The 72,089-nt window shown below is 42.5% G+C and overlaps 2 protein-coding genes and 1 long non-coding RNA gene across 3 annotated transcripts; 2 read left to right on the top strand and 1 right to left on the bottom strand.

The window, feature by feature from the left end:
* Nucleotides 1-8,234: 8,234 nt before the first annotated feature.
* LOC138974197 (B-cell receptor CD22-like) lies at nt 8,235-19,997 on the top strand. The gene is made up of 8 exons (XM_070346911.1): nt 8,235-8,320; nt 10,503-10,769; nt 12,079-12,342; nt 15,224-15,520; nt 16,018-16,323; nt 17,999-18,325; nt 18,834-18,968; nt 19,633-19,997. The coding sequence occupies exons 1-8, from the start codon at nt 8,269-8,271 to the stop codon at nt 19,761-19,763; spliced, it is 1,779 nt and encodes a 592-aa protein (XP_070203012.1). The 5' UTR covers nt 8,235-8,268; the 3' UTR covers nt 19,764-19,997.
* Nucleotides 19,998-31,819: 11,822 nt separating this feature from the next.
* Nucleotides 31,820-33,325, top strand: LOC138974196 (uncharacterized). Its single transcript, XR_011458341.1, has 2 exons — nt 31,820-32,584; nt 32,949-33,325. It is a non-coding gene; the product is annotated as an uncharacterized lncRNA (long non-coding RNA).
* LOC138974195 (uncharacterized) lies at nt 32,417-58,414 on the bottom strand. The gene is made up of 3 exons (XM_070346910.1): nt 57,640-58,414; nt 49,364-49,507; nt 32,417-39,511 (listed from the first exon to the last, which is right to left on the bottom strand). Exons 1-3 carry the CDS (start codon nt 57,908-57,910, stop codon nt 39,309-39,311), a joined length of 618 nt encoding a protein of 205 aa, XP_070203011.1. The 5' UTR covers nt 57,911-58,414; the 3' UTR covers nt 32,417-39,308.
* Nucleotides 58,415-72,089: the final 13,675 nt, after the last annotated feature.

Here is a 72,089-nt window from a genome sequence, read left to right as displayed (position 1 = left end):
AGGGCGTGACAGTGCCGCCTCAACTTTTACGAAAAGCCGGATATGACGTCATCAAAGACATTTATCAAAAAAATGAAAAAAACGTTCGGGGATTTCATACCCAGGAACTCTCATGTCAAATTTCATAAAGATCGGTCCAGTAGTTTAGTCTGAATCGCTCTACACACACACACAGACAGACACACACACACACACACGCACATACACCACGACCCTCGTCTCGATTCCCCCCTCTACGTTAAAACATTTAGTCAAAACTTGACTAAATGTAAAAAGGCAACATTGAATAGATATAAGTGCTTAGATATGACATTCAAATTAGAAAGTAAACCATGACCTACTAAATGGCAGCATAATTGATACAAACACGAAAATGGCAGAAAAAAACAAAACGATAACAATAGTGTTGTACTTTACCTGAAACATTGATGTCCAAAGTCAAGTTGTACTCCCCCAGACCATTCGAGATCGACACAATGTGGTAACCAATGTATTCCTCCGGAACTGTAATGGGCTTGATGTTACACGTCACGAGATGGTGTTTGAAAGAGTTCCTGGCACACGCTGTCTGGATCTCCACCTTAGAACCCACTTCATCTCTTTCCACAATCCCGTTGCCAGTGAAGATATAGCGAAAAGTGTGAGGGACAGGGTTAGCCACAAGATTGACATCCAGTCCTTTGTCAGTTAATTCTGGTGGATTCACTTCGCCCCCTGTTATGCTGGAGTTTCTTGGGCTACCTTAAACAGGCATTTAAGTTGTAAAGCAAATATGACAAAAAGAACATAAGTTTAGGCAGGTTAGTTGTGCTCCAACAGTGACATGTATCAGACTGAACTGACTTGCATAATTTGGTCAAAGAAAGTATGCATGCTTTAATTGGAACCGCAAACCAATCAATTTCTTAATATGACTTAGTTGCAATATTTTTCGTAATTTTTTTCTGATTCATTATATGGTTTCTTATTGCTCTTTTGAATGGGTCAAGAGTTCTAATATAATAAGAAACACAGATCGTATAACTATTAAAGTTTATAGCTAGACAGAGATATAAGATTCATCTCTCATGTGAGGAGAAGGAGTGTATTGCCAAGCAACCCACCTCGTGTTCGTCATAGAAGCTGCGACGGATCGTTGGTAGAAACATACTTTCAGTCTACCTCCAAACTCCAAACGGAGTAACAATTATGTATGTTGGTGTGTACGTTCAGTGTGCAAATAGTAACGCCAGAAAAAGAAAGTAGCTTACATGTAACGTTGAGATAAACAGTCTTCGAATTCGGATGTGAAAAACCATTGTCAACCCAACACACAAAGGTCCCTGTATCTTCACATCTGACGTCCGATAGCTGAGATGTGATCCCGGTATGGTTCGACTCAGCTCCGTCCACAACATCAGTGACATTTTCCATGACTTCTGGCCCGTTTCTCTCTTTGTGCAGAGACAGGTGGGCTGGGGACCTGGTGATTGTGTCACAGAGAAAGACAACTGAAGGACGGTCTTTCTCCCGAACGGTCAGTTCGGTTGTGTCGTTCACTGTAAAGTTACGGACTGTTCCCTTGTCTGCATCAGAAAGAATGGATGTGCTGTTAAATGCATATAGTTCTTCCTACTATGCACACATTTCTGGGAGAACAAGCAAATGTATCAAAAGCAAAGACTTTGGTCAAGAAACACAGAACAGGCAGCAGATGCAACACATATTTGTGCACTTATGTTATCTTGTTGTTGTTGTTGTTGTTGTTGTTGTTGTTGTTGTTGTTGTTGTTGTTGTTGTTGTTGTTGTTGTTGTTGTTGTTGTTGTTGTTGTTGTTAGAAATTTAAAGTAATGTAAAAAAAAGAAAAAAAACGTTTACGACCCCTAAGTCATTACTGCACTGATTACTTACGTACTGTACACCAACTTACAGTCTAAAAGGAATGTTCTGTTGCTGCTGTCTAAATAAAGTCCTTGCTCAGGATCCCAGATGGCAGAACAGTTGCAGTGCATGGGGAACTCATCCGCTGTCGATGTGTTGATGATGATGGAACTGGACGTCCCATTAATGACGTCATGTCTGTCAGCAAGGAAAGGGTTGGTGCAGGTGAACATGACAGACTTGACCAAGGGTTTCCCACCCGTCACTGTACAGGTCACCTTGTCGCCAGACAACACAACGGTGTTGTTGGTGTCTGTGGTGATCACTGAAGCTTGTGGTGGCGGATCTGTGGCGATCGAAACAGAAACAATATCCGTCGTCAAAGAATTGTATGTTGGTTCTCTGATTTCCTTTGGGGGTGTGCCTTGAGACGGGGATGGTTTGTGTGTGTGTGTGTGTGTGTGGGGGGGGTGATCATGTCTCTCGTGTACATATTGACGATACTCTAGTTTTAGAATTCTCAAATAAGGATAATAAAATTAATTTCCAAATGAGGCTTCATTTTCACATTTCAATCAATCAATCAATCAATGAGGCTTATATCGCGCATATTCCGTGGGTACAGTTCTAGGCGCTCAGCAGTGATGCCGTGTGAGATGAAATTTTATACGGCCAGTAATTGCAGCCATTTCGGCGCATATTTACCTTTCACGGCCTATTATTCCAAGTCACACGGGTATAGGTAGACAATTATTAACTGTGCCAAAGCAATTTTGCCAGGAAAGACCCTTTTGTCAATCGTGGGATATTTAACGTGCACACCCAATGTAGTGTACACGGGGGGGAGTTCGGACACCGAAGAGAGTCTGCACACAAAGTTGACTCTGAAATAAATTTCCGCCGAACCTGGGATCGAACTCACGCTGACAGCGGCCAACTGAATACAAATCCAGCGCGCCACCAACTGAGCTATATCCCCGCCCCATTTAACAGCCATTTGAGCGGCTTACATTTGTGTTGAGTGTAAGCATGTTTTGGTTAAACACATAGTCTGTAAAAGTTTTAGTAAACTTTGGGAGATATGTAACTTAAAAATCCTGACTAAAGCAAATGTACAAAAGTCATATTCACAGTTCAACATGTAACATACTTTTTTTCAAACATTCGTGTTGCCTTTATGATAAGAAACAATATCAGTGCAATGTATTTTGAATTGTAACCATCACTATAAACCAAACACATACAAATAAACAAACACACACACACACACACACACACACACACACACACACACACACACACACATACACACACACAGATACACACACATACACACACCACACACACATAAACACACACACACAAACACACACACACACACACAAACACACACACACACACATACACACACATACACATACACACACACACACATACACCACACACACACACACATACATAAACACGCACGCGCACACACACACACACACACACACACACACACAAACACAAATACACATACACACACACACGCACACAAACACACACACACACACACACACATGTCTGTTCATACTTACACCTCATGTTTAGAACGTATCTTGCTAGAATAGACTCGGAGTTGTTAGAGTTAATTCCGAAACAGTTCACCGCTTCACCGTCCTGGTCAAGATTAGGAGTAAACGTACAGGTGTCAGTGTTGGATGCACACAGTCCGCCCCAGGAATACGCTGGTGTTGGATGGATGTCTGTTGCAACACAGGTTAGGGTTAAGTTCCTTGTGCCGTCAGTGATGAAAATTGATGGACCTGTGATGCTCACAGCGCTGACATTGTTAGGGCAACCTGCAACATCCAAAAGGTTGTGTTTATTGTCTTTTCTGACAGTGTATTTCCCCTAATTGTGATGAGCTGGATCTTATTGCTGTTTCGCCTTGCAAGCCAGTCGGTATAGATTAGTGGCATGAAAATGTATACTTTCATATTTCTTTGCCTTTGTTTCTACCCTAGTTCTGTTACAGATGTAGTGTTTGTCCCATTCAACCAAACTAATTCAGTCGGAATGGTTATACATGTTGCTTAATTGTCCTGCACACTTAAAGAAAATGAACTCTTTATTGTACAGAGGGTGGTCGACGTGTCTGTTTGAGTAAGGCAACAATCCCATGAACACGCCATCTTTACCATTGCACTAACAACAAACGTTCTGAAGGTTAAATTTAAATTAAAAGCCAACATCGGCGCCCGGCAGATGTAGCTCTAGTTTCTCATGCTGGCAACGCTAGATTCAGCCCTGTAGCCTACTATAACAAGGCTCGGTCTCCTAGAGACGGATGTTCGGCTTTTATTATGTTCATGCTTAAAATGTATCCTAAAGCGTATGACACCATAATTATGTTCGCCATCAAAGCGTCTTCCACATGTACCTTACGTTGCTCAGTCGTACCAATTGTATAGACCTGTATACGCATTCACTCGCATTCCTTGTGATCGTCTTCTTGCAAGCATACTGTCCAAGCAAAGACCCATCTTTTTTTCAAATGACAGTCTCACTGCGTGGCACGATATCTTGTATTTCTGTCATGTGAGCATTTTAACAAACTTTACGAGACCTCCAACTGCCACCCGGTGCGTAAGCAGGGTTACATGGATCTTATCGGTTCCAGTATTTATGTGACAAAAATCTTACTACATAAATAAGATCATAATTAATAGGTGTGGACAGTTGGTTTTATAAAATAAAATCTATGTTAATTATTCTGCTTGCACTTAATTTCAATTCGCACAGGCTAGGGTGGTGGTTGTGTGGTTGTGTGTGTGTGTGTGTGTGTGTGTGTATGTGTGTGTGTGTGTATGTGTGTGTGTGTGTATGTGTGTGTGTGTGTGTGTGTGTGTGTGTGCGTGTGTGTGTGTGTGAAACACAATGATTAAGGACTAATGATTATGTATTTTAAAGATCGCCCGGCTACTTACTTACCCAAAACGTAAGTCAACACAGCAGATATGATCAAAGTAGTCGGTGTAATGACTTGATACACTTGTTTCCACAACGCCATTTTACCGTGTAAAAAACAATACAAGGGTGTAGTATGCTTTCCTACAAGGAAAATGAAATTATCACTGAATGCAGCTATAATCTGAGTCAGCAATGATATGTGTTTCTTTGTAACTCAGAGATGAGACTAAGGTGAGTGAGAAACCAGGAAAACACTGTTGTTATTATTAACCAATCACGCCGTCTATGAAACGGCGGGTGGGAACATCTCATGTTGAAGGCAAACACTCACGTCCGCTCACGCGTGCTTGAGAACAGAGTGAGAGGGAGACAGACAGACAGACAGACAACGAGCGAGACACAGGGAAGGGGGGGGGGTCGACGCGCAAGTCTTTCTTTCTTTATTTGGTGTTTAACGTCGTTTTCAACCACGAAGGTTATATCGCGACGAGGGAAAGGGAGGAGATGGGATAGGGGAAAGGGGGGAGATGGGATAGAGCCACTTGTTAAGTGTTTCTTGTTCACAAAAGCACTAATCAAAAAATTGCTCCAGGGATCCGCAACGTAGTACAATATATGACCTTACTGGGAGAATGCAAGTTTCCAGTACAAAGGACAAAAACATTTCTTACATACTGATACTGCTTGACTAAAATCTTTACAAACGTTTTTTGCTTTGTTTTTAAATGACCTAAAGCCGTATTTAGGGGAAACTAGTGATGGATTGACTTCTCTCTCTAGATAAGCTGTTTCTCTTGGTATGGATGATGCTGATGTGAATGTAATGTTTCAACTGTTTGTATTATTGTACGCTGATTACACTGTGATTTGTGCTGAGTCTAAAACGAAATTGCAAGAATGCTTAGATAAAATGCATGCCTACTGCTTGAAATGGAAACTGAATATTAATGTTAAACAAACGAAAGTCATTGTTTTTTCAAGGGGTAAAATAAGAATTATACCTAAATTTACGTATGATGATAAGCCAATTGAGGTAGTCCTTGATGTGATGTACTTAGGGTTACAAATTAATTATAATAATAAATTTTCGGTAGCACAAAAAAATTTGTATGACCGTGCGTCAAGGGCTATGTTTGCTCTTCTTCGCACATGTAGACAACTCTCATTGCCCGTGGATATACAGATTGATCTATTTGACAAAATGATTGTTCCGATTTTACTATATGGCTGTGAAATTTGGGGTTCAGGTTCTTGCGATTTAGCTACGAAGCTTCAGTTGCGTTTTTATAAGATAGTTTTCAAACTAAGAAAATCCACCCCTAATGCAATGGTTTTTGGCGAACTTGGAAAATATTCCTTAGATGTCAATATGAAATGTAAAATGCTCTGTTATTGGTATAAACTAATTGACCCAGTTAACAAAAATAAATTTTCAAGTGTTGCTTACAGATTTACCTATAGACTATATTCGCAAAAGATGTTTACTTCTGATTATCTGTCATGCATAGAAAAAACGTTAAGTGATATAGGTCTTTCTGGGCTTTGGCTTTAGAATTTTTTTCTCAATATACATCTACTTGGTTTAAAGAAAAAGTAAAGCGGTGTTTATATGACCAGTATATTCACAATTGGTTCTCAGAAATGGATACAAAAGACATTTTTTGTAATTATAGAATGTTTAAAGATAGTTTTGTGTGTGAAGACTACATTAAATCCTTGTCGTTCCAAAAAGTCGTTACACTCATGAAATTTAGAACTACAAATAACAACCTGCCAGTACAGAAAGAAAGATACCTTAATATACCTAGAGCGAATCGCATTTGCAGAAAATGTACATCAGAAGATATAGGAGATGAGTATCATTATTTGTTTGTTTGTGACTTTTTCAATGAAAAAAGAGCAGAACTTATTCCACCATTCTACTGGAAAAAAACAAATTCACTTAAATACAAAAAACTGTTTGTATCAAGAAATAAGAAATTGTTGACGAAACTCTTGGAATTTATAAAATTAATTAGTAGCAATTTTTCATAGTGCTGGGATTTGTTAACCGTATTTTCGTTTCGTGTCTCCCATTGCCAGGAATCAATGTGTGTGTGTGTTTGCATTTTCTGTACTATAATATTTTGTGTTCACTGTTTGTGTACTTTTGTTTTCCAAATATTTATTTCATTTTTTCTTTTCTTATCTTCTATTTTTCTTTTTGTTTTCGTTTTTTTCTTTCTTTTTTTGATCACTTGGTACTTTGTGCATTTTTGAATTTGCGAATATTGTTTATAATGCCCCTGGGTAATGAACAATAAAAAACTTGACTTGACTTGACTATATTCTATACAAGAACCACTTAACAAGGGTTAAAGGAGAAACAGAATCCGTTAGTCGCCTCATACGACATGCGGGGTGAAGAGAAATAAGGATGTGGAAAAGAAGACTTTTGGTAAGTGAAATAAAGGTGATGGATCCAGTCAGGTAGAAATAAGACAACAAGAAAAGAATTGGAAAACTGCAGGGAATAGTAGGGAGAGTTTTCTTGGAAGGAAATATAGGTGAAAGGACTGGTAAGGCAGAAATAAGACAAAAGAAGAGAAGAAACAGAACCGTTAGTCGCCTCTTACGACATGCTGGGTAGCATCGGGTAAATTCTTTCTAGTCCCAACCAATATGGGACTCCCCCTAATCCGCGGGGGGTGACGCGCAAGTCAAACCACACGGTTGTTAAAAGGTCAATTTCTCAAATGTATATTTTGTTTGATCTTATCATGTTTACTTCACCTCATACTACGTGTGACAAACTCAAGAAACGCTCATTTTGTTTCTGAAATAAAGTATTCCAGGTAGTACACACATATAGACTTATTTCAAACGGCTGCGACTATGAGTATCTCTCCTGACGTATTCATCATCAATGGTGGGGGATGGGCGTTTGAAGGTACTATACCCTATACACAGTTTTTGACCCAGAGTAGGGGGTTGGCGTTTGCTCGATACTGGCCGCTTACAAGATATTTTACGATACTTACATCTAGAGAACGTCTTCCCAACTACTTGCAAATCCATGCAAAGGAATGGCATTGCGTTACATAATTAGCACAATCTTAAGCATTAAAAAGAAGACAATGATTGCAGTTGACGTGAACAATTGTCTGCGAAGAAGTGATTATGACTGTGAATATTGTTTCGTTCCTGATTTTTAAATGTATCGACTCTACTTACATACTTTGTTGTTCATCAAGTAGTTCCTGTGAAGACCTTGACTTATTCCTGACCCTTCTAATAATCATCCTACCAACCCCTCCCCCTACACCCCACCCCTTCACACACACACACACACACACACGAGAACACGGACGATCTACGTCGTTCTACAAATCTTGGCCCAACGCCAAATACAGACTATTGAATTACAGCTGCAAGCCGACAGCGCGCATTTCAGCGGCAGCCATGGTGCAGAAATGACACACCTAGTACGTGTGTCAATTTTCTGCATTCTCCGATTATTTTCGGGTAAGTTGACATTTTGTTTATGTCATATATCGTCTTAATGCTTCATATCGTTTAGTAAGTAAATTGAAAAAGTAATTCTTTACTAACAACTAGCCCGCCGTCGGTCACAAACAGCTAGGTTGGGACAGGATAGGAATATTGATTTTTTTTCTCCCATTGCACTGCATTAGAATTCAGTTTTTTATGCTGTCTTTGTAACAACGTTCAGGTATGAGATTTCCTTATTATTTAAAAAAAAAACACGTTAAAAACGTACAATTCTGATATTCGGAACTATGTTTGGGTTGGTCAAAGCGTTCGACGGGGACACAGACGACGAATGGGAGTTGTGGGGCTGAATGTAATGTACCACACTCTTTGTCATGTCATGTTGTAAACAGTCTTTTTTTTTTAGCACACTCGAATCATTGCAGCTGTGTTGAAAGCACTTTTGTCCATTACTGGCTATGCGCTTGTTCGGCCGAAACCCAACCTTGCCTTTATTGTCACCCTAGTTCCCGAGAAATAGAACAGTGTGTTAACTGAGAGGATCGAATTATATTCAAGATGCACCAATAACGAACTTGTTCAGAACCTTTTGTAGCACTCGCTTCAATTTGGTGCGCGCGTTCGCAATATGTCAAACATGACAGCATGGCTGCTTTTATCACAGAGTGGTATGTTTTAATACAAATGTGAAGGTGCACGAAACTGGGCCAAACATGGCGGCAGAAGGGCTTTGCTCTTTCAAGGGTGGTTTTGACAAAAAATATACAAATGTACACCTCGAAATGTATGTTGAAATATCGGCCAGATAATGAACATTTTTTTCACAGTAGTTTGAATATTCAATTCTTATGATCTAAACTTATTTTGTTGTGAACAAAAATTGGTTGTTATGGTCACCAAATTGAGGACATGCAGTGCAAACCTTCTTCAAAGAACTAAAAGGCAGGTTTTAAAAAGTCTACAAGGCCGAGAATCCCTGACTTAATTGCAGAAGATGCCGTTCTACATGTGCGAGTACTTATTATGCCTTTCTAAAGTGCCTCTAATTGTTTACGGGGACCGATCGAAAGTCCACGTAGCGTAAGTTACGTTTCATGTCCAAAATCATCACAATCGTTCTTTACTACGTGCATAAACACATAAACATCATTTTCGAGCCGTCCTTTTACATTAATAAGAGGGTATACTTGTATGATGAACACTCACACTTAGTGTGTATGAGACATCTCCACAGAGTCACTTGCAACAAGAAGCCAGAGTAATAGTCTTTCCTCTGATTAGTATGTGATCAGATTGTGTCTTACAAAACGTCTTTGAAGTTTGACATTATCCACAAAAGTGAAAATGACATGACGTAACACAATTTTTCTGAAATGCAAGGCGTCATGACACTCTTACGTGCTGCAGTCAAACAAGCTATTTACTTGCTGTTTAACAACTTCCAATAACTTCATAATTCCCTCAGAAATACTCTGCTGCGTGCGATTAAGCTGTTTTTGCCATTTGTTGCACAAAAAGTGCCTTTTTCTGTAGTGCACTTTTCAAAATATTTGGGCTACCTTGCCTTAAGTACTGGAATGCTCTTACTCTTTTCCGCGCAGGAGTATCCGAAATCAACGCTCACACATTTTGGCACGCACCAAATGGAACGACTAGAAACTGTCCTTTCTGTACTACTGATAAAGGAAATGAACACCATGTTGTATGTGTGTGTTCTATTCATTGAGATCTTCGTGCGAAATACAAGAAAATCTCGAAATCTAAGCCGCTGCAACAACAACTTGTGTATTCATGTGGTAGTAATGAGAATAGTGTGATGAACAACTTCAGCAGATGTGTGTTCTTTATGTCACAGAAGAGACAGACCCTTGTTAATCGTGTTCAGTGATATGTCATCAGTGACACGGGTTTAATGTATTTGTTGAATTTTATGCGTGACTAAAATGTATGAATGTGCACACTATTGCTGTTTTTTTAACCACTATTATAAGGGGCTGTGGCCTTAGAAAGTTAAAGATTTGATCTTGTTCTCTCTCTCTCTCTCTCTCTCTCTCTCTCTCTCTCTCTCTCTCTCTCTCTCTCTCTCTCTCTCTCTCTCTCTCTCTCTCTCTCTTTGACCTTGTTGTACAGGGACGGCAACTTAGACTATTCTTCTTTGAGCTTACAAAAGTTTGCAATTGGCCTTTTGTTTCAGGCGTCTACGCCCTGGAACCGGAGATAAGCTGCAATAATCCAATAGTAGGTGAAGGGGATTCTCTAACCTGTCAATGCAAGGCGAAAACATCTCCCGGCACTCCGTTACCCAACCCTGGCCCACTGCTGTCGTGGCCTGGTTACTCCAACACGTCCGTTTTGACAGTGGACAGTGTCCGGCGTGAAGAAAACGGCAAGATATTTACTTGTGTGATGGTGCAGCAAGGAGTGGAGAATAAAACAGCTACACACACACTGCTAGTTGCATGTAAGTGGATTTGGTTTTAAATTGAATGCGATTTAGCTTCAATTTATTTGACAAATAATGAGGACGTGAACAATATTTATCCCCCCCTGTGCTTCTTTCTCTCTGTAAACTTGTAGGGCTAGTTATTTTTCGGTAACTTACCCAACAACCAAAATCACTTACCCAACAACGGGCCTGAATCCTCGATAGCTCATGGGTAGAGACTGTACACATTGTGGATCTACTTTTTGCGACTCAAAAGTTCAGAACACTCTAATGTACAAAAGATACATTTCTGGAGCAAACAATACAACCATACCGTATTTAAACCAGCAACTACAGACTTGAACACATGAATCTCCATATAAAATCCATGAGTTTGGTTGTTTTCTGAATTCAGATCTGCCGTGCACAATCGTTTATCGCTAGCAAGATTCCAAGGAAAAGTAACTCTCATACTTTGTCTAGCGACACGAGTAGTTCCCCTTCCAGATTTCGGCTGCACCGACAAGACTGCAATCCGACGGTCAGTTTTCAACAATATTTCATTTTATAAACAGATCACACGCAATCAATTGCAAACATTTAATCAACGTAAAGAACATGCAGCGGTTTCATACACTATTTTGCCCCAGAAAACTAAACTTCATACAGTTTTTAACGTTGGAACACGGGTGTAAAACTTCGTCTGCTAGTCACATTCGAAGAAAGAACATTTCCTGAGCGATACCAAAACATGAACAGAACACACACTATCTGCCTTTACCGCCACAGCAGAATGACAACATAACTGTGTACTTGATTTTAGTTCAAAACATGGAAACTGACAAGAAATGTTAACAAAATTGAATGATTTGCACGGAACTATACAACCGCGCATTAATCGATCGCCTGCGCAGGTAGACTGGTTGGGTGAATATGATTCGATCAAACTTTCGCACAAAAACTCCTCTTTTCTTTGAATAACTGAAGAAAGGAGGGATAAAGAGGTTACATACCTCGTCTCAGTGATTATCAAAAATAATGGTCTCAGTTCGCGGTCATGAAAAAGCTCGCTGAAGCTCGCATTTTTCATGATCCGCTAACTTCGACCATTATTTTTGATAATCACTGAGACTCGGCATGTAACCTCTACGTCAATGTATTTTGAACGAAAATAATGGTCTCTATAATGGAAGTCTTTGATGCCTCGAAATATCTGTTTTGTCCCTTGCAGGAGATGAAAGTCATCAAATACTCGTATAAAGAGCGAATGCCTAGAATGTAATACAATTGCACGTCAGTTAAGAGCACGTGACTTTTCAGCACTTAGTATTTTATTTTCTTGCAGATGGACCCTCGTCAGACGACCCACAAATCAAGTGCGATCATTCTTCGTTGATAACTGACGGAACAAAGAAGCTTACACTAACATGCGAGGCAAATCACACATACCCAACTCCACACTACAGCTGGGGCGGATTATGTGCATCCAACACAGATTCCTGCACGTGTCAACCGCGGCTAAACCAAGATGGAAGCAAAGTGTTCTGTACGGCAATAAATAGTGTAACTGAGCTACATTCAACTACCAGCTACACAATAACTTTGAGGTGTAAGTATGTTGCGGTGTGGCGGTATGAGCAGGTTGCTCTGTAAGAATACCTTGTCCTTTCTGTGTAACTTATTTGGTTTTGATCTAATACAGTTATCCAAGTAACGCAGGCCATGAAATACCCCAACTTAGAGGTCAGAACGAAATCAGTATCCAGGAACTTTTTTCATGCGTTAATAATTTCATGTCTCCTCACCATTGTTTTCGCGATTGTTTTTGCCTATGAGGCACTCCTGTTTCAAAATGTTGGCAAACTCGTACAGCAATGTTCTCTTTTGTTGATGAAACTTCTGATTTGTGTATGCACACCTGCACTTTAACATAGTGTTCTTTCTTTCTTTCTTTATTTGGTGTTTAACGTCGTTTTCAACCATTCAAGGTTATATCGCGACGGTTAACATAGTGTGAGTCGACCTGGAGCTATTAGGTGACAAGAACAAATGCTTGACCTTTGCTATGTTATGTCAGAGTCTACCATTATTTTGGAGATCACAATTTCACTGCATAATATTTTTTTATGGTTTCCCATAAAACCATTTATGTTCTGAATTTGTTTGTGCTAACAACCCAAGGGAGACAACCACTTCACACAATCATACTATGAAACAAGCCAACACTGTGATTGCGGATGTTGTCGCTGGATCTACCCAGCGACTGCATTTTTGAGAAAACCAACGTATTTATACATATCATCAATCAAAAATGCATACTGTTTAGCACAAAATTGTTCGGATACATAATCATCATGTAGGCAACATGTTATTATAAAGTACCCGAAATTGTGAGAGTATCCGGTCGACTAGATGGACAATTGCCTCCCTTATTATATCACACCGGTGTAGCAGCCTATTTTGAAGCAGCCCAGTTTGACCGGGAGGTCATTCTGGGCTAGCCCAGAATGACCTCCCGGTCATTCTAGGCTAGCCTATTTTGACCGGGAGGTCATTCTGGGCTAGTCAGTTTTGACCCCCCTCTAGTCAATTTTGACCCCCCCTGCAAACTTAAGGAATGAGTACATTAAGACGATTAGAAACAATATTTATGCATATATGTATATAACTACATATATCTAAGGTTTGAGGGGGGGTCATTCTGGGCTAGCCCAGAATGACCTCCCGGTCAAAATCAGCTAGCCCAGAATGACCCCCCGGTCAAAACTGACTAGGCCAGTCAGTTTTGACCCCCCCTTCAAACTTCAAGAATAAGTACTTTAAAACTTTTTAAACCGAAATGAATGTAAATGTGGACAATATTTGTTAGAAAAATGATATTATAACAAACAAAACAAAAACCCTTAACTTTTTTTCAACCAGAACAAAACAAGTTTCGACGCTTCCCTTCAAACTTCAAGAATAAGTACACTAGGACCTCTTAAAACAAAACATACGCATGTATGTATGCATCTATGCATCTCCCCAGGTTGGGGGGGGGTCAAAATCAGCTAGCCCAGAATGACCCCCCCCCCCCCCCCCCCCGGTCAAAACTGACTAGGCCAGTCAGTCTTGACCTCCCTCTCAAACTTCAAGAATAAGTACTTTAGGACCTTTTAAAACGAAATATATGTAAATGTGCACGGTATATGTTGGAAAAATGATTTTTAACAAAATCGAAAAAAATCCAAAGAAATTACTTTAAAAAAATAAAAATAAATTATACAAAGTTTCGACACTTCCCTTCAAACTTCAAGAATAAATACACTAGGACCTTTTAGAACGAAATGTACACATATATGTATGCATCTATGCATCCCCACAAGTTTTTTTTTTTGTTTTGGGGGGGGGGGGGTCAAAATCAGCTAGCCCAGAATGACCCCCCGGTCAAAACTGACTAGGCCAGTCAATGACTGCCCCCCCCCCCCCCAAAAAAAAAACACTTGTGGGGATGCATAGATGCATACATATATGTGTACATTTCGTTTTAAAAGGTCCTAGTGTATTTATTCTTGGAGTTTGAAGGGAAGTGTCGAAACTTTTTATAATTTATTTTTATTTTTTTAAAGTAATTTTTTGGGATTTTTTTTTCTCGATTTTATACATATATTTCGTTTTAAAAGGTCCTCAAGTACTTATTCTTGAAGTTTGAAGTGGAGGTCAAAACTGACTGGCCTAGTCAGTTTTGACCCGGGGGGTCATTCTGGGCTAGCTGATTTTGACCGGGAGGTCATTCTGGGCTAGCCCAGAATGACCCCCCCCCCCCCCAAAACTTGTGGAGATGCATAGATGCATTCATTTATGCGTACATTTCGTTTTAAAAGGTCCTAGTGTACTTTTTTTTGAAGTTTCATAGGAAGCGTCAAAACTTTTTTTTTTTTTTTAATTTTTATTTATTTTTATTTTTTTTTTAGATCATTTTTCCAACAGATTTTGTGCACACATACATATATTTCGTTTCAAATGGTCCTAACGTACTTATTCTTAACGTTTGAAGGGGGGGTCAAAACTGACTGGGGGGGGTCAAAATTGGCTAGCCCAGAATGACCTCCCGGTCAAAATCAGCTAGCCCAGAATGACCTCCCGGTCAAAACTGACTATGTGTGAAAATGGCCTGTTACACCGGCCTTCTCACACTCAATACTAGCTGCCTTACAGTCACCTGGCAGCAGGTTAAATGCAACATTATTTACATCACAATACACACTGGGGACCAAGTTTCCCCTCTTTTTACATCACTGGCGGTAAAACGCCACCAACCAGCGAGCAGAATTGCTTGCTGGTACCGCCATAACCAGTATAGACCGACTTAAATTACAAATTACAAATCTATTTTAAGTCACCCAAAATGCCCTGTGTTTTTGTTCTTGGTGTTGTCCATATTGCTGGTTGTTTGTTTGTTGTTGTTTCTTTGTCTTGTTCGCAGCCTATTGTTTCTTAAATGCGTACAGATCCGCCGACGGAAGCCCCGCGGATTGTCGCAGACACCAACAAGACAGTGCTGTCATCTGGCGACAAATTAACCTGCACTATTCGCGGAGGGAAACCTGCGGTCACTTCTGTCAACTTTTACTGCACCAACCCCATCCTGCTAGCTGACATTGTTGGAGAGAACTCAGCGTCCAGCTCTATCATTGTGGATACCACCGGTGCAGCGGAAACTCCCACAGTCTGTCATTGTTCGGCTGTTTGGGAGCCGGATCGGAGCCTTTACCAAAACAGTACCAGCCAGGAGTTTCTTCTGGAATGTAAATACTTATGGTTTCTATATTATTTATGAAGGGCATCAATAAAAACAAAGAACAGGTAGCTATTTCTAAGGCAGTGACTTCCCTCTTCACTTGCCACATTAAAGACAACTATACTATTACCTGTGCCAAATACTTTCGAAATAAGTTTCTGCAAAAAAAGGCACTCCTCGTCGTGATAATGACTAAGTTAGGAGAGATACTCATAGTCGTAGCCGTTTAAAATAAGTCTATGTGTGTACTACCTGGAATACTTTATTTCAGAGAAATAATGGGCGTTTCTTGAGTTTGTCACATGTAGATGGACAGATAGAAGGGGAGAGAGAGAGAGAGAAAGAGAGAGAGAGAGAGAGAGAGAAAAATAGAGAGAGAGAGAGAGTGATACGAACAATGACACGTTATGGGATCACTTAATATCAGTTATGCATTTTGCACTTGTGTGTGTGCGTGTGTGTTTGTACACTATGCACATTTTTGTTAATGTTCACCACATGCAGTCAAGGCGACAGTGACCAACTTCACGGTGAACGAGACAACGAAGCTCACAGTGACAGAGGACGAGGAGGCTAGTGTTGTCTTCTACTGTGAGGCCGCCGCCAGACCAACCGCTGGGGTGTCACTGCTTCACCAGAACAAGACGCGTTTGGCTTTTTCCAGAGCAACCAATGTCACCGGGTTGAATCATTCGAGAACCATGTACAAGCTTTCGTCTGTGCGATGTGAAGATACCGGTGTTTTCCTGTGTGAGGCTGACAACGGACTGTCCACGCCCAGCGAGAAAAGTGTTCACCTCGATGTGCTCGGTAATGTTTTTGATGACATGGGTCGTTTTGGAGATATAAGAGGGGAGAGGGGGGTGGGGAGTAGATAACACACTCCGACGAGACTTTGCTCTCGCTGTCAGATCCCAGTTTTTTTTTTGTTTTTTTTTTTTATTTCCTTACACCTGTTCCTTGTCCCGGTGTGCTCTCACGCCGCCCCGTCCCTGCACTCACTGTTCCATCCACATCTGAATTTCGTTCCGCTGCCAGACTTGTCGATTTTACAGACGCTCCAGGGGGGGGGGGATGTCGGGTGGTTGCGGTAGGCTACCCTCGGAAGATGACACTGCACTTCTGCTGAGTCACTTCGACGGTGTTCAGTAGTGGGTCTGTCCCGAGCTAACGGACGCAGCCCACTACCTACTATGCCCCCTACTAACGACATTGACTGCTAAGTCGCGGAGCCAGACTGAGTGAGGGTCCCCTCCAGAGAGCAGACCGCCACCACGTCCCTCCGTCGACCCCCCAGAACGTCACACGTTGAAGACTGACAGCAGAAGTACTATTCAGGGAAGGATGGAACAGGAACACTGAGACCAAGGTCACCATGAGAGCTCCGGGCATGAAGGGCCACAAGAGCAAGGACAATTTATAATTTTGGATGATTAATGAGATGAGGATGATTATAATGATGATGCTATGGATTTCCAATTTGGTTTGAGACTACGTGACAGGGCAGCACTCTACGCTTACTGTCATAATATATCCTGGTGTCAACCAGGCTCGAGAACTGCCGCACCTGCGGTGTTGGTCAGGTAAACAGAACCTGAGCACCCTCAAAGTCGCATTCGTTAAGTGAATGACACTCGGCTGTGTGATTCCAGCCTTCCCATAGGAACCATAGCACTTCCACTCTGGGTAGGAGCCGACCGTAGCCCGAAAAACCCACATGACCCTGATGGGATTCGAACCCACGACCTCCCGGCCCACAGCCCGATGCGCTAACCACTGCGCTGCGGGGGCCGGTCAGATCCCAGTTTTAGTGTGGTCCTCTTAAAAATAACTTTGAAGATATCTTGACTATTTTAACCCCTTAATTTCTGTAGATCATACATGTAAGGGAATGTACTTGTGGTATTTGGGGGAATTCGTGTTTGTATAATTAAGAAGACGACCAAGAAGGTAGTTATTGTGTTATATGTCTTCTTTTTGGCTTGTCATGAAGCATTTTGATACTTATTTTTGAATTTTCTGATGTAATACTGTGTATGAGTGAAGAGGTAATGACAGAAAGGAACTATCTGGGAGAGTTGCTGAGCAAATGATCGCCTAACCAGACTACGTTTCAGCTATAGGATTTCATAAATGACATAAGGCTGACATTTGTCAGGGCGTTGCTGGAACTAGAACTAGAAGCCATAAATATGGGTGTTTGACTGTTGTTTTACCACTGCATGCCACTGTTGAATACTTACTGAATACTGACCTTGCAATATTAGTTTCAAGGTCAGCGTTTGTTGTCTACAGAAGATAAGATCTGTTGTTCTTTTTTCCTGCTGATAATGTGTTGCTTTATGTCAGCATAGTATGAACTCATGTGTCCTTTATCTGAACATAAATGTTGTTGACCTTCAACCAATTCTCTTCTTAATGTGTTGCTCTGTACGTGTGTCTCTTTACCTTTTCTTTAGTGTTTTCTTGTCGATCTACGTTTCAGGCCGACCAAGGCTTTACACTATTACAAACAACACTGACCAGACACCAGAATTGACAGAGAAGGGTGTTGTGATTACTCTCGTTGCCAACCCGGTTCCTGATGTCTTAAACTGTGCTGCTTACGTCAGCCTGGAGCCAGGAGAATTAGAAGACTGTCATCCCGACATTGAGTTTAAATTACGCTGTGAGCAGAAACCTTCTATGACCTATTTGGCGACCTGCAGCGTACATCCAGTCAACGTTCCTGAAGAGTACGTTGGTCTTTATAACCTATCCATCTCCAACGGATTGGGGAGCTACAATTTTTCCTTCGAGGTCCGACAGGCTGGTACGTCCTAATTCCCCTTTCTATCTCATACAGTTCATATGTTGAATATGTATTGGTCAGCTCTTCCGTGACAATCATCATGGTCAATCATCCGATCTTATGTCGAGACATCTAAAGCGTTTCTGTTATCCTAGCTCTCAGAATTAGTCCCTCCTGATCAACTTCTGTGACGTTATCAAGCGGCGATGTAAATAACTGTCTCTCCAAGAAAAAGAGTATTTTGTTCTGGTAGACCTGTTTGGGTTAAGCCGCTGAATTGCCGGGGGGGGGGGAGGGGGGTGGGAAGAAGATAGGGCGGTATTTTTATTCATTTTTGAAAGTAGATACAATTTTAATTTCCCGATTTCCCCTCCACACAAAGGGTCAAGGTTTAGGTACGCATCTGTCATAATTTGCTGAACATTTCAGATCAGATTTTTGTTAGTTATAATTTCACTTTTAAGATTTATGTCGTTGATACAAATCGTTTGGATTTGTTGATGTTCTTGATGAACGTTTGTTCAAATAGTTACACAGCCAGGGAATTCTAAAGATGAACCACATCTTGTTGCCGTCTTCGTCGTGCTCTGGATTCTTCTTATAATCACTGTCATCGCCATAACCATTTACGTTCAACAGAAGAGGAAACAACGGAATTCGTCTGGTGAGCGTTGTGCAAGAGTCTGTAATGTACGGACGTCGACACTTGCTTATTTTCAGATTTTTAATGACCAAAGTCATTAATTAATTTTTAAGCCACCAAGCTGAAATGCAATACCAAAGTCCGGCCTTTGTCTGTTCACTTAAAAGACCGTTGGGTCGAAATATTTGTGAATCTATTGTTTTGTCAATAAAAAAACCGTTCCAACAACCTACCTTTCTTGTTTTTTGATAGAGATTTTTACGTCAATTTTGAGGGGTATCAGAACAAAAAGCGCTATATTTCAGCAATCACTTGGTGGATGGCTTCGAAACTTTTAGAATGTTTTACCAACTGAAAATACGTACTTCGGGTAAAATGTGGGATAGTTACAAGTATTCGTTCAGATGTTACGCAATGTTCCGGAAAAGTTGTTAATCCCGTCATAAGATTGTTCACTTGTGTTCAAAAATATCATGAATTCGCATGTGTACAGACACATGATTGATACTGGTACTGCCAAAGTTTCATTTCCGTGTAATTAATGACGTACATTTTCTAGTCAGGTAAAGCATGCAATGCAATTGCAAAGGATTGCTGTCTTGAATTTTATTGCGGTATACTTACCACTGCGCGAGCAGAGATATTAATTGCTGCCCACGATGACTGGTGTGTTTGTGTGTTTCAGAAGAATGTGAAGAGGCCAAACATCCTGAACTACCATTATCTGATGACTCGCTATCTAGATGTTCACATGAAGAGGAAGGACAGCAGATAACCACGCCGACTTTTTATGTTAGCAACATAGAGAGTACTTGAAATTGAGATTGTAAATGTAATTAATGAGAAAGGCAAGGAGAGTGCTTGCTAAATGAGGACAACCATGAGACCAAATCCAGCTTATAAGTCTACTTCTCACTGAGAACCAAAGTGTGTTTCAAAACAAGGATGCACCGATGCTATCGCTGAATTATATGTACAAAATGTGACACGATGTTTAATAATTACGAAGAGGAAATGTGTCTATAAAAAATAAATTGGGTTTGAAGCGTCTGCGTGCGTCTTTCGTGTATCGGTACGCATGCAAGAATTATTCTTCAGGGGAACAGTAGCACACATGTGGGCATGAGTGTGATACTTTTGCACGCATCTCGTCCGAGGTTCATGCTTACATTTTGAACAAACAGTGAAAGAGAGGTGATGAACTTTTATTTTAACTCGGAGACATCTGACAGCATCAGTTATACCTGTCTTTTTAGACAAAAGTCCGGCATATAGCCTCCTGTTACAGCCCAGAAAAAATCTGTACATAAGCTAAAATAACATATTACGCGACCGTGCAAGTAAAACATATCAAGAGGAAATGAGACACATTCGCTCAGCCTCTTGCGGAGATACTTACAATGTTCGTCACGTCCGTTGGAGGTCCAAAATATGCTTGCGAGTGACCAGAAAATGAACGGGGGCGCGTAATACATCGTCAAAATAAAAATGACGTCATTTGTAAATACAGCGCAATTTTGTCCCCTCTCTCTCTCTCTCTCTCTCTCTCTCTCTCTCTCTCTCTCTCTCTCTCTCTCTCTCTCTCTCTCTCTCTCTCTCTCTCTTATTTATTATTACTGTATGTTTGATGTTTCTATGATTCTAGTCGGGCGCACGCGTGAATATGTGTTTGTGTGAATGTAAAGGGCACATTGTAAGATTAAGCCTATGGCCTAAAATGTCTACCCTTTATGTGAATAAAATGTTCTAAGTCTAAGTCTAAGTCTCTCTCTCTCTCTCTCTCTCTCTCTCTCTCTCTCTCTCTCTCTGTCTCTGTCTCTGTCTCTCTCTCTCTGTCTCTCTCTCTCTCTCTCTCTCTCTCTCTCCTTTTACATATCATAATTATGTGATGTTATGCGTATTTTTTTGTGTATCTCTTTTTTGTTTGAATAGGTGAATTACACATTGATAATAGGATTTTAATTTCCCTCTAACATGTTTTATTTCCAAACTATATGTGGTTTGGTTTGCACAATAATCCAATTCAGTAATAAATCATGATACTGTTAGCAATGAGAATACTGGTGTGTGTTTGTTATTAAATTTTATTAAAGAAAACTTGTTGTTAATACAATACTTTTGTCGTTGTGTGATTTTTACTTGAATGTGTATGTACTGCGTGCTGTCGGATGTTTCACATGACGCAGTGAAGACTTGAAATGATTGGGCATCAAAATTAAGTGTAAGTAAAAGTTTGACACTTATGCTCAATGTAATCTCTAAGTTCATTATAAAAATAGGTTTGAAAGATATCTGTAGAAGTCATTATTCTGTGGCTACCTTCACTGTGACTGGTGTAACATCCAACACCAACCAGTTGACCGCCTTTGTTTGTCAATGTATCATTAACGCTGCTTTCAGAGGTTAGATTTATTTCATCTGAAACACTGACATAATACCTACTCTTTCAAACAACAACAATAAGGAAGGAATTATATCCTCAAGTTTGTGTTTGTTGTTCTGTCTCAAGTGTCCCATGTTATATAGTTAAGTTCTTGCACAGCATCATGTGATCTCTAGTCAATGTATTAACGCACTCTTTCGTGTCAGACAGACTTTCCCACGAAATGTTACTTTATTCAACCCATGAACTTCAATATGGCGTCAATTACACTTTCGTCATACCAGATCACAATGTCTCGTCACAAAGCAATATACGAACTTGAGCAAACATTCCCACACACACGTTGGACACTATTCTCTTAATCTCACCAGCATTGATGTCATCAGAGTGCCACCTGAAGGTAGAGCGGTGGATTCATCGTGAAAAGATTACATTAAATTCTCTTCACTTATACCCAAGTAATTGTCAACAAACTCTGCCAAAAATTCCATATGCAAACAGCAATAAATTACCTACAATTCCTTCAGCAAAGCGTCCAGGTCCTAAAAATTAAACAAAAGTATTGCTACGCGGTACTAGCCATTCCCCAAGACAAATCGACGCGGTCAAGGACCGAGGGGTTCCGCGGTACTAACCAGCCAGGGAATGGGTGGTAGCAAAAAACAACATACCGAGTCAAAACTAGAGAACTAACAAACTTAACGTTTGTTGCAGACGTTCAGGGAATAAACAGTACCCCCATTTTTTTCTGATCTTCTGTTGATGACTTGTTCTTCTCGATGAAAAAAAAGCCTCTCAAAGTCACATTGTATGCAGAAATCTGTATGATTCTGAACCAAATCGAATCATCTTGCCTCAACATGACTGTGACCGTATATTGTTGTTGTGCATAAGCTAAATGAAAGTATAATGCTACCTTACAAGTACACATTATCAGAAGTCAATGTTTAGGGACTGAGTCAGAGGCCCTTTTGTGGAGACACTCGACGTGCTCGTCTCGCTGACGCTGTCCAAAAGACGCTTGCCGAACGACGCGGTCTATTAGGCCTTTCACCGGATATGCGGGGTGTCTTAACTTAGATGCCATAGCAGAGCTATCCAGCAGTACTTCCGACTTTAGTTTGGGGGTGGGGATGACCACAGACCCGTCAGTGCTGTACACCAAACCGTCCGCCACCTCTGTGACGTCACAAAGCGAGCTGAGCACCAGCGCGTCCGCCATGACTCTGGACACGACCTCCTTCACGTCCATGACCAGCGATAACGTCTTCCTGGCGGATGCTAGATGACGGTTCCCTGACGGATGCTAGATGACGGTTCCCGGACGGATGCTAGATGACGTCTCCCTGTCAGATGCTAGATGACGTCTCCCTGACGGATGCTAGATGACGTCTCCCTGACGGATGCTAGATGACGTCTCCCTGACGGATGCTAGATGACGTCTTCCTGACGGATGCTAGATTACGTCTCCCTGACGGATGCTAGATGACGTTTTCCTGACGGATGCTAGATGACGTCTCCCTGACGGATGTTAGATGACGTCTCCCTGACGAATGCTAGATGACGTTTTCTTGACGGATGCTAGATGACGTCTCCCTGACGGATGCTAGATGACGTCTTCCTGACGGATGCTAGATTACGTCTCCCTGACGGATGCTAGATGACGTCTTCCTGACGGATGCTAGATGACGTCTCCCTGACGGATGCTAGATGACGTCCCCCTGACGGATGCTAGATGACGTCCCCTTGACGGATGCTAGACGACGTCTCCCTGACGGATGCTAGATGACGTCTCCCTGACGGATGCTAGATGACGTCTTCCTGACGGATGCTAGATTACGTCTCCCTGACGGATGCTAGATGACGTCTTCCTGACGGATGCTAGATGACGTCTCCCTGACGGATGTTAGATGACGTCTCCCTGACGGAATTACATCGACCGGTGTTGACCAGTTGAAATGCTTGCGGCAGTAGACGGAGACAATGAAGGCAAAAGGACAGACTTAACCACAACGGAAGCTGCATTGTCCTGTGTTGACCAATTGAGCTTCTGCAGGCTGTGCATAGTTTTTAAAGTCGGTGATCGAGTTCTGGGCACACAAAAACAATGCTCCGACAAAGAAGCGTTCGTATCATTCTACCCCCCCCCCCCCCCCCCCCCCCGAAATAGCTGTATAAGGTGAAGCGTGTGGACCAAACAGAAAGCGTGTGGACCAAACAGAAAGCGTGTGGACCAAACAGAAAGCGTGTGGACTAAACAGAAAGCGTGTGGACCAAACAGAAAGCGTGTGGACCAAACAGAAAGCGTGTGGACCAAACAGAAAGCGTGTGGACCAAACAGAAAGCGTGTGGTCCAAACAGAAAGCGTGTGGTCCAAACAGAAAGCGTGTGGTCCAAACAGAAAGCGTGTGGACTAAACAGAAAGCGTGTGGACCAAACAGAAAGCGTGTGGACTAAACAGAAAGCGTGTGGACCAAACAGAAAGCGTGTGGTCCAAACAGAAAGCGTGTGGTCCAAACAGAAAGCGTGTGGTCCAAACAGAAAGCGTGTGGTCCAAACAGAAAGCGTGTGGTCCAAACAGAAAGCGTGTGGTCCAAACAGAAAGCGTGTGGACCAAACAGAAAGCGTGTGGACCAAACAGAAAGCGTGTGGACCAAACAGAAAGCGTGTGGTCCAAACAGAAAGCGTGTGGTCCAAACAGAAAGCGTGTGGACCAAACAGAAAGCGTGTGGACCAAACAGAAAGCGTGTGGTCATTCACCTTGACCAGTGCAATTACGATAATCGTGATGATTGTCAGTGGGTTGGTTTTGCATGCACAAGGTAATCTTGATCACATCCTTTGTTTCTTGAAGCATGTTCACGGTTGTTGTTTTTGTCATTCATATTTGACTAATTCTGAATATTCAGCCTTTTGACTTCCAAGTGCAATTGTGGTTTCAGTCTCATAACCTGGCAGCATATGTTAACAGTCGTGAATTAAAATCTGAGTTGAAAATGATGTTAAGTTGGGAAAGAAAGTATGAAACGTGTGCCCAATAACCAACTCACCTGCACTTCCTTCCAGCAATTACAGGCGAACCAGCGATTGCTAAAGAACAAGACGGACTCTTTATTCATCAATCACACTGCTAAACAAGTCACGTATACCAACCAAATACAGGCGTTTCGTCAACGATGTTTGATACCGTAAAGCGCGCTCACCATGCAGGCGTTTCGTCAAGCATGTTTGATACCGTCAAGCACGCTTACCATGCAGGCGTTTCGTCAACCATGTTTGATACCGTCAAGCACGCTTACCATGCAGGCGTTTCGTCAACCATGTTAGATACCGTAAAGCACGCTTACCATGCAGGCGTTTCGTCAACCATGTTTGATACCGTCAAGCACGCTTACCATGCAGGCGTTTCGTCAACCATGTTTGATACCGTAAAGCACGCTTTTGCATGCAGGCGTTTCGTCAACCATGTTAGATACCGTAAAGCACGCTTACCATGCAGGCGATTCGTCAACCATGTTAGATACCGTAAATCACGCTTACCATGCAGGCGTTTCGTCAACCATGTTTGATACCGTAAAGCACGCTTACCATGCAGGCGTTTCGTCAACCATGTTTGATACCGTCAAGCACGCTTACCATGCAGGCGTTTCGTCAACCATGTTAGATGCCGTAAAGCACGCTTACCATGCAGGCGTTTCGTCAACCATGTTAGATACCGTAAAGCACGCTTACCATGCAGGCGTTTCGTCAACCATGTTTGATACCGTCAAGCACGCTTACCATGCAGGCGTTTCGTCAACCATGTTAGATACCGTAAAGCACGCTTACCATGCAGGCGTTTCGTCAACCATGTTTGATACCGTAAAGCACGCTTACCATGCAGGCGTTTCGTCAACCATGTTTGATACCGTAAATCACGCTTACCATGCAGGCGTTTCGTCAACCATGTTTGATACCGTAAAGCACGCTTACCATGCAGGCGTTTCGTCAACCATGTTTGATACCGTAAAGCACGCTTACCATGCAGGCGTTTCGTCAACCATGTTTGATACCGTCAAGCACGCTTACCATGCAGGCGTTTCGTCAACCATGTTGGATACCGTCAAGCACGCTTACCATGCAGGCGTTTCGTCAACCATGTTTGATACCGTAAAGCACGCTTAAGCCTATGTCCCACTATCACGAATATGTTGGTGACCCACAACGAGTAAGTACGATTTTGCGACTACGAAGTTTTGCCACGAATGATTTCAAAAAATCGGCCGAACAAGAACGAGGTACAACGAACCACAGCGACCTCTGCGATTTTCTCCAAGAATCCCAAATCGTTGTAGTTCACCGTCAAAATTCGTCACTGTGGGACCTAGGCTTTACCATGCAGGCCTTTCGTCAACCATGCTTCGACTAACGAGGCTTCCCTCCTCGAGAGTTGAGTCCGACACCGTAGACGTTAATTCCGCGACGCCATAAATGCCACGAAATACGTCTGACGGAATGTCTTCAGAGGCAACCAGCCCCTCCAACCTTCCCCTTGAAGCCGGGCCTGTGCCTTTGGTGCTGGTGGGTGAGTCTATGGATTGCCTGGGAGTGTTTGCGGGAGGGTTAGGAACTCCGTGGTTCGCAGGGGCGCTCCTCGGCCTCCTTCTCTTGCCCCGCCAGTATGCTGAAGCTGCTGTCAGGAAGACCAGGATAAAAACGGCTGCCATAGTTACTGCCACGGTCATGGAGGTGAGGTCGGCTTGGCTGCTGGTGGTGATGGTGGAGTCGTTGATGATGATGGTGGTGTCGTTGTTGGTGATGGTGGTGGTGGCGTTGTTGTTGGCGTCGGTGTTAACCTCGTCCTTGTCTGTTGGCTCTGACGCAGTGATAATAATAAGAAGAAGAATAAAGAACACTCATTGACGCCGCTTCTCATCAGTGCTCACAGCAATGTGCAATACCGAAGCCAAAGCGCACGCGTGCACACACCCTCTCAACACACACACATACACACACCCTCTCAACACACACACACACACACCCTCTCAACACACACACACACACACCCTCTCAACACACACACACACACACACCCTCTCAACACACACACACACACCCTCTCAACACACACACACACACACCCTCTCAAAACACACACACACACCCTCTCAACACACACACACACACCCTCTCAACACACACACACCCTCTCAACACACACACACACCCTCTCAACACACACACACACCCTCTCAACACACACACACACACCCACTCAACACACACACACACACACCCTCTCAACACACACACACACACACACACCCTCTCAAAACACACACACACACCCTCTCAACACACACACACACACACCCTCTCAACACACACACACATCCTCTCACCACACACACACACACCCTCTCAACACACACACACACCCTCTCAACACACACACACACCCTCTCAACACACACACACACACCCTCTCAACACACACACACACACACACACCCTCTCAACACACACACACACACCCTCTCAACACACACACACACACACCCTCTCAACACACACACACACACACACACCCTCTCAACACACACACACACCATCTCAACACACACACACACACCCTCTCAACACACACACACACCCTCTCAACACACACACACACACACCCTCTCAACACACACACACACACCCTCATCTCAACACACACACACACACACCCCCTCTCAACACACACACACACACACCCTCTCAACACACACACACACCCTCTCAACACACACACACACACACCCTCTCAACACACACACACACACACACCCTCTCAACACACACACACACCCTCTCAACACACACACACACACCCTCTCAACACACACACACACACCCTCTCAACACACACACACACACACACACACCCTCTCAACACACACACACACACCCTCTCAACACACACACACACACACACCCTCTCAACACACACACACACCCTCTCAGCACACACACACACACACACACCCTCTCAACACACACACACACACACACACCCTCTCAACACACACACACACACACACTCTCTCTCTCTCTCTCTCTCTCTCTCTCTCTCTCTCTCTCTCTCTCTCTCTCTCTCTCTCTCTCTCTCTCTCTCTACATCAAGGTTTACCTGGTTTATCCGAGTTTGTGCATATCCGAGTTCGTCAACCATGTTAGATACCGTGTTTGTTTGTTTTTTTAGCCCTTTTCACACACAATAAAAAGGTTTACCTGGATACTCACCAGTACATGACGCCGCGTCAGAAGGCTGTGCACGCAAGAGGGTTGGTGTGGCTCTCTCTCTGGCACTCACTCACACACATACACACACACATACACACGCACACACACATACACTCTCTCTCTCTACCCCCCCCCCCCCCCCCTCTCTCTCTCTCTCTCTCTCTCTCTCTCTCTCTCCATCAAGGATACTGACCAGTGCTTGACGCCGCGTCAGACGGGTTGGTGCAGCCCAGAGGGTTGGTGTGACTGAGACTGGTGGCACCTTGCACACACCCGTCACACCTCTGACCTGTCACGTGCTGCTTGCACGGACACTGACCCGTCACGTGGTCACACTCCGTGTTGTTGGTGCTACCGGCTAGCGAACAGTTGCACGGAAAACACCTGTAGGATTTGGAGGTATTTGGTATTGGATATAGCTTATCCCCGAGTACGCAGTGGGAGGGTCCAGCAGACTTTAATTGTCTGTCTGTCTGTCTGTCTGTCTGTCTGTCTGTCTCGACTTAACAGCTTATTGCTGGGAAACTACTGGGCGCAGTTCGTTCGAAAGTTGATACACTAACTTGATAATAGGTCCGATTGATCGTATTAAAACTTCATAATGTTACCTGGGACCTAAATGCGAAATAATCCACAAAAACGACTCTTGGCGGTAGGCGCAATTCGCGGTGGGATAGAACTGCTGTTCGGCTAATAGAACAGCCAAGCCAGCCAGCGACACCAGGCTTTGCGTGTTCTAAGAAAAAGAAATTGCTAAAGAATATTTTGGACTTTACTAATAGAATTTGTAACAGTTTTTCATAATTTTTTTTTATTTATTTTTTTTTATTTTTTTTATTTTTTTAATTTATTTATTATATTAGCATATATCATGATTGTATTGATTGTATTTATTGTTCAAAATGCCCCCATGGGTTATGGACCAATAAACTTGAACTTGAACTTGAACTTGAGCCACTTCGCGTGCTGCGCGACCTAATTTTAGCACTCTAGGCATTTGAGTTCACTGACAAAATTGTCAGAGTTCGTGGCTTGGTGGAAAGCGCGTCCGACTATGGCAAAAGTGATCCGGGTTCGATTCCCGGCATGGGCGATTTATCTTTTTTAATTTTTTTTTTTAATTCTTGTTTACTATTGTTTATTATGAACGTTTTAATGTTTTATTTTACTCTAATAATTTTTTTAATTGTGTAAAATAAATAAATAATTTTTTTTTTTTTAATCCACGTGCACAAGACAAAAACTTTCATACTGGGGGAGCGAGCCAGTCTGAAGAGTACTCGGGTCCAGCGCGAGTGTTTTTTATTGTCCTTGCAGAACTTCCTCAAGGAAATTCGGGCTGCGGTATCGCTGGGGATAGTGTGCAGCGATAGAATGGCGCGATCCATTCTGGGTTTTTTCCTTTTTCCTGCATGTGTGTATCGTGTTTTCCAAGGCCTGAGACTTTCCGCGCTGAGACCTTGGGGTCTTTATCGTGCGCATGCGTGCACACGGGAGTGTTCGGACACTCGGGAGAGTCTGCAAAATGTTGACTCGGGGAAATAAATCCCTTGCCGAACGTGGGGGTCCAACCCACGCCGATAGCGACAACTAGTGTTTCAAATACTATACTTGAAAATGTTCACTTGGAGTCTGTATTCTTCATCGTCTGAATGACATTCTACACTACCTGTCGCGCTATACCTGGAATTATTGAACTTTTAGAACACTATTTTTGGCGATGTTTCAGCGACATGCTGTGAGATGTTACGACTCTGTACCCAGAATGGAACAGCGTGCCGTTAAAGACCATCAATAAATAGACATTAATTCAGTGGTGGCTGACGTCGAAAGCTCAGTTCACAGCGCCGGTCTTCTGTACATAACCATAGACCATGCAACACACCGTCTGTTCCAGCAACATGTTACCCCCCCCCCCCCCCCCCACCTTACCTTCGAGAAGAGAAGTTGTAAAAGCCGGGTAGACACTGGTCACAGAGGTCGCCGTACACTCCGTCCTGGACTGGACAGCACTGCCCTGTGAACGTGTGGCACAAAGCTGTGGGTGTTGGTACCTGTCGCACTTACAGGGGCAGGGCCGGACCTAAGTAGTGTGAGGGGGGAGGGGGGGTCCCAATTGTGGTAGGGTAGGGGTACATTAGTTGAGGGTGCGAAGCAGCCGAACCTCCCAGGGTTGTTTTGTTTAACCATTGGAGGAGGAATGAACATGGCCGGGGGGGGGGGGGGGGTTTCCGGGAAACAGGACACCCCCCCCCCCCCTGGATCCGTCCCTGAGGGGTTACGCTATCGCGGACCAAATGTAGCACGGCAGATAATTTGGGAAAACAAATTTGAAATAATAAAATTGCATGGTGATATCCTTCAATAATTAATCAAAAGAAGGAATGAAGATTTCTACATACTGTGTCGTCCTAGATTTCTCTATAGCATTGATTTGAGGGGAGAGACTGTTTTCTCAGACATTTTCAAAACTGAAAATCAAGAGAGCGATTGAGAGGGGATCATTTTTCTTAATCGTGTTTCTGTGTGTTTTCTTTGTCAAAATAAAGTGTACACTACATTGGGGTTTGCACGTTAAAGATCCCACGATTGACCGTGAAAAGGGTCTTTCCTGGCAAAATTGTATAGGCGTAGATAAAAATGTCCACCAAAATACCCGTGTGACCCCTGGAATAATAGGCCGTGAAAAGTGGATGCAGCGCCTATAGGCTCTACTGGCCGATGTGAATGCGTGATATATATTGTGTAAAAAATTCCATCTCACTGACACGGCATTAATAGGTAACATGGGTCTTGAATCGCCTTGTGTGGTGAGATACGTGCGCGATATAAATCCTCGTAAATAAATAAACAAAATAAAATTAAAATTAAAAGATCTGGTAGCTGGAACAATGTGTAAGTTTGAAGGAAACGACAACACCGAACCCTCTCTAGCCTGAGAGTACTGTCTGAGTAACCGGTCAGGTGTGACGCGTTCATAAACCCCACGCGTGCCATACTCGGTCATGTGACAGTTGGGCCTTTAAGCGAGCGATCTCTGTGTGATGCAACTGTCTGACAGTTCAACTGACCACCCAGCCAGTCAGTGTACAATTTTAAAAGCCATAGTAATTATGTGAAGTGTGTCACATGCTATCACTGTCGCTGTCTCTGTCTCTGACCCTCTCCCTGTCTCTTTTGTCTCCCCCTCTCTCTCTCTCTCTGTCTCTCTCTCTCTCTAACACACACACACACACACACACACACACACACACACACACACACACAACTTGTGACTACACAACCACACACATCCACGTAGTCTACGTAAGCTTACATGTCTCTCTGCCCTGTCTCTCTCACTCTTACTCTCTCACTCTCTTTTTAACAGGGAGAGAGTGACACACACACACACACACACACACACACACACACACACACACACACACTCAAATGATCACACAGGCTCAAACACGCTCACACACACACACACACTTAAATGATCATTCACACAGGCTCAAACACGCTCACACACACGCTCACACACACACACACTCAAATGATCACACAGGCTCAAACACGCTCACTCACACGCTCACTGACACACACACACACACACACACACACACACACACACACACACACACACACACACACACTGACACACACTGACACACACTGACACACACTGACACACACTGACACACACTGACACACACTGACACACACACACACACACACAAACACACACACACACACTGACACACACACACACACAGACACACAGACACACACACAAACACACACACACACACACTGACACACACACACACACACACAAACACACACACACACACACACACTGTCACATGCAACTAGACAGTAAAATAACTGCTCTCTCACTTCCAGCAAAAGCAACGCAGATTACCTTGCAAGATGAAAAGCCAGGCCAACCCGACCAAAAGACAACTCACTTCCCTTGACATCGTTTGTGTTAGACTTGAAGATTTTAGAAAGTTAAATTGCATAACTCGATTTTGTCTGCTTTCCAAAAACTAAAAGAAAATATGACGACATTCTTATTATCTGCGTCATATCTGTGACCTTTTCACACACACACACAAATTTATGTTATTCTTTTTATAGTCTTGGAAGCCTGAATTAAAAAGCTCAACAAACCAGGGAAGAGGATTCTCTGCCAAGGGAGACAATCGGTGTAAATTGCCCATTGGATGTAACTTGTAAGCAAACTGATTGTCTGCCCGGTAAAAAATTGCTCCGTTTTGAGTTGGAGTTATGGCTTCTTTTTTTTTTCACACTCACACATCCACTTACGAATGTCTCTGCCTGTCTCTCTCTGTTACTCTCTTTTCCACAGCGAGAGATAGTGATACACACTCACACACACTCACATGCTCACACAGGCTCAAACACGCTCACACACATTCAAGAAAACAAAAGTCATTTTGTTTGTTTGTTTGTTTGTTTAACGCCCAGCCGACCACGAAGGGCCATATCAGGGCGGTGCTGTTTTGACATATAACGTGCGACACACATAAGACAGAAGTCGCAGCACAGGCTTCATGTCTCACCCAGTCACATTATTCTGACACCGGACCAACCAGAACCCCATAATGCCAGACGCCAGGCGGAGCAGCCACTAGATTGCCAATTTTAAATTCTTAGGTATGACCCGGCCGGGGTTCGAACCCACGACCTACCGATCACGGGGCGGACGCCTTATTACCACTAGGCCCACCGTGCCGGTCAACAAAACAGTCATGTCACACACACACTTAACACACGAGCAAGCATGCGAACACAATCGAAACCAACAAACTCATTCAAAATGATACACATTTATTGCCTTACAGTACATTTCACACAAACTCACTGTACACACAGTATAAAAAGAGAACAGGCAATGCGAACATTTATCGATCTAATAAAGAGAGTGTGAAATCAATATAATATCATAGAGCTGACTAAAGCACAGCTTTGTTCCTTAAAGGCATATGTACGCGCTCCCGTGTTTACAAAGTGTAGTTTGCCCATAATCGATGTCAAACGCACCATAAGACCATGTAATGACGATATGTCGCCATGCGCGGACCATATACATGCATTACAGCTTGTTTTAGAGTCTCAAAAACTTTGGATGTAAACAAAGACGCGGAGTTATTTCCCTTGCGTCAACGCTACCTCTGTTGGCAAATCTATAAATAGGACGATCCAGATCAAAATGAAAATTAACATATCTCAACATTGAAGGGGTCCTAGACCACAATATTTTGCAGGGAACTTAATTTAGCATGTCTCCAGCTGTTGGTAAAGCAATTAGCGTGTATAGTCATCGAGTACATATGGCTTTAAAGGCAGTCTTTCCCATGAAAACAGTTTGGCCCACTTCCTCAAATCTGGCCAAGAGTTTTGCATGGGATGAAAACTTCTGCCCACTTGGACACATACCACAACCCATCAACCGGACTTTCTTTCTTTATTTGGTGTTTAACGTCGTTTTCAACCATTCAAGGTTATATCGCGACGGGAAAGGGGGGAGATGGGATAGATCGAGCCACTTGTCAATTGTTTCTTGTTCACAAAAGCACTAATCAAAACTTTGCTCCAGGGGCTTGCAACGTAGTACAATATATTACCTTACTGGGAGAATGCAAGTTTCCAGTACAAAGGACTTAACATTTCTTACATACTGCTTGACTAAAATCTTTACAAACATTGACTATATTCTATACAAGAAACACTTAACAAGGGTAAGAGGAGAAACAGTATCCGTTAGTCGCCTCTTACGACATGCTGGGGAGCATCGGGTAAATTCTTCCCCCTAACCCGCGGGGGGTATCAACCTGACTGCTTCCACTGCAGAATGACAATTTTTGGATGCATTTATTTCCATGGGTGGGACTACACAATGTCATGAATCCTGAAGAATTAGGGGGGGGGGGGGGGGGGGGCCCAGACGCTGAAGGATTTGTATAATTAACAACCAAAAAACCATCTCCTCAGACATTACGAATCCGGATTTCCGGAATATACTGGAACAATCCCACCCATAAATTTAACAAATAGCTGTTTAAAAGTTTTTTTGTCTTTTTAAATCCTGCTCTTCACAGAGAACGGCCAGGCTGTCTTACGACTTCCTGCACTATGTGTCTCAAAGGAGGGATGGTCTTGTCAGACGTAAAAGCCTGGCCGTATCCGAGACAGTGCGTCAACTTGTTTACCAAGGAAGGCCCGTGTAACTAAAAGATGCGGCTATATGACTAGATACATGATGCTACAAAGGCAAGACAGCATTTCCCTGGTCGCAATCAAAACCACACACATATCATATACAAAATCTACATATAAACACTGAACAGACACGCTCACACCATAAACAGAACAAATCCAACAGAACAATTTCATTCTGCTTCAGAGAAATGCAGACGAAGGTGCGTTCCTTTGCTGTTCTCTTTCAGTGAAAAGGCTTACAACCTAAGAATAATTCATATGTGTTAGGTTGTCCCCAAAGTTAAAATGCTTGGTTTCAATTGTCAAGTGTATTCAGTTTTGTCTGATAAATTTGTTTACCAAAGAAGCTTTTCTTCAATAACAACATTTTATTCACGACCCCTTGTTGAGGCTTACAAATCTTAGAAAAAGGAACTCTAAAAATAGTGTCAGTTGAATAAATATGTGTGTGTGTGTGTGTGTGTGTGTGTGTGTGTGTGTGTGTGTGTGTGTGTGTGTGTGTGTGTGTGTGTGTGTGTGTGTGTGTGTGTGTGCTTGTGAGTTCATGCGTTGGTGTGCATGTGTGGATGTTTTAACGGTATGGATATGCATGAATTTACATTTATGTCATTATTCCAAAACCCTTACTCTCCTTTGCAGGTACAGGTACACAAGTTACAACAAAAAGACAAATTATGCCCAATAAATATATAAACACCGCCTACAAAAACAAATACTCAGCAGAATAACCTGAAGGAATTTGAGATGAACATAGAAAACCTCCGTCATGATTTCTACAATTATTACGCATAATTCACTGAAACCGCTGCAGTTAACTATTATGCTCTTTCCTGAATATTGTTCATAGAACTTTCAACAGGGGATAAAGCTTTTTGGAGGTCATAAGAAAGAGGAAAGCTAAATTTAGCACCGTTTTGAATATCATTCTTGTCATCTAGCTGTTTATCAACTGACCTCGCCAAAGGGAAAGAATGCCAGACTGATATTGACAGCGCATACCTGTTTAATGCTTGAGATGGTCAACAGAAGACAATGGAAGATTTTGAAATTCACAATCTAAATGTTTATGGGTTTTGTGTTCTGAAATATCTGTCCACAAAAAGAGGTAGCAGTACAATCACAATGGAATCATAGTTGTGTAGACTCATAAGGCAAATGACATTGGTTGTTTCACGTCAATTTTCTTGACTTATGCCGGAGTCACACCAAGACAACGCACGGCCAGCGCACTGAAAATATCGCAAAAAATTGCGATTTTGGCCAGTGCGTTGTCGTTCGCTGGGTGTGCGTCAATATGCATTACTCGTTCGTCGAGCGCGCTAGACCAACGCTACGCATTCATTGTCATTCGCTGTGTGCGTTGGAATTTTTTGAGCATGCACAAAAATGTGCTTCTACAAAACCGCGGTCACACAACAACGCACTGACCATTATTTTCCATTTTTGATTCATTTTCAGTGCGCTGGCTGTGCGTTGTCTTGGTGTGACTCCGCCATAAAGGAATAAAAGAATCAACATTGAAGCAGCATCAATCTAAATATGGTTCCTAAGGCCAGATCAATGTAATCTCCTTAACAATACAGGAGAGAAAAATGGAGTGAACCAATTGATTCCACTTACTATGATGACGCAGCTTGGTACTGTTGACATTCCTGATGCATACAAAAGTGCAAAATGACTGTGCAAAGTTGACCTTAAGTTGGAATGCATAAAGTCTTTCAAATTAATCAGCATTCTTCTAAAACGTCTTTTCTTCTCTTCTTCATCTGCTGCAATCTTCTTCATGCCCAAGCATAGAAAATATGGTGTTTTTTGCTTTTCACTTCTCTTTTTCAGACGAGAATGCTCCTGTACGTTATTCACATTACACTATGACCTTGATCTGTACTCCAGTGAACTTTTACAACACTGAATAAGAAAACTTTGAGCTCTGTTTTGGCAGGTTGTGCACACACAAACACTTGTAAAAGCAAACATTGCAAAAATTTTACAAATCAAATTTTGAAGAAAATAAATTTTACAAGAATTTATGCCTGAGAATTCGCTGGAAAATATCCACCTTAAGTTAAATGAATGGATGAAAAATGATTGGAAGAACTTTTTCAGATTGCCCTTTTTGTACGTACTTACTCTTGAAATTATCCATAGGCATAGCAAACAGTAAAAAACACAATGACAAGAAGACTCATTTTGCGCATACCATTACAAAACACAAGGAACTGTACCAAAGAAAAACTTTTCTTAAATTTAACTCCAGTACCCTGATTTTCTTCTTTTAAAATACTTAATGCTTATTCAACTTTGAAGACGCAAATCATCTCACACACCCTGAATAAGTATTATACAAAACTACACAAACAACAGTAATTATTACTTATGTACATAAAACAGTGTAAGATATTACTTTAAAATAACAGTCAGTGCACTATGAAACTGAAAAAAAGAAATATTTCTAAGGTAAGAAACAATGGAACAAGTAATATACCACACCATTTTGAGTCGAGAAAACCATACACAATCATACAAAAATAGCTATGCACTGCAATATGACTCAATTATGAGTTCAAAACAATAATGGTATACATACCAATTCAGCCCACAAATAAATTATGTACAAAGATAGACAGCGTCTGTTTTCTTTTCATGAAAATTTAAGTATGAACAAAGACATTCTTGACCATAGAATTTTAAAACAAGGGTGAAGAAACATTCACAGAATACACACTGTTCGATGAGTGAGAGTCAAAACTAAAGTTAGTTTGCTTGTAAGGAAAATTCATAAAAATTCCACAGCTGCAATATCAAAACTTCTCTCGTTATCTGCATGACAAAAAGTCACCCCCAAAAAAACTAAATACGCAGCAACAAACAAGCACAGGTTTTAAATTTGACATGAAAACATTAATGTCAAAAGTCAATGCTATTTCAAAAAAAGAAAAATATATAAATGAGACGGCAGAAGAGGACTTTATGTCACAGATAACAAATGTGAATACCGTAAGTTCTTGGTTTCTCCCTTGAGTAACAATAGCAAGTTCTGGAGAGACATCGAAAAGATGATGAGCAAACCGTTACGTAGTCACACACCCAAATCAACAAGATGAACTTAACTGAGTTGCATCTGTGTAGAAGCTGCCTTTACAGTTAAAACAACTTGTTTTCAAACAATGAGCGTGTTCACTCCAGGCAAAAAATATTCCAAACTATCTTGTTCACAAACTATGAGCATGTTCATCTTTGTCTAAAACTAAGCAGAATTCTGCTTGGCGTCTGAAAAGTTCTATCATGTACAGAGTCTCAGTCTCTGAACAAGTGCTATCTCAACTGATCTTCTTCTTGTCGTTTGCTATCTCAACTGATCTCATAGTCTCAAACCGAACAGTAACATGCAGAGTTCAAACACATGGGCAAGCAAAGTAAGTGGAGATGCACTTCAGAAGTTCAGACTTCACAGCTATAGAAATATACAACAACAGCGCAATAAATCTTTCAAAAAGTTGCTACATTATGAAGAATGAACATACAAGGTTAATACAAGCCAGAGGAAGAAGAAAGGTGAAAACTTTTCCGACAGTAAAAGCTGAAAAGTTCACACAAGTTGCACATTCTTGCTAAATCCGGGCTCAGCCCCTTGTCAAGGGAAAGAACCCATATCCTTCAACAATCACAGCAGAATAATGCCCTGGTTCTCTCCCCTCCTACCTCCCTGCATGCAAAGAAGCATAAAAGCAGAGCCATAAAGCCACAGGCAGGTTTACACCAATGGGCCTGGCCTGTTGCAAAGCCATAAAAAGGGGCATAAAGAATATATATGTGAGGGCAGCTGAGCAGACAGTGTTTCCAGCACTGAAGGACATATTTTGCCAGCAAGTACAAACCTTTTGTAAACACCACACCCTGTCTAGGTAGGGCAAGCATTTCAAGTAATATCAAAGGCTAGACCTGCTAGTACATACAATGGAACCTGCCCTGGCGACCACCTGATAATGACCACCTGCCCATCACGACCAGCCCACAGACACCCTGATTAGGTTCTTTTCTATATAATTCACCTGTCAGTAATGACCAATCCGTCCATTAGGACTGCTTTTGGTTGGCCCCTTTGGCGGGCACTATAGACAGGTTTGACTGTATGGACAAATAATTGGGACAGAAAGCAGTGTTTACAAAGCCTTTGCCTGGTGTTGCTATAGAACTAGCATAAAAGGAGGACCAGACCTGGGTGCAAGTCTTGCTCAAGAGTACAAATGACTTGACCAACGGAGGTTGTCTGGGTACCTCGTCATGATAACAGTTGCTCATTTAACTCTCCTGAGTCCTCATAAAGAGAGTTTGTTGAAGAGGGCAGAGATACGGGGGGAGGGGGCAGATATGGGGGTGGATGAATGGGGGTGCAGAGACTGGGATGGGGGGGGGGGGGGGAGCAGGAAGGTGATATGACAGACTACATCTGATGATTATCTACAAGACCTGCTTGTACCAAGATGTAGTATATGTGCACCCTTTCAACAGCCGTGTTCAGACTAGTAAGGCTGTGTTGAATTGTGATCCCAAAGAGTTGAAGAAATCAACATTGTGTATCTGACAGAACTATACAAAATAAAATAAAAATGTCAAGGAGCTGCCAATGATAAATTCAGAATGTACATGCATTTATTTCTGCAAAGGAAATACATCAATCAACCTATCTGTTGGTAGCAAACGTCATTATAGGCAGCAGAACATTTTCAACTTATTCTTTTGCGGCTTGATTATGAAATGCCACACCTACAGAAATGAATGTGTTATGAATTTTACATTGACCTCGACTTACACATCATTCTTTAGTCTTCCCTTCATATTATGAATCCTTAAAAGTTTGATTTTCCTGACACTGTGTGTAAATGACAAAGAAAATGAGGTCTTGTAAGCAGTTGGCGCATATCATTAACACAAATCATGACAAGGACTGCATGATTATGCAAAAAAGCCACAAGCTCCAAATTAACCATTTTGGCAAAATCCACCTGAAGAATGAACCTACACTTCTCACTGCTCATGATTACAAAACCTTCACAAAGCTGTTCTAGCATTCAGAAAAAATTTGGAGGGAAAAAGGTTTGTGATCATTATGCATAATTTTGATGCTAGCAAAAAGCAATTCATTTCGAACAATGTGTGTGTTAACGCAGTCACATAAATGAAGGAAGCAAACACCTATAATCAGGTAATGTACAGATTGACAAAAAGTAGGTATTACATGTGTCTCAATCATCTTCAAAACTTGCCTCCCCCCATCAAGTCTTCCAACTCTCGCCTATCCCATTACCCACCCCCACCCCCCACACCTACCCTTCCCCCAGTACCCCCACAACCCATTACAAACTCTGTCTACACAGTGACAATGCAAAATCAGCTGTACCACACCCCTGTCAGCTTGTAATCAGCTAACGACTCATCATCAACTCTGTCTCCCATTCTCAAACAGTTCATCTTCATCCTGCTCAGAGGATCTCATCCCGTCGCCCGACGCAGAAGTAGAGGATAGAGGAGATCATGGCCATGCCAGTGGCGCCAACAGCCACCCAGAAACTCCAGCCAAAGAGCGGGTGATCGGATACGATGGACTGTGACGCCGTCACCTCTGCATTAGCGTCAAGGTGGCTCTGGGCTCCAAACACACACACCGCCACCGCCAGCAGCAAAACTGAGAAAAAAAACACAAATAATAAAAATAAAAAAATAAATAAAAAATGAGGATGAAAGTCGCTTGTTCATTTCAATGCTTGTTATTCTCTCAGGTGCAAGGAGAATGGTTGTGGATAACTCTCACTAACTCCATTACACATGTCCCATCATTTAGAGCGCTTACTTCCCTTTGGTTATCAGAACAATACAGAAGCTTTCAGAGAGCTGGTGAGAAAGGATTGTCGTGCAGGGCATACCTGTGTGGCAGAATGACTTCACAGGTCTGTTTTCTTCTACTGTGTTCATTGACTGAAACTCCTACGTTCACTCATGTTTTCGCATGAGTAGGGTTTTACGTGTATGACCATTTCCCCCCGCCATTCAGGCAGCCATATGCTGCTTTCAGGGGAAACTGAGGTCTTTTGATTGCTACAGTGGTGACTTAGGGGTGGGACATTGATACAGTCTTTGAGTCAACACACAAAGTTGAGCCGTGTCCGTTCTGACCTGGATTTAAACCTGTGACCTGAGGACCACAAGTTGTGTGTTCTACCCCCTGAGCTACCAGGGCCCCTGTGATCTCTAGCAAGTCATCCTATAGGACCACAAGTTGTGTGTTCTACCCCCTTTCTTTCTTTCTATCTTTCTTTATTTGGTGTTTAACGTCGTTTTCAACCACGAAGGTTATATCGCGACGAGGGAAAGGGGGGAGATGGGATAGGGGAAAGGGGGGAGATGGGATAGAGCCACTTGTCAAGTGTTTCTTGTTCACAAAAGCACCAATCAAAAAATTGCTCCAGGGGCACGCAACGCAGTACAATACACGACCCTACTGGGAGAATGCAAGTTTCCAGTACAAAGGACTAAACATTTCTTACATACTGCTTGACTAAAATCTTTACAAACATTGACTATATTCTATACAAGAACCACTTAACAAGGGTAAAAGGAGGAACAGAATCCGTTAGTCGCCTCTTACGACATGCGGGATGCAGAGAAATAAGGATGTGGAAAAGAAGACTTTTGGTAAGTGAAATAAAGGTGATGGATCCAGTCAGGTAGAAATAAGACAACAAGAAAAGAATTGGAAAACTGCAGGGAATAGTAGGGAGAGTTTTCTTGGAAGGAAATATAGGTGAAAGGACTGGTAAGGCAGAAATAAGAAAAAAGAAGAGAAGTAAAGGAGTGGGGTAGCTTAGTATAAACACTCCCACCGCGTGAAGGCGACCCCATGTTCTACCCCCTGAGCTACCAGGGTCCCCTGTGATCTCTAGCAAGTCATCCTATAGGACCACAAGTTCTGTGTTCTACCAGCTGAGCTTCCGGGCCCCATGTGATCTCCAGAAAGTCATCCTATAGGATCACAAGTTCTGTGTTCTACCACCTGAGCTTCCGGGCCCCATGTGATCTCCAGAAAGTCATCCTATAGGATCACAAGTTCTGTGTTCTACCAGCTGAGCTACCAGGCCCCCTGTGATCTCTAGCAAGTCATCCTATAGGATCACAAGTTCTGTGTTCTACCACCTGAGCTACCAGGCCCCCTGTGATCTCTAGCAAGTCATCCTATAGGATCACAAGTTCTGTGTTCTACCACCTGAGCTACCAGGCCCCCTGTGATCTCTAGCAAGTCATCCTATAGGATCACAAGTTCTGTGTTCTACCACCTGAGCTACCAGGCCCCCTGTGATCTCTAGCAAGTCATCCTATAGGACCACAAGTTGTGTGTTCTACCACCTGAGCTACCAGGGCCCCATGTGATCTCTAGCAAGTCATCCTATAGGATCACAAGTTCTGTGTTCTACCACCTGAGCTACCGGGCCCCCTGTGATCTCCAGAAAGTCATCCTATAGGACCACAAGTTCTGTGTTCTACCCCCTGTGATCTCTAGCAAGTCATCCTATAGGACCACAAGTTCTGTGTTCTACCCCCTGAGCTACCAGGGCCCCATGTGATCTCTAGCAAGTCATCCTATAGGATCACAAGTTGTGTGTTCTACCACCTGAGCTACCGGGCGCGGGCCCCCTGTGATCTCTAGCAAGTCATCCTATAGGACCACAAGTTGTGTGTTCTACCACCTGAGCTACCGGGCCCCCTGTGATCTCTAGCAAGTCATCCTATAGGACCACAAGTTCTGTGTTCTACCCCCTGTGATCTCTAGCAAGTCATCCTATAGGATCTATAAGTTGAAGGGGAGTGAAAGGCATCAGAAGTTTTGATTCAAATGGTCTTAGCAGACAAGAAAACAGAAATGAGACATGAAAACAAAAGAAAAATTAAATTAAATTACTAAGCCAGAAAAAGACACACACAGAGGTGGAGTGGGATTATACACAGCAGACATAGGGTTGTGAAATCTCCTTTTTTAGTTTTACTTAAATTACTAACAGTTAACAAAGCTGTGGCTCATTCCCACTTTTGTGCTGATTTTGACAGACAAAAACACAAACACCCTTCCACTGGAGCTTTTAACCCTTCCACTGGAGCTTTTAAAACACATGGACAATTGTGAATCATACTTGTCAACAAACGAACAATTTTATCTCATGTCTGAAAGAAATAAATCAGTGGGAAAAACAGGAACAGAAAGAGAAAACAAACAGCAGCAGGAATAGAAAGTCAGCAGCAGGAATAGAAAGTGATACTTGACAGACGGCCACAGTCTCTCCAAAATAGCCTCCTGAAGTGCAGAGTATACCCATACAGTCTCTCCAAAATAGCCTCCTGAAGTGCAGAGTATACCCATACAGTCTCTCCAAAAAAGCCTCCTGAAGTGCAGAGTATACCCATACAGTCTCTCCAAAAAAGCCTCCTGAAGTGCAGAGTATACCCATACAGTCTCTCCAAAATAGCCTCCTGAAGTGCAGAGTATACCCATACAGTCTCTCCAAAAAAGCCTCCTGAAGTGCAGAGTATACCCATACAGTCTCTCCAAAATAGCCTCCTGAAGTGCAGAGTATACCCATACAGTCTCTCCAAAATAGCCTCCTGAAGTGCAGAGTATACCCATACAGTCTCTCCAAAATAGCCTCCTGAAGTGCAGAGTATACCCATACAGTCTCTCCAAAATAGCCTCCTGAAGTGCAGAGTATACCCATACAGTCTCTCCAAAATAGCCTCCTGAAGTGCAGAGTATACCCATACAGTCTCTCCAAAATAGCCTCCTGAAGTGCAGAGTATACCCATACAGTCTCTCCAAAATAGCCTCCTGAAGTGCAGAGTATACCCAAACAGAACCATATCCGGACGATCAAAATTCTGAGAAAATCATGTTTTAAAAGAGAGTGTTAAAATGGAAGTGTGGTTACCCATGTCAACACAAAACCCAAACCTGAAAAACTACCTAGGGTCATAGAAGAGGAAAGGTCTCACATGTGGGAAGGGAGTGAGGGGTGTGCAGGGGGGGGGGGGGGGGTAACTGCACAGAGACAGTTTGAGGCTGTAGACTGAGAAAAAGAGAATGACTGGGACTCAGCAGCAGCTAAAGAAGACATAATGGGGCAAGGACAGATAGTGACACTGACAGATAGACTCCAATAGTCACCCCAACTCCCAGAAAGACTTCTGTAGCACAGACCTAAAGGCAGACCTGGGAACCCCTGTTTTGCACTAGCTTGGTTTATTCTCAAAGAAACTTTGCGTATTTTCAGAAACCATGGGTGTACTCCACACAGAATTCTAACATCCAAAATACTGGGTCCACTCTGGGATGCACGTGTGAAGAAAAGTAGTGTAGGAACTTTTTTGATCTTTTTTTTTTTTTTTACAACCGTACCAAGCGTATTTTAGACAATATAGCGTACAAAATACGGCAAAATTGCATTGGTTCCCAGGTATGCAAAGGGCAGAGAATGTCTGTAAGAAGCCCTGTTGGACGAAGAATGCACACAGAGATATAAATCATTGAGAGAATCAGCAACAGAGAGGGATGACAATCCTGAATAAGCTAAAGACAGAAGTAGGAATGAAAGTTGAAACTGTTCAAAATCAGGAAAAACCTGTTTAGAGGCAAAGAAGACCTGGCCCAGTGTTTCTGTTTGATTCTACCTCTTGAGTGCTTTAAAAATACGGAAATTTATCAGCAAATCTTTTCTTTATTCAGGAATTTCTCATTTTGTGATGGTGTAACTTTCTTCCCTGTAGAAGGGCCGACACTGACAGAGGCACTCAATCCCTAAATAGCCTCACATACTACCGCAGACCCAAAGGACAGAGTATGCCTGTACGAAGCCCAGCAGAGTATACCTGTAGTAAGCCCAGGGCCAGCGAGCAAACAGGACAGGTAATGTTAGAGGTGACAGGTATGACAACAAGGTGTACCCACACAGCCACCAGCACGCGTGGCAGGGAGGGACTGTGTAACACTTACACACTACACACGCATCACTGTGTAACACTCACACACTACACACACATCACTGCCACAAATGATGTAACAGTCACTCTGCAACTTTCACACTGGTAGTACATGTATACATCTCTGACATGGTGAAGGTGACAGAGTATGGCCATGAAACTCTCCCACCCACTGTTATTGTTATTGTTCCCATGTACTGCTGAACCTGTTTATAACAACTACCCAAGGGACCAAAACACAAGAATTTGTTATCGGAACGTTTAACTATTGACAAAGCCAAACATTACATTTATTAGTACGTCAAACCAATGGTCTTTTTAGTAGACAGACAGAGAAACACTTATGATTCAAGTTTTGAACTTATCTTAAGCACAGTGCAGCTCACAACCTTTGTTTTGCGTTTTTGTTGCAGCTGAGTGCATAACAGTTCAAAATTCCTCCTATGGTAGTAAAACAAACCCAAAACTACCCAACGACGACATCTGTGAAGCTCGACAGTTTCTTGTTCACGCGAGTGCATAAATGAACCTAGTTATTACGTGGTGTTTGGTCGGAGTTCGATTCAACTGAGTGATTCCGGCCTCCATTTTGTTTTACACAAACTCATAATGATGTCTGACATAGTTTGCTAGTGATGTGTCTTTTTGTGCATGATGTGGCGATCTACCTGATCTAAATTTAGATCCAATAATAGGTCAAGACCAGCCGGGTCCGAGTACGAAATTAATTCGTAAAAAAATCGCAGTTCTTGACTCTTTGGGTGCAAGTCAATGAAACTTGGTAGTTCTTCTGACGGATAGCTGCCTGAGGTATGACTTAAAAAGCCCCAGGGGCTCCGTGCACCTGGATTTGACAAATTCAGTACCTTTAATGTACAATTCTTGTTAATTGATTCTGAATTTTGGAACGTATAGTCTAAGGGTAGTCTACGCAGTCGATGTGTTTTTGAATTTCTACCCAAGGGACCGACCAAAAGGTGTCTCGTTATGAACATGTGCGAATTACATTGTAAAATGTTTGTGGGGGATCCAATGGAATGGTAACTATGGACAGGTGGAACTGGTTCGACCGTAAAAAGTGTAACAGTCTTTCCACCGAGACTGATCTCTATTGTTTATTTTTGTTGAGTCAATTTTCTTCCTGCCATCTCTGAAGACTGCACACGCAACAGCCAAAGCTAAGAGTAAGAGTAAGACTCATGTTTGAATGTTGTGTTTTTTGTTCACCCAACTTAAAGATTGATAGGTCGAGGTCTAGTACAGTAGTAGCTGAATGCTTTGTTTTATCTACTGCTTAAACGTTCCATAAACAAAGTGATCTTACCATTCTTGTTTTTTATGTTGACTTGTTCATTTCGTGGTGGGAGGGGAGTGGGTGTGGGACTTTAAGAGCTGAACCTTTTCATTGTCAAGCAGCTTAGCTTTATCTTCTTCTGTTCTTCTTCTGCGTTCGTGGGCTGAAACTCCCACGTTACACGAGTGGAATTTTACGTGTATGACCGTTTTTACCCCGCCCTTAAGGCAGCCATATGCAGTTTTCGGAGGAAGCATGCTGGGTATTTTCGTGTTTCTGTAACCCACCGAACTCTGACATGGATTACAGGATCTTTTCCGTGCGCACTTGATCTTGTGCTGGCGTGTACACATGAAGGGGGATAAGCCACTAGCAGGTCTGCACTTAAGTTGACCTGGGAGATCGGAAAAATTTCCACACTTAACCCACCAGGCGGCCGCGGCTCCGATGTCTTACCACCCCGCCACAGCGCCCGTCCTTAGCTTTATTATCACTGGCCCCAGAATGTTCTGTCTCCATTACCCCCTCCCCCGCACTCTCTCTCTCTCTAACGCCCAGTGACACACACAAGCATTATGCATGCCCATAAAAGCACCTCAACGTGTTGACACGAGGACAGACCACAAACAGTCGTGTGGATGTATTCTGTTCATCAACAGCTGTTAGAGTTAATAACACTGTTATACCCCAAGAAGAAAAAAACATTAACAATAACACTCCAGTACAGTATAATTGAACGCTGCAAACACACACACACACATCTGCTTCTTCTATCTGCTCAGCTGCAACATACTGCATCATAGACGACTACATTAATTTTCAGCTTTATGCTTCTCCTGTACAAGTTTTAATTTACAGATTTACAGATCTATAACAGACCCAGCAGTGCTGAAGGGGCACGCGCCTTTGGCTAGCACTCCTAATAATTACTAGCCAGAGAGCAAATTTTACTCGCCAAACCAACCACTTGTTCTAGCAACTTTACTCGCATTTGGCGAGTAGATTATCGCCAGTTACATGTTTCAACTCGCCATGGCAAGTAAAATGCTCGCCACTCGCCAAAAATACTGGCCACTGCCCTAGCGACCACCTCTCCATACCCGACCACCTGACCATGATGACCATTCCAAAAATACTGGCCACTGCCCTAGCGACCACCTCTCCATACCCGACCACCTGACCATGATGACCGTTCCAAAAATACTGGCCACTGCCCTAGCGACCACCTCTCCATACCCGACCACCTGACCATGATGACCGTTCCAAAAATACTGGCCACTGCCCTAGCGACCACCTCTCCATACCCGACCACCTGACAATGATGACCGTTCCAAAGAATCCCCCACTTTTTACAATGTAATGTATCTTTCTATATGTTCATAACGACACCAGTTTCAGTGTTTCGCAGTAAATACTAGTATTAATTTTTACTCACTTTTGCATTTTGCATTACATTTTCCATGCGATTAAAAGTTAACTTTCAGCATCTGTCTCCACTTTGAAATATTATACACATTTAACTGGACAAACCCAACAGCATTTTCCCCCCTGTGACATTCTGCAGAGCTTCAGTTCATTTTGACCTTTATTTACTAACATGATAATGCACATATTAATACATTTTTTATCATACTACGCTTGTATCAAAACATCTTCATAAAAATAATTCCAAAATTCATTGCAAACCAGTAGACTTTAAACTTTCTTTTCTCCGCACACTGCAATTAAAGTACGACGGAACTACTGCACTTTGCACAGGGCACGGGACAAAATGCACACATTTTACTGGGGTTTGTTGACAATCTCTTTTCAGCTTAAGGTCAACTACTGACACCAAGTTCACAATGTGAGCGGCCACTAAAAAGGAAAAGCTACTCAGCATGTGACTATGACTGTGGGTTTGCTCTTACAAGTGCACATGCTGCTTAATTTTGAGACTTTAGTAGCTGGATATGACTCACTCTTGCACACTCACAATGAAACAATACTTCCTCTCTGCCAACGGAAAACTAGAGGAAAAGGATCAAGCCTTCAGCTCCACCTAAATCCTTTGAGGATGTAATATTATGAACAAAGTGGGCGAAGACAGGAAGCGACAATCATCAATAAATGTTACTGTAAAGTTTCTGAAAAATGCAGACACTTCAAAGGGCTTTGTGCAGTAAATATAAAATTCATGTATACGCTTGTCCATAAAATTAAAAAGATAGCAATTTAGGATTGTTTTAAACCCTTAGCCATCTAATAATAATAATAATAATAATGAACACTTATTAATCGCCCCTTCTCACCAGAGCTCACGGCGATGTACAATAGTAACAGTACGCATACACACACACACATCTGCCAGAACTCTATTCTAAATCAGTGATGAGATCGAGAAATTGTTATTAAAAAAAAGGCACCCCTAGTTTGTGTAATCTTGTGATCTCAAGACTTGTCTTTGGGGCACTGATAACTGCCAAAATCCTTCACATAGCGGAACAATCTCCAGCAGCCCCAGATGTGTGTATGACTATGAGCAGGCCTGAAAGTGGTATTTTACTTGCCATGGCAAGTAGAAACATGTAACTGGCAAGTAGAAATGTTCCATCTACTCGCCAAATGCGAGTAAAGTTGCTGAAACAAATTGTTGGTTTGGCTAGTAAAGTTTGCTCTTTGGCTAGTACATTTTCAGAATCACTAGCCAAAGGCGAGTACACCATTTGTTGGACTTTCAGGGCTGTTGAGTAGTATACAAAACAAGAAGAGCAAACGCTCGATCGAGTCACTTTCGCAGTTCTGAATATTATATGAGGCATCAGATGGACAGGAAGAAATTGCTATTCACAACACAATACAGATGTAAATAATTTGATGTAAAGAATAATCCTATAAAGTTTGAATCAAATCCGATGAATAGTTTCAGAGATATGATATTTCAATTTTTTTCCTTCAAGACATACCTGTGACCTTGAAAAAGGTCAAAGGTCACCAAAGCAGACGTCAAAGTGTAGAGGTCACTGGGAGTCACGTTCACATAAAATTTGAGCCCGGTCACTTTTATAGTTTCCGAGAAAAGCCCAACGTTAAGTTGTGTGTTGCCGAACAGAAAAGGCTAGTTATCTCCCTTGTTTTTCTGATAACGTTCGTAAAAGGCTACAGATGTAAATACTTTGATGTAAAGAATAATCCTACAAAGTTTCAATCACATCCGATGAACTTTGTCAAAGATATAAAATGTCTAATTTTTCCTTTGACGCTGACCTGTGACCTTGAAAAAGGTCAAAGGTCAACGAAACCATCGTTAAAGTGTAGAGGTCATTGGAGGTCACGACTAAACAAAATATGAGCCCGATCGCTTTGATAGTTTCCGAGAAAAGTCCAACGTTAAGGTGGTGTCTACGGACGGCCGGACAGACTAACACTGACCGATTACATAGAGTCACTTTTTCTCAAGTGACTCAAAAACTGCAGTTATTTTATCCTCATTAGCCAGAAATAGAAGCAGGGTCCCAGCACATCTCCCACATGTCAAGCGGAGCTAAGCATGTCCCTGTGACAGTGTGACAAGTTGGTGACAGGACAACGCCCCCCCCCCCCCCCCCCCCCAGTCTGCCCTGCCTACCCCCTGTTCTATCTGTTGCTAGGATTAGCATTATTGACAAACAAGACCCTCTAATTTTGTCAACCAGAGCCAAAACTACTGCTCTTGCCTGTCACATGTAAAGCAAAATACAGTGCTGAAGTTTAGATTTTACTGCCTTCAAAATAGTATTGGTACATGTGATTCGTATGCAGCATCATAAAGTCTGGAGAGCATAGAATAATAATATGAGCCAGTTTCATTATTATCAATTGTTGACGGTCCACACATTCACACAAGTTGTCAATGTCATAACAATTCAGGTATGCATGCCATGCCAGGGCAATCCATTCAAGAGAGAATGAGTTTCAAGAGAAGAAAATAACATGCGTGTGTGTGTGTGTGTGTGTACAAGGGGCCGCGTAGGTTGCCTGGTGGAAGCTGAAGCATTTTTGCCTTGTAAATTATATCAATGTAACCACTCTGGTGAAAGATATATTGTGCATGTAAAGAAAAATACAATTTTGTCCCTCCCTCTCACCTGGGTTACACTATCATTTTTTGTGTGTTGTTCTTTTTTTTTTTTTTAATCATTTTTTCGCTTTCACGGAAAACATGCAAAATTGCGTAGATTTAGATTGCCTGCATGCCAGACTTACAGGTGAGGTTGATGAAGGCGCCGGCAGCCTGGTGGGGGTTACAAGACTTGCAGTAGCAGCACAGAGAGAACAGGCCAATCAGCAAGGCCAGCAGACTGCTCGCCACGGCAACCGCCATCAGGCCTTGCACCGCCTTGAACCAGTCTGAAAAATACACAAAACCATCATTATTCATTTGATAGCTAAATCTGAAAACCAGCTAAATGGGTATTCAAATGGACCAGTCTGAAAATTACAAAAAAATATCCAAAAAAGTATGTCGTCATTCCGTACTTTCATCTTACCGTCCAGGCATCCTGAAGAAGGCAGTTTATCGCTGCCGAAATATTGATGAAGAACATACCTAACCTGCTTTCGTGTTTAAAAATATAATTTTTCATAAAATACATGTCGTAAAATCGGCTCAGAAGTATTGTGATGAATTAGTCTGGAAGTTCCAGAAAAAGATAATGATCCATCAAAGTACAATTGAATTAAACCTGATCGTCAGTTTAGTAAGTACAAGTTTTACAGTATTCTCTGTGTGACTGTGACTTTATTTATTTATTTATATGGGAGATTAATATAGCGCTTGACATTCTCTAACTCTAAGCGCTTTACATATTAATTTCTGCCGTGTGAGATGGAATTGTTTACACAATATATCACGCATTCACATCGGCCAGTAAATCTCAAGCCATTACGGCGAATATTTACTTTTCACGGCCTATTATTACAAGTTACACGGGTATTTGGTGGATATTTTTTTTCTATGCCTATAGGCTATACATTTTTGCCAGAAAAGACCCTTTTGTCAATCTTTAACATGCACACCCCAAATGGGCCAATGTAGTGTGCACTTAAAAGTTTGCAATGGCAATCTCAAGAATAGTTATTTTAATGCACACATAGACACATGTATACTACCCCTCAAAAAAAACTCTATGGGGAACCTTGCTTAGGCCAAAAAAAAGAGGTCTGTTTACGGTAACATAGGCCCAAAAAATAGGGTCGGTAGATCGGGATATTTTTTTTCTCTCCAAAAAACCATATTTTTACGTTATTTTGCAAAAAAACCAAGATTTTTTTTCCCCCCAAATGCCACAAAAAAGTCTAGGGTCGCGTGAAAAAAAATAGGGTCGGTCGGGTTACCGTAAACAGACTTTTTTTTTTTTTTTTGCCTTACAAGTGTGAATTTGATTTTGGGGGTGACTGTGTTTTCTGTTCCCCTGTATTATGTCAGTCACTACCTCATGCAAAATCAATCTGTTTGCTGAATGTAGTTGAGGAATAAATTGCTTTTCTATCTATTGTGGAATTCATAATCATATAACGGGTTATAACATAGATCACAAAGATATGCACACAATACATCTGCCTGGTTTTTTATGACGTGTAGTATAGAAACCAATTCAAAACATCTTCCCGGTAACTTTTCTGAATGTATGTGTACTACAGTAGCATTATATTATGTTCAGGGCCCCATTTATAGTTTGTTTACGTTTGTGTATGCCTTGAAAGAGAAACCAAGCTATGCAGGAATTCATGAACTAAAAATATATTTGCGTAGGTGTCCGCCCCAATTCAGAACATTACCCTGATGCAGTCACAGTAAATAAATTATCTTAATGGGTTTACAGGGTCATTCTGAAGCAAGTGTGAATTCCCCTTCTGTATACATTAGTCATTACAATGTACAGGACTCACAACAGGACAGAGAGATGCCAGGGGACAGGGTGCGGTTGGGTTGTGAAAGTTATACGAATAGGAAAGAAATAAGAAAGATGAGAATTGGGATGTCTCGAGACTTTCATAAGCATGTTATTATATATTTATATATAATACATGAATAGCTGAACACAGATGTCTTAGCGCATCATTTTGCACTACGCACATCTCAAGGAAGTTTGACTAGCCCTGAGGCGCTGAGGGATTTTTCACAACACCCTTTCCCAACAAAGGCACAGGGTGTGCTATGAATACCAAATACCCTGAGAATGCTTTCACCTGTCATAATCACCACAGGTTTTCTCTTTGCAGGGCTCAGTACCCCCACTGTGCTCAGGTGCTCAACCAAAAAACAAAATGTGCTCTCTCTCTCTCACACACACACATACAGAGCCTAGAGAGAGAAAAGGTTGCATACAACAATGTACAGTACAAACAAATGCCTCTTCTATTTATGATATTTTTATTATAGTAATAATAATACTATAGACAGATAATAAACAATCCCTGATTTACAGAGCAACAGAGCTAGAAATACACTGGGTTGTAATACTAACACACAGGCACCCAGACACAGAAGTTTTCTGAACGCTCAATACATAAAACATACTCCACTCAGACACACACCAACAGACTCAGAAAACCCTCAACTCTACATGCCTGAGTCTGCCAGTGTAACAGAAACTCATCCCTTTCCTCTTTAAAAAAAAAAAAAAAAAAAATGCACAAAAAAAGTGTGGCACTGGCAGTAGCAGAGGGGGAAAACTGAGTGAAGGGGAGAAGAAGAGGGGAAAGATGGGGTGACACTACTAGCAGAGAGGAGCAGCTGTGGATCTCAACAGACATTTAAAGTGACTGATGTAGGTGTCTGGGTACAGTGGAACCTCCCCTTTAAAGACCCCCCCCCCCCATCCCCCCCCCCCCCCCCCCAATTTAAAACTTCCTCCTTTGTAAGACCTTGCTTTTCAGAATTTCTGTTCAAAAGCTCTGCAAATTAACCTCCATTTTAAGACCCCCCCCCCCCCCCCCCTTTTTTACGACCCGATTTTCTCATATTTTCAGGGCTGTTAAGGGCGAGTATTTTACTTGCCATGGCGAGAAAAAATATGTAACTGGTGCGTGTGTGTAAAGTTGCTGAAACAAACTTTTGGGTTGGCTAGTAAAGTGTCTTCTCTGGCTAGTACATTTTCAGAATCACTAGCCAAAGGCTTGTGCACAATTTGTTCAGACTTTCAGTTTCAGGGCTGCCTGAACTAAGAAGGGGGGTTCCACTGTGAAGGTGTGTTGGGTATCAGCAGACAGGTACACTAATGACTTGAGCACACCAGCCAGGCCCTTGTTGTACCTGGACACTCCACTACCTACACCCACACACCTGTGTTCCCTGCCCCCCTTCAACCTCATTATACACTGCTCTACTCTGATCATGGAGGAGAGGGGGGGGGGGGGGTAAGGGAGGGAGGGAGGAGAATTACCTGTTGACCTTACCTTGTTAGTTCAGGACTGAGGAATGCACAGTATGAGATTCTCCAACCTTGTGTAAACTTCCAAGAGCAAGACATGTTTTGTGAGCCATACCTCAATGGTGCTAATGTTACAGTGTATGGTGAATTATTTACACTCTTCACACTGAATCACAGACATCCTTTAAATACATGTATGTATAACAGTATCATGAGTATACCAAAAAATGTACTCTCCCTTCTCAAGGGATTGGCAACTGAATGTACCCAATACCTATACAGTGGAACCCCCCTTTAAAGACTTCACAAAATCTGAGAAAATAGGGTCTTAAAATGGGGGTACATTTATAGAAGTTATCAACAGAAAATCTGTGAAAACAAGGTCTTAAAAGGGAGGGAGTCTTAAATGTGGGGGTCTTAAAAGAGGGGTTCCCCCATAGCTACACTGTAGTTCCCCTGTAGTTCCCCTGTAGCTACACTGTAGTTCCCCTGTAGTTACACTGTAGTTCCCCTGTAGCTACACTATAGTTCCCCTGTAGCTACACTGTAGTTCCCCTGTAGTTCCCCTGTAGCTACACTATAGTTCCCCTGTAGCTACACTGTAGTTCCCCTGTAGTTCCCCTGTAGCTACACTGTAGTTCCCCTGTAGCTCCCCTGTAGTTCCCCTGTAGTTACACAGTAGTTCCCCTGTAGTTACACTGTAGTTCCCCTGTAGCTACACTGTAGTTCCCCTGTAGTTACACAGTAGTTCCCCTGTAGTTACACTGTAGTTCCCCTGTAGTTACACTGTAGTTCCCCTGTAGTTACACTGTAGTTCCCCTGTAGTTACACTGTAGTTACACAGTAGTTCCCCTGTAGCTACACTGTAGTTCCCCTGTAGTTACAATGTAGTTCCCCTGTAGTTACAATGTAGTTCCCCTGTAGCTACACTGTAGTTCCCCTGTAGTTACAATGTAGTTCCCCTGTAGTTACAATGTAGTTCCCCTGTAGTTACACTGTAGTTCCCCTGTAGCTACACTGTAGTTCCCCTGTAGCTACACTGTAGTTCCCCTGTAGTTACACAGTAGTTCCCCTGTAGTTACAATGTAGTTCCCCTGTAGTTACACAGTAGAAGGAATCTTGTGAAAGGGTGAGGATGAAAAAGGACAGCATGCACAACCTGGCCGACTTTAGCCACACACTCACACACATACACTGATGCGCACACACACAAACATGTATACACATAAACTGACAACGAGAGACACACACAGTCACACATTATGTAAGTCACTAAGTGAGCTTGAACGCAAGATTTGCCGAGCATAAATTAAGTTAAAAGTAAAATGAAAATGAACATTTAAACTCTTAGTCTTACATGAAGTTTCAACTCAATTCAAGGTTGTCTTATTGTGTTAATATAAATAATGTAAAACATTTAACTGTTTTTGTCTAATCTGTAAACTTTTGACTTAACACAATAAAGTGAATAACATTAACAGTTTGAAACAATTGTTGTGTCCCATAGATCACACACACATCAGGAAAAGTCACAACTTGGCACTCATGGCTACTGCTGAGGTTCGACATTGTTTGAAGCACGGGTCATGATACTTTCAAAAGGAAATAATCGTTGCAATGCTAACATTCATAACTGCGCTGTTAGAATAATCCTCCCGAGGGTTAACTCCATGCCTCTCCAATTCATTAAAGGCTTAACTTTTGTTAAGACCCTCTGTCTATTATCAGCTTTTTCACTTCCAAAAAAGAAGGACACACGACATACTGCGCAAATCATGTTCAGAAATGAACTGTGCACTGCCCTATTGTAACATGAACATGAATCAATGCTTCTTCATTCTAGAAAAAAGTAGAATGCCTGCAGGGAGACACTATGGATTACCACTTCAACTTTATAATATTTTATTCCTCCATGCCACTGACATGTGAAGGCATTTAAACTTTTAAGTTTACGACCTTTCACTCCACCAGAATGTGACAAATTTCTTTAATTTATGTCTGCTTTTCTCTTTTTAGGCCAAAAAAACAACAACGTGTGGTTAAGGTAACATAGCCAAAACAAATAGGGTAGGAAGGTAGGCAATCACTTTTTTTTCTAATGTGTACAAATTAAACCTACTTGACAGGGAAATAAGTGTGCGACTCGGGCGCTTTCACTGCGTTTTCTGCACTCGTTTTCTTGGTTTTTACATTTAGTCAAGTTTTGACTAAATGTTTTAACATAGAGGGGGAATCGAGACGAGGGTCGTGGTGTATACATGTCGACATGTGTGTGTGTGTGTGTGTGTCTCTCTGTGCGTGTGTAGAGCGATTCAGAGTAAACTACTGGACCGATCTTTATGAAATTTTACATGAGAGTTCCTGGGTATGATATCCCCAGACGTTTTTTTCATTTTTTCGATTATGTATTTGATGACGTATCCGGCTTTTTGTAAAAGTTGAGATGGCACTGTCACACCTTCATTTTTCAATCAAATTGATTGAAATTTTGGCAAAGCAATCTTCGACGAAGGCCGGACTTCAGTATTGCATTTCAGCATGGAGACTTAAAAATTAATTAATGGCTTTGGTCATTAAAAATCTGAAAATAGTAATTAAAATTATTTTTTCATAAAACGATCCAAAATTCCTTTTATTTTATTCTTCATCATGTTCTGATTCCAAAAACATATAAAAATGTTATAACTTATATTCGGATTAAAAACAAGCTCTGAAAATTAAAAATATAAAAATTATGATTAAAATTAAATTTCCGAAATCGTTTTAAAAACAATTTCATCTTATTTCTGGTCGGTTCCTGATTCCAAAAACATATAGATATGATATGTTTGGATTAAAAACACGCTCAGAAAGTTAAAACGAAGAGAGGTACAGTAAAGCGTGCTATGCAGCAGAGCGCAACCGCTACCGCGCTAAACAGGCTCGTCACTTTCACTGCCTTTTGCACTAGCGGCGGACTACGTTCAGTTTCATTCTGTGAGTTCCGCAGCTTGACTAAATGTAGTAATTTCACCTTACGCGACTTGTTGTGGTTTTTTGGTGACAAATGTAATAAAAAGTTATAGGGTCGGCCCCTAAAAATAGGGTAGGTCGGGTTACCGTAACCACACCTATTTTTTTTTTAGGCCTTATAATAAAAATTAAAATGTATTGCGCGTCACTTTTTACACTACTTGTTCAATTTCCATTGTAAACATTGATCAAAATATTTTCTAAACAAAACTCCTTGATAACTCGTGTGTGTGGGTGTTTACAAGTTTCATTGTCTGTGTGTGTGCGCTTTCACAAAGAACAATGAGTGGGCTGCATTATGGGATTTCCCTTTGAGCAGTGTATACTAACTGACCACACTTATCATTATCTTCAAACAAACTACAAACTAACAAAGTGTGTGATGTTGATTACAGTGACACAGTCATAGAGGGGGCACATCAACCACTCCTCTCCCAGCTGAGACTGAGAGTGAGAGGCACTCCACACACTGTGGAATCAATAGACACTGACACCCACTTCCCTCCACTATAAATTTACTTAAAGGGTTATTATGTCCACAGTCTTGAAACATTTTTCACTGCAGTCTATTTCTGGCAATATCCCCATTTAGCCCTGTCAGAGTGAATATTAATTACATGTTCAGTCTACTTTTAGTATGTGACATCACTTCCAATTGGAACTTCCATGGTGCTAATTCTGCAGTATGCTTTATTTAAGTATTCAACTGAAAATGCTTTTCATCTATGGAGCACATTGGTAGCTTGGCTGTGGGAAAATGGGAAGCCATTCATTCCTAAAAGGGTCAGCTTCCCCTTTTCAGTGTTGTTACATGATATTGATAAAGTATGTACTGTAAAGTCTGTAAGTATAACTTTTTGTAAGACGACGGCAGCTGCAAAATATTCTGACACTTATCTAATTATAGTTTTACTTTTAGTGACTCATAATGTATACGTCCGATCCCGGTCATGCGGCTTAATTGTTCCCAGTTCAGTTGTTGAGAATCTTTTTGATCTGGCATGCGCTGTGCGTTGTGATCAGCAAATTTGCTGCGCCACATACATTTTGATGCACACTGTGCAGTGTGTGTTTGTAAGATATTAAAATCTAAATTAGAGTGAGTTATAAGAATATTACTCTCTATAAAAGCCGGAATTAATTATACTGAAGCACAAATTGTAAAAATGTATCAACAGGTATAACTCTCAATACTTTATGACATCACTTCTAGGGCCATTCGTGAATAAGTCCACATGGTGTATCTGAGTTGTGTCGGCAAATGGAAGGACACTGGGGTAGGGTCGACTCTTCAGTCTTCTACGAGACCGTAAACAGTATCAATCGTGACATCCCAATCCCACATCAGCGTCACCTCATTGATATGAAGTGTTTTTTCTCCCAATATCAACTTTCTCATTCGGTCACTTCACATGTCACGTGATGTGCAAACATGGAATTGGAAGAGAAATGTTAATATTATCAGAACAAGTTCAGGTTACACTTGTCCTTCTCCCCTCGATCATCTTTCAATCATGCCATATAGTCAGGAAAGGTTGCCCTTCGTTTAAGCCATGAAAATTGGTTTAACTTCAACTGACATTTTTCAAGTGAGCCGGAATTATATCTTATCTTGACCATATATGTCGGAGAATAAAGTGGGATGAACAGACAATGCAAAGTTGTGCGCATGCGCAATTTTCTTGCAAAAAAATGTAACTGTTAAATCTGGTCCACAGGAGAAACCACGGTTACCACCCCAATCTTGCTCTCTTTTTCGTTTTATTGGCAGTTTTATTTCAGTTGGTATCAATATGTTGTTGTTATTAGAATATGTGTAGGTGGTGATAACCGTCGTGGGATCTGATCGGTCGATTGTGATGAAAATGTTTACAAGCACCACGCATTCCTGATCAAAAAGATTGTTGACGCGCCGTGAATCCCCGATCCACACCTTCCAATCATATCATATCTGCATGTGCGTTATAAATTATAAGTGAAACTTAACCAATTTATTGTAAGTTCAGTGTTCTTCATCCTTTTCAAATAAGAAATCAAAATTCTAATACAACTGGCACTTTTATTACCACCTTGCCACTGAATGGTGTGAATTACCTGGCTGGTTATTCTCGATACGGAAGTCATCAGCGAAGAACCATCGGCAGTTGTCCAGGTTCCCTGAGGCGGTCAGATCGCCGTTACACCTGATCCACAGACCACAGTCGCAGGATGAACAATAGTCCCCCCTGACCAAGCCCGCCGTGCAAAGCTCACCGCCATTTTCACCTCGGAATTTCAGCCAATTTGGAGTAGCAAAAGCCACGATGGTGGCCACTGCTGTAATCAACACACAGATAACTGCAGAAATAACAACGCACGACGCCATTTTGTTTGTTTTGATGTTTTGGTCTTGCCCGCTGAGATGAAAAATTTTACGACCACAAAAAAATGGGGAAACTCTTGTACACAATCCACACACTGATCCAGGAATCGAACAAGTGCTCTATTTCCGTAACGGAATGATGCACTTCACTTTCCACAACCGTCGGGGAATACTCCAAAAAGGAATGTTACGGCCTCGAACAACCCAGCCTCGTGGATTCTGCAGCCGAGATGCACAAAGCAGACGGCCGATCGACACAAGACGAGAAATTGAACACTTCACAACAGCTTCTTGCCGGGCAAACACCACACACTTTTGACACAAATGCCGAGTGAAAAGCCCCTGGAGAAAACTCGCATCAGGGGATAAGTCAGAATGGTGTTCGAAGAGTTGACAAACAGGTTCTGAAGCTGGCCAAACGACGAGGGATGCGAGCGGTTCACACGGCGTTTTCGACGTGATGGTGGGGGGCTTGGCGAGGGAGAAAGGGAAGCTCTTTCGCAAGGGGAGAGTAGTCACACAGGTCTGCCCAGCTTCGTGATCCGATTACCGTTCGCAATGCAGCACAGGCGCACAACACAGAACATTGCATTCAAAGAGAATTTCTCTCTTTTTTAATTTTAATTTGTTAATTCTTTAACAGCTTTTAAAAATCAGACGACGTAATATTTCTTTTGGAAGTATAGACTACAATATTTGTCAACAAATAATTAATAATTAGTGAAGGCTCTAGCTTAACACAGTGCCCACATCGACACTTGATGTCTCAGTTTGAAAAATGAAAGAATGCAGAATTAGTATGCAATTAAGCAAAGTAAAAACGGGTTTTATTGAAGGAAATAGACAGATATATACAAAGTGGTCAACAAACTCTCTACATCTTGATCTTGATCTTGATCTTGATATGTTACGCCAACAGGTCCCAAACTTGGGAATATTCGTTGGCGGTAAGTTGGGGAGAGCACTTGGTGTTTTAATCAGCGGTTGGCAGTTTTCTAAGGTGGTATGGTCCGTGTAATCGGCACTCTTCAGAGTCATTCCTATTTTTCCTCATGATTTTGAAAGCGGTTGAGACTGAATTTTCTGAGGAAACTAATAAAGGGAAGAAGTGCTCACGTTCTAGTTCTATTGTATGACAGACGACCACTTGTCAACGTGTAATTAGTTGAACGTTTTTTCTTCGCTCCTTCATGGGTGAAAGGACGTGCATGCTCAGAACAAGGTGTCAAAGATCATACAGTAATCAGTGGCACTCTCCAAAGTCAACAAGGCTAGTTTTGTTGTAATGTTATCCGAAAGGGACTGTCAACAGAACTTGTCAATGTGACTGTTGTATGCAGTGTTTTGAATTTAGTTGTGGCCATTTCTGCGAAAAGGGACCTTGTTGACAAATTTATCGATTTTGAGTTTTGGATTTTATTTGACAGACTGTTATATTTAGAACGTGATGTGAGAATTTCAGACCTTCAAATTTATTTTTCACGGAGTTATGACCCTTTTTTGGAGATACCCCCAAAATGACTTAAAATGGCCAAACTTTTAAAAACAAACTTTTGCCGGGAAATAGTAAGTTCAATCATCTGCCGTTATTACTTGTATGGTTTTAGGTCAAAATAATGTTTCATTCCAGAGTTATTGCCCTTTTTGTAACGTTACCCTAATTTTTACTTTTTCGTCTTTTTCTATCATTCTCTCCTCCCATGCAGAAGAAACAAGTCGCGTAAGGCGAAATTACTACATTTAGTCAAGCTGTGGAACTCACAGAATGAAACTGAACGCACTGCATTTTTTTCACAATCACCGTAGTCCGCCGCTAGTGCAAAAGGCAGTGAAAGTGACGAGCCTGTTCAGCGCGGTAGCGGTTGCGCTGTGCTGCATAGCACACTTTACTGTACCTCTCTTCGTTTTAACTTTCTGAGCGTGGTTTTAATCCAAACATATCATATCTATATGTTTTTGGAATCAGGAACCGACAAGGAATAAGATGAAAGTGTTTTTAAAACGATTTCGTAAACTTAATTTTAATCATAATTTTTATATTTTTAATTTTCAGAGCTTGTTTTTAATCCGAATATAACATATTTATATGTTTTTGGAATCAGAACATGATGAAGAATAAAAGAAAAGTAATTTTCAATCGTTTTATAAAAAAATATTTTTAATTACAATTTTCAGATTTTTAATGACCAAAGTCATAAATTAATTTTTAAGCCTCCATGCTGAAATGCAATACTGAAATCCATCCTTCGTCGAAGATTGCTTGGCCAAAATTTCAATCAATTTGATTGAAAAATGAAGGTGTGACAGTGCCGCCTCAACTTTTACAAAAAGCCGGATATGACGTCATAAAAGACATTTATCGAAATAAAAAATAAAAAATCTGGGGATTTTATACCCAGAAACTCTGATGTAAAATTTCATAAAGATCGGTCCAGTAGTTTAGTCTGAATCGCTCTACACACACACACGCACAGACACACACACACATACACCACGACCCTCGTCTCGATTCCCCCTCTATTTTAAAACATTTAATCAAAACTTGACTAAATGTAAAAACAATCAGCCATATGATTTTTTTTCTCGAATATTTCTTCTTCTTTCATACTACCTCTCCCCCCGCCATGTTCTATTCTTTCTTCACCCACGCACATACAAACACAAACTATTTGAGGCTGTCTGCTGAAAACAATACACACACACTTGTCGACTTGAAGTTGTGGTACTTCTAAATTTCATAACAAGGATTAATTGTTCAGTTTCCTTGGTAAATGCAGCTTCCAGTTGTAGAAAGTAACATATGGTGCTGTGTGTCCTTGCACACGTGGGTCTGTCAGTCTGTCCATCACTTCACTGAATTGAAAATGTCATCCGTGCACTCTGCTATCGAACGTCTCCCTTTACACACACACACACACACACACACATACAGAAACCCTCACACAACACACACACACACACACACAAGCTGCGCGCGCGCGCACACACACACACAAAACACACACTGCAGTCTATATGGTAACTTACCTGAAATTGTAGCCTGTCATAGATCTAAGTGGAGACAGCAAACGGTAAGAGCAACAGGTTCTCATTTACGATGTCCGGGCATTCAAACGATCAGGAAGAGGAAGACCTTGCTTCGCAATAGGCCTATGCTCTTGGAGAACTCTTTAACCGATTAGTAGTGTGCGTTGTCATCGTGAACCTTTACAACACCATCGTGATCAAAGTAGATCTGCTTCGACTTCGGAGTCACAAAATAATGTCCGGGCGAAGTGCAACAAAATTATTCTGAATTAACAGCATTGACCTCGTCAACAAAATCGTTGTCTTATCCCAAAGTGACTTCTGTCAGCAGAACATTCCGTGTTCAACTGAGAAGACTGACTTGCCCTTCCACTATCAGAATTCACAGCTGCAAAGAACAGAATGCCCCAGTCAGTAACCACTGATCTAAATATCAGTAACTTTAGCAAGGGAAGCAACTAAAGATGTAAACGGGGAGTAACTGTTCTTCATCGGGCAACTGCATTTGTCGTCTGCTTTTTCGTACAGTGCTACGGTCGCGTGAAAGTCAGATCTACCTGAACTATGCGTATAGATCCGTCTAGTGAAATGTAGCTGTGTGATGATTTGGCTACATCACTTTGCTGAATGTGCTTCCAGATGAAAGTTTATATTAAGCTTACTGTCAAACATTAAAAAAAAAAATAGGTAAGTTGTTTTAACTTGACCAAAACTAGCGACGAAATTTTTTTTCTCGAAGCACAACAAAACACTCTGTCGGCATTTTCGGCATCATCGCAGTCAACTTGTCATCGGTTCGATGTGTTTTTCCTGAGGAGGAATGAACATAAACATTTGTAGAAGTTTGTAATGTTGATCCCAAGACTATTTTCCATTACTTTAAATTGCTGTTCATTGTACTATCGCTGATAATTCATTGAACATTTTAGAAATTCAACTTGAAGTGGGCATCAGTCAGCACAGCAAAGTTTGTTTACATTTTGCTCTAACTTTGACCCCGCGTTTCTCCAATCAGAGGCTTAGCTCAACAAGGTCCCTTTTCGCAGAAATGGCCACAGTTTTTGAGTCTTTCTTTCTTCTTTTTTTTCTCTCACTTTTATTTTTATTTTTGTGAATATGTTGTTGACAGTGCGCATGTCTACTAATTTTCATTAGGACGAATTTTGCCCTGATACCGTGTAGAGATACCCCCCTCTCCCCCCCCCCCCCCCCCCCCCCCCCCCCCTGTTCACCGACAGCCTGAATGAACTATGGACACTCACAATGAGTTAAGCCTAGGTCCCACTGTGACGAATTTTCGTGACGGCGAACTTAAACGATTTGGGATTCGTGGAGAAAATCGCCGAGTTCGTTGTGGTTCGTATTACCACGTTCTTGTTCGGCCGATTTTTCGCAATCATTCGTGGCAAACATCGTTGTGGCAAACTCGTAGTAACTCGTGGTTCGCCAAAATATTCGTGATAGTGGGACCTAGGCTGTACTGAAGAGCACAGAGGAGGAGAAAATAGAAGTAGGAAGACTGTGGTTGGAGAGTGAGAGGCAGGAATGTCAGTTTTCTTTTCTTTTCTATTTCTTTCTTTCTTTCTTTATTTGGTGTTTATAACGTCGTTTTCAACCATTCAAGGTTATATCGCGACGGGATTCTTTTCTATTAGGCCAGAAAAAAAGATAGGTGTGGTTACGGTAACATAGCCCCAAAAAATAGGGTAGGTAGGTAGGCAATCACTTTTTTTTCTAATGTGTACAAATTAAACCTACTTGACAGGGAAATAAGTGTGCGACTCGGGCGCTTTCGCTTTCATTGCGTTTTTTGCACTGGGTTTTTTTTTTGTTTTTTTGTTTTGTTTGACAAATGTAATAAAAAGTTATAGGATCGGCCCCTAAAAATAGGGTAGGTCGGGTTACCGTAACCACACCTATTTTTTTTAGGCCTTAGTAGTACAGTTTGCATGTACGAGGGAGAGAAAAATAAGTAGACAGACATACTGAGACAGACAGACAAACGGGACAGACGGTAAGACAGACAGAAAAACATACGGTTGGAAAAACAGCTTCGGCCCGACAGATACAGCGTGACTAACACAGATACAGCGTGACTAACACATATACAGCGTGACTAACACAGATACAGCGTGACTAACACAGATACAGCGTGACTAACACAGATACAGCGTGACTAACACAGATACAGCGTGACTAACACAGATACAGCGTGACTAACACAGATACAGCGTGACTAACACAGATACAGCGTGACTTACACAGACACAGCGTGACTAACACAGACACAGCGTGACTAACACAGACACAGCGTGACTAACACAGACACAGCGTGACTAACACAGACACAGCGTGACTAACACAGATACAGCGTGACTAACACAGATACAGCGTGACTAACACAGACACAGCGTGACTAACACAGATACAGCGTGACTAACACAGATACAGCGTGACTAACACAGACACAGCGTGACTAACACAGATACAGCGTGACTAACACAGATACAGCGTGACTAACACAGACACAGCGTGACTAACACAGATACAGCGTGACTAACACAGATACAGCGTGACTAACACAGACACAGCGTGACTAACACAGACACAGCGTGACTAACACAGATACAGCGTGACTAACACAGATACAGCGTGACTAACACAGATACAGCGTGACTAACACAGATACAGCGTGACTAACACAGACACAGCGTGACTAACACAGATACAGCGTGACTAACACAGATACAGCGTGACTAACACAGACACAGCGTGACTAACACAGATACAGCGTGACTAACACAGATACAGCGTGACTAACACAGATACAGCGTGACTAACACAGATACAGCGTGACTAACACAGATACAGCGTGACTAACACAGATACAGCATGACTAACACAGACACTACTAAGACGCACAAGCACAGGCACTAACAAATCCCAACAAACAGCCAACCAACCAGCCAAACAGATCAACAACAAACAGCCAACCAACCAGCCAAACAGATCAACAACAAACAGCCAACCAACCAGCCCAACAGATCAACAACAAACAGCCAACCAACCAGCCAAACAGATCAACAACAAACAGCCAACCAGCCAGCCAAACAGATCAACAACAAACAGCCAACCAGCCAGCCAAACAGATCAACAACAAACAGCCAACCAACCAGCCAAACAGATCAACAACAAACAGCCAACCAGCCAGCCAAACAGATCAACAACAAACAGCCAACCAACCAGCCAAACAGATCAACAACAAACAGCCAACCAACCAGCCACACAGATCAACAACAAACAGCCAACCAACCAGCCAAACAGATCAACAACAAACAGCCAACCAACCAGCCAAACAGATCAACAACAAACAGCCAACCAACCAGCCAAACAGATCAACAACAAACAGCCAACCAACCAGCCAAACAGATCAACAACAAACAGCCAACCAGCCAGCCAAACAGATCAACAACAAACAGCCAACCAACCAGCCAAACAGATCAACAACAAACAGCCAACCAACCAGCCAAACAGATCAACAACAAGCAAACACAAAAACATGAGTGAATAAATCAACTCATTGCTTGTGTGTGGTCACAACACTAACCGAAACGCAATATTATCAAAGAAAAACTTATGTATGGCGCCTGTACGACCAATCCTCATAACTGGCGACCACACCAAGAATGTTTACGTCACATTACCATGCATCATACATCTCTCTCTCTCTCTCTCTCTCTCTCTCTCTCTCTCTCTCTCTCTCTCTCTCTCTCTCTCTCTCTCTCTCTCTCTCTCTCTCTCTCTCTCTCTCTCTCTCTCTCTCTCTCTCTCTCTCTCTCTCTCTCTCTCAGAGTAATTATGAGTCTCTCTCACTCAGTCTTTCTCTTTGAGTTTGTCTGTCTGTCTGTCTGTCTGTCTGTCTGTCTCTCTCTCTCTCTCTCTCTCTCTCTCTCTCTCTCTCTGAGTAATTATGAGTCTCTCTCTCTTTCTCTTTGAGTCTGTCTGTCTCTCTGTCTCTGTCTCTCTCTCTGTCTCTCTCTCTCTCCTCTCTCTCTGTCTCCTCTCTCTCTCCTCTCTCTCTCTCTCTCTCTCTCTCTCTCTCTCTCTCTCTCTCTCTCTCTCTCTCTCTCTCTCTCTCCCCCCGTGATATTCACCCCCACTCCCCCACCTTCACTGTGGGGTGCAACCCATTTCGACCAGAGACACACACACTCTGAACTGCAAGAAAATGCAGAAGTTTGCCCGTCGAAATATAAGCAAGCAATTCTTGAAAAACCAGAAATTGCTCCCCATTCACATTCTTCCAATTTGTCTGTAGGCGTGAGCATGCATTTGATGAATGCAATTCAAGTGGGGCGTATTGTATGGGGAGATTTATATAGCGCATGACGTTCTCTTAGCAATTCAAGTGGGGCGTATTGTATGGGGAGATTTATATAGCGCATGACGTTCTCTAAGCAATTCAAGTGGGGCGTATTGTATGGGCAGATTTATATAGCGCATGACGTTCTCTTAGCAATTCAAGTGGGGCGTATTGTATGGGGAGATTTATATAGCGCATGACGTTCTCTTAGCAATTCAAGTGGGGCGTATTGTATGGGGAGATTTATATAGCGCATGACGTTCTCTAAGCAATTCAAGTGGGGCGTATTGTATGGGCAGATTTATATAGCGCATGACGTTCTCTTAGCAATTCAAGTGGGGCGTATTGTATGGGGAGATTTATATAGCGCATGACGTTCTCTTAGCAATTCAAGTGGGGCGTATTGTATGGGGAGATTTATATAGCGCATGACGTTCTCTTAGCAATTCAAGTGGGGCGTATTGTATGGGGAGATTTATATAGCGCATGACGTTCTCTTAGCAATTCAAGTGGGGCGTATTGTATGGGGAGATTTATATAGCGCATGACGTTCTCTTAGCAATTCAAGTGGGGCGTATTGTATGGGGAGATTTATATAGCGCATGACGTTCTCTTAGCAATTCAAGTGGGGCGTATTGTATGGGGAGATTTATATAGCGCATGACGTTCTCTTAGCAATTCAAGTGGGGCGTATTGTATGGGGAGATTTATATAGCGCATGACGTTCTCTATGCGCTTTATATATTAATTTCTGCCGTGTGAGATGGAATTTTTTACACAATATATCACGCATTCACATCGGCCAGCAAACCTCAAGCCTATTAGGGCGAGTATTCACCTTTCACGGCCTTTATTCCAAGTCACACGGGTATTTGGTGGACATTTTTATCTATGCCTATACAATTTTGCCAGGAAAGACCCTTTTGTCAATCGTGGGATCTTTAACGTGCACACCCCAATGTAGTGTACACGAAGGGACCTCGGTTTTTCGTCTCATCCGTAAGACTAGCACTTGAACTCACCACCTAGGTTAGGAAAGGGGGGAGAAAATTGCTAACGCCCTGACCCAGGGTCGAACTCGCAACCTCTCGCTTCCGAGGCAAGTGCGTTTACCACTCGGCCACCCAGACCATAATTATATATATATGTATATGTAACCGTGTGCCGAAACACTACGATCACCTCGGGAAGCGAAGTGCAATCAAACAGGTTTGAAAATATTAGGGCTAATTTCTTAGCCCTATAAAAACTGTTATGCAAACCTGAAGGTTTCCATGAACATACAGACAATCGGAAACTACCAGACCCCATCACAAACAGATTTCCACAAACCACGGGTGTTGACTTAAAGGCCAACAACTCGGGTGCAGAGTCTGCTGTGAAAGGAGCGGTAGCCTCCCCTGTCACATATAAAACATGAAGAAGCCAGGACAAGCAGATGTAAGGCTAACGTGATGTTGTCACTTATCAGTGTAGATTGATCAAAGAGGGAGGTGATGGGGAGTGGGAGGGAGTGAGACTGGCAGAGACAGAGATGGGGAGGGGGGCATGGGGGGGAGGGAGGGGGGTGCCAGAGACAGAAAGTAAAGAGAAGAAGAGAAACGGAGAGAAAGACAAACGGAGAGACAACCTGACGACTTGGGAAGATTGATCTAGAGAGAGAGAGAGAGATAGGGGGGGGGGGGGGACTGAGAGAGACTGATATGGAGGGCGGGGGGGGGGGGGGGTGATTGTTAGAGACTGACAGGCAAAGAGAAGGAGAAAAGCTGAGAGACAGACTAACGTCATTGGTAGATTGATCAAGAGAAGGAAGGGTGAGGGGGAGGAGGGAGACAAAGAGACAGCGAGACAAAGATGGAGGGGGGGGGGGGGGGGGGGGGTCAGAGACAGACAGGCAAAGAGAAGGGGTCTGAGGAGAGAGAGAGACAGAGACAGAGAGACAGAGAGAGAGACGCACAGAGAGAGAAAGAGAGAGAGAGAGAAAGAGAGAGAGAGAAAGAGAGAGAGAAAGAGAGAGAGAGACACAGAGAGAGAAAAAGAGAGAGAGAGAGATAGAAAGAGAGAGAGACACACACAGAGAGAGAAAGAGAGAGAGACACACAGAGAGAGAAAGAGAGAGAGAGAGAGAGAAAAAGAGAAAGAGAGAGAGAAAGAGAGAGAGAGAGAAAGAGAGAGAGACACACACACAGAGAGAGAAAGAGAGAGAGAGAGAAAGAGAGAGAGAGAAAGAGAGAGAGACTAGAGAGGGAGAGAGAGAGAAAGAGGGAGGGAGAGAGAGAGAGGAAGAGAGAGAGAGAGAGAGACGCAAGGACCGTCGGCCTAGAAACAAACAAAAAGATGGGAGCCTTTTTCTCCCTCCTCTCCTGTTTTCTATTTTCTTCCTCTCTGTCTTCCTCCTCTTTGTCTTCCTCCTCTTTGTCTTCCTCTCTGTCTTCCTCCTCTCTGTCTTCCTCCCTGTCTTCCTCCTCTCTGTCTTCCTCCTCTTTGTCTTCCTCCTCTCTGTCTTCCTCCTCTCTGTCTTCCTCCTCTTTGTCTTCCTCCTCTCTGTCTTCCTCCTCTCTGTCTTCCTCCTCTTTGTCTTCCTCCTCTCTGTCTTCCTCCTCTCTGTCTTCCTCCTCTCTGTCTTCCTCCTCTCTGTCTTCCTCCTCTCTGTCTTCCTCCTCTCTGTCTTCCTCCCCTCTGTCTTCCTCCTCTCTGTCTTCCTCCTCTCTGTCTTCCTCCTCTCTGTCTTCCTCCTCTCTGTCTTCCTCCTCTCTGTCTTCCTCCTCTCTGTCTTCCTCCTCTCTGTCTTCCTCCTCTTTGTCTTCCTCCTCTCTGTCTTCCTCCTCTCTGTCTTCCTCCTCTTTGTCTTCTTCCTCTCTGTCTTCCTCCTCTTTGTCTTTCTCCTCTCTGTCTTCCTCCTCTCTGTCTTCCTCCTCTCAGTCTTCCTCCTCTTTGTCTTTCTCCTCTCTGTCTTCCTCCTCTCTGTCTTCCTCCTCTCTGTCTTCCTCCTCTTTGTCTTCTTCCTCTCTGTCTTCCTCCTCTTTGTCTTTCTCCTCTCTGTCTTCCTCCTCTCTGTCTTCCTCCTCTTTGTCTTCCTCCTCTCTGTCTTCCTCCTCTCTGTCTTCCTCCTCTCTGTCTTCCTCCTCTCTGTCTTCCTCCTCTCTGTCTTCCTCCTCTCTGTCTTCCTCCTCTCTGTCTTCCTCCTCTCTGTCTTCCTCCTCTTTGTCTTCCTCCTCTCTGTCTTCCTCCTCTTCGTCTTCCTCCTCTCTGTCTACCTCCTCTTTGTCTTCCTCCTCTCTGTCTTCCTCCTCTCTGTCTTCCTCCTCTCTGCCTTCCTCCTCTCTGTCTTCCTCCTCTCTGTCTACCTCCTCTCTGTCTTCCTCCTCTCTGTCTTCCTCCTCTTTGTCTTCCTCCTCTCTGTCTTCCTCCTCTTTGTCTTCCTCCTCTCTCTGTCTTTCTCCTCTTTGTCTTCCTCCTCTCTGTCTTTCCCCTCTCTGTCTTCCTCCTCTTTGTCTTCCTCCTCTTTGTCTTCCTGCTCCTCTTCCTAATAGTCTCTTCCTTCTTCAGCAGTGGGATGTACGTCATGCTGCTATATGTCAAGGAGCAAGAAATCCCGCGCATCACATCAGTTTCACGCAGCCGATGAAGGATGAAATGTTTTGTGACACCAGCAGCTGGTGACAAGCACAAGGGGGCTAAAAGAGGTGGGTGGGGACAAGATGGAGGGGGCAGGGCAGGGATGAGGGAGGGGACGAGGCTCAGCGGATGGTAAAGTAAAGAGAGAGTTTTGCAATGTCACGTGACATGGACAAGAATCATGTGGATTGAATCATGACGGATGTTTGCAAGTCAGAGTTGTGTGCTTCTGTCAGCCGCGTGCCGGTGTAATGCGAAATGTTTACTCCACGAAAAATGTACTCCGGAGTAAAAATTCGTACAACATTCTTACTCCGTGTACACCTTTCGTACGAGAAAAGAACTCCCCAAGGCACGAACAAATTACTCACTCCACGACATTTTTATTCCCCTTTTTTTTTTTTACTTCCAGTAAAAATCTCGTACGCGAAAATAGGATGCGAGCGAAGGGATAATGCCAATAATTATGTGATCTCGCGCAAACGAATGTCGCGCTACCCTCCCTCCGCCCCTTCCACCACCAAGACCAGCAGGGGACAAGGGAGTAAAAATGTCGTACACCTGGCATGGAAAGCTAAATTGCTCGTGTTAGGGTGAAGTAATTTATTTGTTATTTATTAGTAAGGGGAGTAACATTTTTGTACGAAATGTTTACTCGGAACTCACCTGTCGTGGGGAGTAATTTACTCGTGTAATGGAGGAGTACTTTTTTCGTAAAGGGAGTAACATTTTCGTACGAAATTTTTACTCCGGAGTAAAAATCTCGTGGGAGTAATTTTCTCGTGTTACACCGGTGCCCTGTCTAAACATTAAATTTGCATATGATCCTACGTTCTTTGCTTGTTCGCGTGTGTGTGTGACTGTGTGTGTGTGTGTGTGTGTGTGTGTGTGTGTGTGTGTGTGTGTGTGTGTATGTGTGTGTGTGTGTGCGTGTGTGTGCTTGTGTGTGTGTGTGTTTGTGTGTGTGTGTGTGTGTGTATGTGTGTGTGTGTGTGTGTGTGTGTGTGTGTGTGTGTGTGTGTGTGTGTGTGTGTGTGTGTGTGTGTGGGTGTGTGTGTGTGTGTGTGTTTGTGTGTGTGTGTGTGTGTGTGTGTGAGTGTGTGTGTGTGTGTGTGCGTGTGTGTGTGTGTGTGTGTGTGTGTGTGCTTGTGGAATGTCTTTTCGTGTGTTTTTTGGTCTGTTTGTTTGTCTGTTTGTTTGTTTATTTGTTTGTGTGTTTGTTTGTTTGTTTGTTTGTCTGTTTATTTTTATATTTTTTGAGGGGTCAGGAGTTATATCTGTGTTTATGTTGTCGTGCTTAATTCGAAGAAAGTGTTTGTGAATAACTGTCTAAGTCTGTCTGTCTGTCTGTCTGTATGTACTATGTATGCTTGTGTGCGCCTGTCAGTCCAGTAGCTTGTCACGATGCCTCCTAATGGAATATGCTGACTTGATGCGTCCACGACGTTATGCATGCTAGTCTCGCATCTAGTGGTGTGGCTTGCAGTTCATCTCTCTCTCTCTCTCTCTCTCTCTCTCTCTCTCTCTCTCTCTCTCTCTCTCTCTCTCTCTCTCTCTCTCTCTCTCTCTCTCTCTCTCTCTCTCTCTCTCTCTCTCTCTCTCCATAGTCTCCCCCACACACACACACACCCCTTATAATCCCCGTGAGGGATTAGGACACTCTATGATGTCACAGCGACCCTGTCAAGAAGGGACGTCATTATTCCCTCATGACGTGACACAGTGACACTCGTCGTCTCGACTGTCTGGTCCGACCGCGACAGTCCATGCATGTATGCATGTCTGTTATATCCAGCAATGCTTTTTTCATCTGACTGTTTGTTGGCAAAAGGGTTCAGAAACAAGTCGGCTAATAGCGATGGTGTGTTTTCTGTAAAATATCACAGTGCAGTCTGGGGACTTTCGCCGTGTGATGCTTTTTGTGCTGGGTTGGCGATTATGCCGTAGTCTGCCTCAGTTATTATGTTTGGTTTTATCTCCCACAATTCCGAGAGGAATGGGTCACGTGAGATAGAACGCGGGAATACGTCACTGAACGAATGGTTTTCGTCCTGTCAAGACGTGTTGGTGCACTGTCTATCTTTTGCTTTGCTTTCATTTTTCTCTAACCTTTCTCTGTACAAGCTTTAGTTGTAGGTTAGTTGAAGTGTATTGACTATTTGATTGTTTATCATTGTGTCAACTTGCAAGGTAAGGAAACACTTTGTTTTCGGTGTTTGTTTGTCTTTGAACCGGGAACGCGTCGTTTCGCGTGTGAATTTTATTCGTCGAAGCTAACACATGGAAATGTTACTGGCGTCAGTCGGCTCGTTACTTGTTTTTGCAGGTGTGACCTAAGGTCAGTCGGGATCGGTACTTGTTTTGGTAGGATGACATATTATTTTGGCTACGGAAATGTAGGACACGGTTTGCTGACACAGTCAGTCACGATTTGCTGACAAAGTCAGTCACGATTTGCTGAAGCAGCCTCTTTGTTTTTTCAGCAGCTGTCTCGATTACAGCAATATTACTATCGCCTAAGGCGAACTATGGGCCACAGAAGGCCCGCTGTGCTAAGGCTGGGCACTAGTCCATTGAAGATTTGAAAATCTTTGGAGTGGATTTTGAAATGTTTCATACTGCAACGGGGGCGCTTGTTCGTCTGCAGGAATCAATATAACTTTTTCGTGTGGTTTTTGTTCGGTAATATGGCGGACTCGGGAGGTGGTGAATGTGCTGCTGGCGGGAAGAAAACCGGCAAGAAATCGGCGAAGGCACAACCTTCTGAAGCGATACCGTCAGAAAAGGCGGGAGTTGATAAGTCTCTTTCGATAGAGAAGAGCTCGTCTGGCCCACGTGATTGTGAAGTTGCTCTGAAAATGGACACAATTTTGGAGACAATGACTGCCTTGTCTGGCAGACTATCTGATTTGGAGAAAGTTGGTAAGCTTAATGCGACGCCTGTTGCTTCAACATCGCGTGCAACCGAGTCACATGGAACCGAAAGCAGTTCGGCGCAAGAGTCGCAAGCGGATGGAGAAGACGGTGCTTCGGTTAGATTTGCTCATGAGCAGTTCGAAAATGAGTTTGATTCGGCTGAAGACACAGATGTTGCTTCGGACAATGATTTTGACGCAGGCATAGTAGTGGATACAGTTGGCGAGGGGATTCATCCATCTCTGGCAGATCGTTTTG

Source organism: Littorina saxatilis, linkage group LG8, assembly GCF_037325665.1.
Source record: "Littorina saxatilis isolate snail1 linkage group LG8, US_GU_Lsax_2.0, whole genome shotgun sequence".
Lineage (NCBI taxonomy): Eukaryota > Metazoa > Mollusca > Gastropoda > Littorinimorpha > Littorinidae > Littorina > Littorina saxatilis.
This window is presented reverse-complemented; position numbering and strand designations above follow the sequence as displayed.

Bases quoted from the DNA above. Each gene is read 5' to 3' on its own strand.
- LOC138974197 (XM_070346911.1), top strand. From the start codon at position 8,269: ATGACACACCTAGTACGTGTGTCAATTTTCTGCATTCTCCGATTATTT. The intron at 8,321-10,502 runs GTAAGTTGACAT...CTTTTGTTTCAG, and splicing joins CATTCTCCGATTATTTTCGG to GCGTCTACGCCCTGGAACCG. The intron at 12,343-15,223 runs GTAAGTATGTTG...AAATGCGTACAG, and splicing joins CTACACAATAACTTTGAGGT to ATCCGCCGACGGAAGCCCCG.
- LOC138974195 (XM_070346910.1), bottom strand. From the start codon at position 57,910: ATGGCGTCGTGCGTTGTTATTTCTGCAGTTATCTGTGTGTTGATTACA. The intron at 49,508-57,639 runs GTAATTCACACC...TGTATTTTTCAG, and splicing joins TATCGAGAATAACCAGCCAG to ACTGGTTCAAGGCGGTGCAA. The intron at 39,512-49,363 runs GTAAGTCTGGCA...TTTTTTTCTCAG, and splicing joins CGCCTTCATCAACCTCACCT to TTTTGCTGCTGGCGGTGGCG.